This window comes from Aegilops tauschii, chromosome 7 (assembly GCF_002575655.3).
Source record: "Aegilops tauschii subsp. strangulata cultivar AL8/78 chromosome 7, Aet v6.0, whole genome shotgun sequence".
NCBI lineage: Eukaryota > Viridiplantae > Streptophyta > Magnoliopsida > Poales > Poaceae > Aegilops > Aegilops tauschii.
In genome coordinates this window covers 235415724-235487812 of record NC_053041.3, presented here as the reverse complement: position 1 = coordinate 235487812, position 72089 = coordinate 235415724, and the positions used below count along the sequence as shown (strand labels likewise).

The 72089-nt window shown below is 45.2% G+C and overlaps 1 protein-coding gene and 1 long non-coding RNA gene across 5 annotated transcripts; one reads left to right on the top strand and one right to left on the bottom strand.

Moving 5' to 3' along the window:
* Positions 1–15934: 15934 nt before the first annotated feature.
* On the bottom strand, positions 15935–18940 carry LOC109779170 (uncharacterized). Of its 4 annotated transcripts, none has more exons than XR_002236798.4 (6): positions 18662–18940; positions 18409–18596; positions 18129–18222; positions 17473–17592; positions 17315–17376; positions 15935–16750 (listed from the first exon to the last, which is right to left on the bottom strand). It is a non-coding gene; the product is annotated as an uncharacterized lncRNA (long non-coding RNA). The 4 variants fall into 4 exon arrangements; XR_012190429.1 differs by having other exon boundaries at positions 18483–18596; XR_005763284.2 differs by having other exon boundaries at positions 15938–17592.
* A 44278-nt stretch (positions 18941–63218) lies between these two features.
* LOC109776929 (uncharacterized) lies at positions 63219–63575 on the top strand. Its single transcript, XM_020335591.1, has one exon. The coding sequence runs from the start codon at positions 63219–63221 to the stop codon at positions 63573–63575; it is 357 nt and encodes a 118-aa protein (XP_020191180.1).
* Positions 63576–72089: the final 8514 nt, after the last annotated feature.

Below are 72089 nucleotides of genomic sequence, written 5' to 3'. Positions count from 1 at the left end.
CACATATGCCCTATTTAAAATATTTGCCTACATCGATTTCGGACGAGGAGAGTTTGTTTTGCCGCCCACTGTGTATGAATGGGGAAATGGAGGGAGAGACACATGTCTTTCGGACGAGCTTGAATCAAATGTGTTTTGCCGCCCATGTTTGGCGCCCACCGTGTCTGAATGGGCTCAGAGGCGGTCGTGTCACGTCTGATTGAAGTTACTAGTCTACCCCTATCGACAGCAGTGTAAATCCGGTTGATTAGGATGTCAAGTGTAAGGGCTAGACAGTAATTTCCATCTCGCAAACACTTGCTTCGGGCAGCCCACAAATGATAGTGGGTGTTTAGCCACTTCGTTCAAAACTTGGGAGAATTAGCATTCACATTTGCCCTGGGCCCTGGCGACTAAATTCTAATCCAATTTGTATTCGATTATGAATATCCACGGATAATTATACGTTTTGTTATTTATTTCTTCAAAACAACAACAAAGATTTATTCCACCTTTATATATGATTATGATTTAGAAATGTCGTGATCTTCAAATTCAGTAGGTTGGATACACTTTGAGTCAAACCGTTATTTCATCCAATACAATATGCTCACACGAAAAACAGTTCAGCTTATGTCAATCATACAAGTACTGAGGATTACCTCGCCTAAAAAATTCGGATCATTACAACACATGGACAGCATAGGGGGTCTTACAACATAATCCATTCAGAGACATGACACAACATGCAAGTACAATAATCTAATGACAATTTCAATTGGTATCTAAAGAAGAACTGGGATTACCCTGGGCTTCAGATAGCAGAAACAGCAGGACCTCCTCCATCTTCAAATGCAACATTCTTACTTCCTCCAATTCTTGGGTTGCTTGCATAATGCGTGCAACTAATTGCATAATTTCCAGCCTCAAGATCAAGATTCACTACAGGAATCAGGCACTTTGCCGTCCGCCATGGCGGATGGCAAAGGCATACCTGGCGGATGGCAAAGTCCTTTGCCGTCCGTTAGCGGACGGCAACAGGTCCGGCTGAATAGGCTACGGCGAAGGCTTCTTTGTCGTCCGCCAGTGGACGGCAAAGGTCCTGGACGGCACACGTGGCAGCTTATGGCTGTTAGGGGGTTAACGGTGCGCTTAGTCGTCCGCTGGCAGACGGCAAAGACTGTTGCACCTTTGCCGTCTGCCAGCGGACGGCAAAGTAACCAAATAGGCTAGCCAGTGCCCCAGGTTGCATAGTTAGCTGCCACGTGGCAGCTTTGCCGTCTGCTGGTGGATGGCAAAGCTCTTTGCCGTCCGCCAGCGGACGGCAAAGAGCCTGCATAGCCCCTGTTTATTTTTCTCTTTTTGTTATATCCTTGCTTTTTCAAAAGACATAAATTATATATATAGTTTCAACCTCAAACATAGCCCATGTATCCATCATCTAGCAGTCCATCAACGCAACAGAACACATAGGGTATTAGAACGTGCAATACATAGATAGTTTCACGGAGTTCATCAACATACATACATAGTTTCACAGAATTATTCAACATACATTGTTTCTCAACACAAAATCATATCAGAAACTAAAACTAGCAGTCCATCAATCCACCTTCCATGAAGTGAATCAAATCTGCAAAAATTGGAGTAAGCAAGTTAGAAGAAGAAGAAGAAGAAGAAGAAGAAGAAGACTTGAAGAAGAAGAAGAAGAGTAGAAGAAGAAGAAGAAGAAGAAGAAGGTTTTTACCCTTTTCCTTCTCATTCTTCTTCTTCTTCTTTGTTTTTCTTCTCTTTCTTCTTCTATTCTTTCTTTTTCTCCTCTTCCTTATTTTTCTTCTTCGTATTCCTTATTTGTGTCATTTTAGAGATTACATAGGTAATTATGCCATTTTTTAGCTAACTAAGCTTATTATGTCAATTTGGAGGAAAATAAGGTAAGTATAGGTCATTTTTGTGCTAACATAAGTAATTTTGGAGCTAACCTAGCTAAAATGGATCATATTGGAGCTAACCTAGGTAAAATTGGTCATTTTGGAGATAACCTAGGTAAAATGGATCATATGGGAGCTAACTTAGCATATTAGAGCTAACTTAGCATATTAGAATAACTTAGCATATTAGAGATAACTTAGCATATTAGAGATAACTTAGCATATTAGAGCTAACTTATGTCATTTCGGAGGAAACAAAGCTAAGTATAGATCATTTTGGAGATCTGACATACCTGACATAGTTCACTCCTCCTTCTTCTCCTTCTCCTTCCTCATCCTGATGTGCCAAGAGCGGCGAGGCAGTGGAGGCAGTGGGATGTTGTCTTCTACCACAATTGGCATGGTCATGTCGCCTGGCTGGGGGATCGCCGGCGCCACCACCATCGCGAGGTCATTCTCAGGCACCGCCACCATCGCGAGGCCATCTTCAGGCAGCACCATCGCTAGGTCATCCTCAACCACCACCATCTCTTGCCCATCGGTAAGCCACCAACATCTCTTGCCCATCGTCAGCCACCACCATCGCTAGGTCATCCTCAGCCACCACCATCTCTTGCCCATCGTCAGCCAGCACCTCCTCATCCCCACTTTGCTCCTCTTCTTCCCCACTCCATTCCGGATCATCCTCGCTGTTGCTTTTGCTGTAGCCAGAGTCGCTGCTGCTGCTCCCATTTCCTGACCAAATGCAACAATGACCATTAACAATCGATGTGAGACAAAGCCAAATGTAGAGGAAGAAGAGGCGGAACGTACTAGCATCATCGTCATCCTGGTAGTGCATGCGACACATAGTCGTGTTGAACACCTTCATGGTGAGCATGGCGTCGCCGTTGTACCTGAAGAGAAGGAAGTACATGTGCTGCAGGTCATAGGCATAGTATAACTGCTCCCAGCCACGACACAGGTACATGTGGCCGTACCTGATCACCACCTCCACGTCCCAATGCCTACGAAGCACACTGCCGGCCTATCACAGCTTCACGTTCTTTGGCCGATGGCCGTCCAGCATCTTCATAAAAGTGTCAGGCAGCCTCTGCAGTTTGGGACAAGGAGTGATGTAGCAAACAGTAGAGTTATCATAATGAGATGGATGAAGGGGAGATCTCTCCTTTTATATACCTGCCTCCTGGAGGAAGTCCCAAGTATGATACTGAAGAACTCGAAAGCATCCAACTCGTACTCCGGTGTGGCAGAGCGGAGCCTGCGGTGGCGGCCTCCCCCCATCTCTGATAAGCAGCAGAAGAGACCAATTACTACCCTTAAAACATTATCATACAACATTATAGTAGCAGAAGTTTTGAGCAGAAGATAATCAACTACACAAAGTTATCATTTCACATTCAAAAAGCAATGCACTTGTGGACATATGATGGCAACATCTTGAACCCTTCAAAACTAGGGATTTCTTTATACATGAAACAAAACTGAAAATGTAAACCAAATTAACAAGTTGCAGTTACTTGGAGTAACATTTGGTTTTAATTTAATTATACTATGCAAGGGATGATATTGCTCAGATATGTGTGACAAAACTGAGAAACAAGTTTGAAGAGAGAATAACAAGCACTAGTGTTGGCACTCTACTTTGGGCAGTTAGTTAGTGGAAATTTTGCTAATAGAGATGCTTTGACTGATTTCCAGTTGCAGAATGCAGGTGTTTCAGCTATTGTATCTTAAGTTCTTAACAGACTCACAGTTGCAGAATGCAGGTGTTTCAGTCATGTAAGTTTGACCTTAATTAAGAGCCTCTGTTCATTTCAACAAAAGAAACTGACACTGTGTATTGCCAGATATCCAGTCGGACTGCACTGGATCTTCTAAGATTCGACTGCAATGCGTATAAGATATTCCCTATATGGAGAATTGCCAGTGATGAAGATTTTTCTGGAAGCAATCACTAGTGTAAACCGAACTTTCAAAGAGAGGCAAGTAAGTAAGACGAGCAACAACTCGAACTGAAATAGATGAAACTACAACTTGTGGCAAGGAAGCTTAGCTCAAGCAAACAAGAGCCTCTAGCTAGCTGAAGTGAACTAGCTAACAACATCCTCTTCTAAACATCAGGTAAAACTCACCAGAAAACAAATTAGGAGAATAAACTGCCACGCATTTATTAGTCAGCTAGAACAAGCTTAGAAAGAGGAAACAACATGCTTGGATTGCTAATTAAGTAGCAAGTACTAAAATGGCCAATAGATAAAAGAACAATATAATTCTTCAGTCCAGGAAAAAAGAAACATCACGTGGATCAAACAGTTAGCACATATTTCGAACGCGTATCAAAATGACTTTTGATAATCTTAAAATCACATGCACATTAGTCACTTTCTTCAGAATGGAAGGATATCAACACAAGCATAGATTTCATGCAACTATATACCAGTGCGGGGAGCACACTTACTTGAGGGCGACGAGCGATCGAGGTCAAGGTTGGGGTGGCGCGGGGCCGAGGAGGGGGTCGCCGGCGCGGCGGCGGCAGCGCGGCGACGGGGTTGGCGCGGGGGCGGAGAGGGGGTCGCCGGGGCGGCGCGGTGATGTGGGTGGCGCGGGGTGGCGGCGACACGGGGGCGGGGCGGCCGGCGACGTGTTGGGGAACATAGTATTTCAAAATTTTCCTACGATCACGCAAGATCTATCTAGGAGAAGCATAGCAACGAGCGGGGAGAGTGTGTCCACGTACCCTCGTAGACCGAAAGCGGAAGCGTTAAGTAACGCGGTTGATGTAGTCGAACGTCTTCGCGATCCAACCGATCAACTACCGAACGCACAACACCTCCGCGATCTGCACACGTTCAGCTCGATGACGTCCCTCGAACTCTAGATCCAGCTGAGGCCGAGGGAGAGTTTCGTCATCACGACAGCGTGGTGACAGTGATGATGAAGTTACTAACGCAGGGCTTCGCCTAAGCACTACGACAATATGACCGAGGTGGAAATCTGTGGAGGGGGGCACCGCACATGGCTAAGAAATCAACATGTGTGTCTATTGGGTGCCCCCTGGCCACGTATATAAAGGAGGGGAGGGAAGAGGTGGCCGACCCTAGGAGGGCGCGCCAAGTGTGGGGAATCCTACTAGGACTCCCCAGTCCAAGTAGGATTCCCCTCCTCTTTCCTATTCCTAGTAGGAGAAGGAGGGAAGGAGGAGGAGGGGAGAAGGAAGGAGGGCGGCGCCGCCCCCTCCTAGTCCAATTCGGACCAGCCCATGGGGGGGCGCACGGCCACCCCTTGAGGCCCTTCTCTCCTTTCCCGTATGGCCCATTAAGGCCCACTACTTCCCCCGGCGAATTCCCGTAACTCTCCGGTACTCCGAAAAATACCCGAATCACTCGGAACCTTTCCGATGTCCAAATATAGCCTTCCAATATATAGATCTTTACGTCTCGACCATTTCGAGACTCCTCGTCATGTCCGTGATCTCATTCGGGACTCCGAACAACCTTCGGTCATCAAATTACAAATTGTCATCGAACGTTAAGCGTGCGGACCCTACTGGTTCGAGAACTATGTAGACATGACCGAGACACATCTCCGGTCAATACCCAATAGCGGAACCTGGATGCTCATATTGGCTCCTACATATTCTACGAAGATCTTTATCGGTCAAACCACATAACAACATACGTTGTTCCCTTTGTCATCGGTATGTTACTTTCGCGAGATTTGATCGTCGGTATCATCATACCTAGTTCAATCTCGTTACCGACAAGTCTCTTTACTCGTTCCGTAATGCATCATCCCGCAACTAACTCATTAGTCACATTGCTTGCAAGGCTTATAGTGATGAGCATAACCGAGAGTGCCCAAAGATACCTCTCCGACAACCGGAGTGACAAATCCTAATCTCTATCTATGCCAACTTAACAAACACCATCGGAGACGTCTGTAGAACATCTTTATAATCACCCAGTTATGTTGTGATGTTTGATAGCACACTAAGTGTTCCTCCGGTATTCGGGAGTTGCATAATCTCATAGTCATAGGAACATGTATAAGTCATGATGAAAGCAATAGCAATAAACTTAACGATCATAGTGCTAAGCTAACGGATGGGTCTTGTCCATCACATCATTCTCTAATGATGTGATCCCGTTCATCAAATGAAAATACATGTCTATGGCTAGGAAACTTAACCATCTTTGATTAAGGAGCTAGTCAAGTAGAGGCATACTAGGGACACTCTGTTTGTCTATGTATTCACACATGTACTAAGTTTTCGGTTAATACAATTCTAGCATGAATAATAAACATTTATCATGATATAAGGAAATATAAATAACAACTTTATTATTGCCTCTAGGGCATATTTCCTTCAGTCTCCCACTTGCACTAGAGTCAATAATCTAGTTCACATCGTCATGTGATTTCACACCAATAGTTCACATCTTTATGTGATGAGTTCACATCTCCATGTGACTAATACCCAAAGGGTTTACCAGAGTCAATAATCTAGTTCACATCGCTATGTGATTAACACCCAAAGAGTGATCATGTTTTGCTTGTAAGAGAAGTTTAGTCAACGGGTCTGCCACATTCAGAGCCGTATGTATTTTGCAAATTTTCTATGTCTACAAGGCTCTGCACGGAGCTACTCTAGCTAATCGCTCCCACTTTCAATATGTATCTAGATCGAGACTTAGAGTCATCCAGATCGATGTCAAAGCTTTGCATCGACGTAACTCTTTACGACGAACTCTTTGTCACCTCCATAACCGAGAAACATTTCCTTATTGCACTAAGGATAATTTTGACCGTTGTTCCGTGATCCACTCCTGGATTACTATTGTACCCTCTTGCCAAACTCATGGTGAGCTACACAATAGGTCTGGTACACAGCATAGCATACTTTATAGAACCTATGACTAAGGAATAGGGAATGACTTTTCATTCTCTTTCTATTTTATGCCATGGTCGGGTTTTGAGTCTTTACTCAACTTCACACCTTGCAACACAGGCAAGAACTCCTTCTTTGACTGTTCCATTTTGAACTACTTCAAAAACTTGTCAAGGTATGTACTCCTTGAAAAAGTTTATCAAGCGTCTTGATCTACCTCTATAGATCTTGATGCTTAATATGTAAGCAGCTTTACCGAGGTCTTTCTTTGAAAAACTCCTTTCAAACACTCCTTTATGCTTTCCAGAAAATTCTACATTATTTCCGATCAATTATACGTCATTCACATATACTTATCAGAAATTTTGTAGTGCTCCCACTCACTTTCTTGTAAATACAGGCTTCACCGCAAGTCTGTATAAAACTATATATGCTTTGATCAACTCATCAAAGCGTATATTCCAACTCCGAGATGCTTGCACCAGTCCATAGATGGATTGCCGGAGTTTGCACACTTTGTTAGCACCTTTAGGATTGACAAAACCTTCTTGTTGTATCATATACAACTCTTCTTTAAGAAATCTGTTAAGGAATGTAGTTTTGACATCCATTTGCCAGATTTCATAAAATGTGGTAAGTGCTAACATGATTCGGACAAACTTAAGCATCGCTATGAGTGAGAAAATCTCATCGTAGTCAACACCTTGAACTTGTCGAAAACTTTTTTCGACAATTCGAGCTTTGTAGATAGTAACACTACTATCAACGTCTGTCTTCCTCTTGAAGATCCATTTATTCTCAATGGCTTGCCGATCATCGGGCAAGTCCGCCAAAGTCCACACTTTGTTCTCATACATGGATCCTATCTCAGATTTCATGACCTCAAGCCATTTTGTGGAATCTGGGCTCATCATCGCTTCCTCTTAGTTCGTAGGTTCGTCATTGGTCTAGTAACATGACTTCCAGAAAGGATTACCGTACCACTCTGGTGCGGACCATAATCTGGTTGACCTACGAGGTTCGGTAGTAACTTGATCTGAAGTTTCATGATCATCATCATTAGCTTCCTCACCAATTGGTGTAGACTGGAACTGATTTCTGTGATGAACTACTTTCCAATTCGGGAGAAGGTACAATTACCTCATCAAGTTCTACATTCCTCCCACTCACTTCTTTCGAGAGGAACTTTTTCTCTAGAAAGGATCCATTCTTAGCAACGAATATCTTGCCTTAGGATCTGTGATAGAAGGTGTACACAATAGTTTCCTTTGGGTATTCTATGAAGACGCATTTCTCTGATTTGGGTTCGAGCTTATCAGGTTGAAACTTTTTCATATAAGCATCACAGCCCCAAACTCCAAGAAATGACAGCTTAGGTTTCTTGCTAAACCACAGTTCATATGGTGTCGTCTCAACGGATTTAGATGGTGCCCTATTTAGCGTGAATGCGGCTGTCTCTAATGCATAACCCCAAAACGATAGTGGTAAATCGGTAAGAGACATCATAGATCGCACCATATCTAATAAAGTACGGTTACGACGTTCGGACACACCATTATGCTGTGGTGTTCCAGGTGGCGTGAGTTGTGAAACTATTTCACATTGTTTCAAATGAAGACCAAACTCGTAACTCAAATATTTGCCTCCACGATCAGATCGTGGAAACTTTATTTTCTTGTTACGATGATTTTCCACTTCACTCTGAATTCTTTGAACTTTTCAAATGTTTCAGACTTATGTTTCATCAAGTAGATATACCCATATCTGCTCAAATGATCTGTGAAGGTTAGAAAATAATGATACCCGCCGCGAGCCTCAACACTCATCGGACCACATACATCAGTATGTATTATTTCCAACAAGTCTGTTGCTCGCTCCATTGTTCCGGAGAATGGAGTCTTAGTCATCTTGCCCATGAGTCATGGTTCGCAAGCATCACGTGATTCATAATCAAGTGATTCCAAAAGCCCATCAGCATGGAGTTTCTTCATGCGCTTTACACCAATATGACCTAAACGGCAGTGCCACAAATATGCTGCACTATCATTATCAACTTTGCATCTTTTGGCATCAATATTAAGAATATGTGTATCATTACGATCGAGATTCAATAAACCATTTATATTAAGTGTATGACCATAGAATGTTTTATTCATGTAAACAGAACAACAATTATTCTTTGACTTAAATGAATAACCGTATTGCAATAAACTTGATCCAATCATATTCATGCTCAACGCAAACAGCAAATAACATTTATTTTGGTCCAACACTAATCTCGAAGGTAGAGGGAGTGTGCGATGGTGATCTTATCAACCTTGGAATCATTTCCAACACACATCGTCACTTTGCCCATAACTAGTCTGTGTTCATTCTGCAACTCCTGTTTTTAGTTACTACTCTTAGCAACTAAACCAATATCAAATACTGAGGGGTTGCTATAAACACTAGTAAAGTACACATCAATAACATGTATATCAAATATACTTTTGTTCACTTTGCCATCCTTCTTATCCGCCAAGTATCTAGGGCAGTTCCACTTCCAGTGACCATTTCCTTTGCGGTAGAAACACTCAGTTCTAGGCTTGGGTCTAGCTTAGAGCTTCTTCATGGGAGCAACAACTTGCTTGCTATTCTTCTTTGAAGTTCCTCTTTCTTTCCATTTGCCCTTTTCTTGAAACTAGTGGTCTTGTTAACCATCAACACTTGATGCTATTTCTTGATTTCCACCTTCGCCGATTTCAGCATTGCGAAGAGCTTGGGAATTACTTTCGTCATCCCTTGCATATTATAGTCCATCACTAAGTTCTAGTAACTTGGTGATAGTTACTAGAGAACTTTGTCAATTACTATCTTATCTGGAAGATTAACTCCCACTTGATTCAAGCAATTGTAGTACCCAGACAATCTGAGCACATGCTCACTTGTTGATCTATTCTCCTCCATCTTCTAGGCAAAGTACTGTCAGAGGTCTCATACCTCTCGACACGGGCATGAGTATGAAATACCATATTTAACTCTTAGAACATCTTATATGCTCTATGGCGTTCAAAACATTTTTGAAGTCGGTTCTAAGCCGTAAAGCATGGTGCACTAAACTATTTAAGTAGTCATCATACCTAGCTTTGTCAAACGTTCATAACGTGTGCATCTGCTCCTACAATAGGTCTGTCACCTAGCGGTGCATCAAGGACATAATTCTTCTATGCAGAAATAAGGATAATCCTCAGATCACGGACCAAGTCCGCATCATTGCTACTATCATCTTTCAACTTATTTTTCTCTAGGAACATATAAAAAATAAACTAGAAGCTACATCGAAAGCTATTGATCTACAACATAGATATGCAAATACTATCAGGACTAAGTTCATGATAAATTAAAGTTCAATTAATCGTATTACATAAGAACACCCACTTAGATAGACATCCCTCTAATCATATAAGTGATCACGTGATCCATATCAACTAAACCATGTCCGATCATCACGTGAGATGGAGTAGTTTTCAATGGTGAACATCACTATGTTGATCATATCTACTATATGATTCACGCTCGACCTTTCCGTCTCAGTGTTCCGAGGCCATATCTGCATATGCTAGGCTCGTCAAGTTTAACCCGAGTATTCTGCGTGTGCAAAACTGGCTTGCACCCGTTGTATGTGAACGTAGAGCTTATCACACCCGATCATCACGTGGTGTCTCGGCACGACGAACTGTAGCAACGGTGCATACTCAGGGAGAACACTTATACCTTGAAATTTAGTAAGAGATCATCTTATAATGCTACCGCCGTACTAAGCAAAATAAGATGCATAAAAGATAAACATCACATGCAATCAAAATAAGTGATATGATATGGCCATCATCATCTTGTGCCTTTGATCTCCATCTCCAAAGCACCGTCCTGATCACCATCTTCACCGGCTTGACACCTTGATCTCCATCGAAGCATCGTTGTCGTATCGCCAACTATTGCTTCTACGACTATCGCTACCGCTTAGTGATAAAGTAAAGCAATTACATGGTGATTGCATTTCATACAATAAAGCGACAACCATATGGCTCCTGCCAGTTGCCGATAACTGTTACAAAACATGATCATCTCATACAAAAATTTACATATCATCATGTCTTGACCATATCACATCACAGCAAGCCCTGCAAAAACAAGTTAGACGTCCTCTACTTTGTTGTTGCAAGTTTTACGTGGCTGCTACGGGCTTAGCAAGAACTGTTCTTACCTACGCATCAAAAACCACAATGATTTTTCATCAAGTGTGATGTTTTAACCTTCAATAAGGACCGGGCGTAATCACACTCGATTCAACTAAAGTTGGAGCAACAGACACCCACTAGCCACCTGTGTGCGAAGCACGGCGGTAGAACCAGTCTCATGAACGCGGTCATGTAATGTCGGTCTGGGCCGCTTCATCCAACAATACCGCCGAATCAAAGTATGACATGCTGGTAAGCAGTATGACTATTATCGCCCACAACTCTTTGTGTTCTACTCGTGCATATAACATCTACGCATAGACCTGTGATACGTCTCCAACGTATCTATAATTTTTGATTGTTCCATGCTATTATATATTCTGTTTTGGATGTTTAATGGGCTTTATTATACACTTTTATATTATTTTTGGGACTAACCTATTAACCGGAGGCCCAGCCCAAACTGATGTTTTTTTGCCTAGTTCAGTTTTTCATAGAAAAGGAATATCAAACGGAGTCCAAACGGAATGAAACCTTCGGGAGAGTTATTTTTGGAACAAACGTGATCCAGAGGACTTGGAGTGGACGTCAAGAAATCACCGAGGAGGCCACGAGGCAGGGGGCGCGCCTACCCCCCTGGGCGCGCCCTCCACCCTCATGGGCCCCTCGTGGCTCCACCGACCTACTTCTTCCTCCTATATATACCTACGTACCCCCAAACCATCGAAGGGCACCATGAAAACCTAATTCCACCACCGCAACCTTCTGTACCCGTGAGATCCCATCTTGGGGCCTTTTCCGGCGCTCCGCCGGAGGGGGCATTGATCACGAAGGGCTTCTACATCAACACCATAGCCTCTCCGATGATGTGTGAGTAGTTTACCTCAGACCTTCGGGTCCATAGTTATTAGCTAGATGGCTTCTTATCTCTCTTTGGATCTCAATACAAAGTTCTCCTCGATTCTCTTGGAGATCTATTTGATGCAACTCTTCTTTTTGCGGTGTGTTTGTCGAGATCCGATGAATTGTGGGTTTATGATCAAGATTATCTATGAACAATATTTGAATCTCCTCTAAATTCTTTTATGTATGATTGGTTATCTTTGCAAGTCTCTTCGAATTATCAGTTTGGTTTGGCCTACTAGATTGATCTTTCTTGCAATGGGAGAAGTGCTTAGCTTTGGGTTCAATCTTGCGGTGCTCGATCCCAGTGACGGTAGGGGAAACGACACGTATTGTATTGTTGCCATCGAGGATAAAAAGATGGGTTTATATCATATTGCATGAGTTTATCCCTCTACATCATGTCATCTTGCTTAAAGTGTTACTCTGTTCTTATGAACTTAATACTCTAGATGCATGCTGGATAGCGGTCGATGTGTGGAGTAATAGTAGTAGATGCAGGCAGGAGTCGGTCTACTTTGTCACGGACGTGATGCCTATATACATGATCATACCTAGATATTCTCATAACTATGCTCAATTCTATCAATTGCTCGACAGTAATTCGTTTACCCACCGTAATACTTATGCTATTTTGAGAGAAGCCATTAGTGAAACCTATGGCCCGCGGGTCTATTTTCCATCATATTAATCTCCCGTCAACAAGCTATTTCTGTCACCGTTTATTTTGCTTTCTTTACTTTTAGTCTTTATCATAAAAATACCAAAAATATTATCCTATTATCTCTATCAGATCTCACTCTCGTAAGTGACCGTGAAGGGATTGACAACCCCTTTATCGCGTTGGTTGCGAGGTTCTTATTTGTTTGTGTAGGTGCGTGGGACTTGAGTGTGGCCTCCTACTGGATTGATACCTTGGTTCTCAAAAACTGAGGGAAATACTTACGCTACTTTACTGCATCACCCTTTCCTCTTCAAGGGAAAACCAACGCAGTGCTCAAGAGGTAGCAACCTGGCTCGGATGCCACTGTTGGGGAACGTAGTATTTCAAAATTTTCTATGATCACGCAAGATCTATCTAGGAGAAGCATAGCAACGAGCGGGGAGAGTGTGTCCACGTACCCTCGTAGACCGAAAGCGGAAGCGTTAAGTAACGCGGTTGATGTAGTCGAACGTCTTCGTGATCCAACCGATCAAGTACCGAACGCATGGCACCTCCGCGATCTGCACACATTCAGCTCGGTGACGTCCCTCGAACTCTAGATCTAGCTGAGGCTGAGGGAGAGTTTCGTCAGCACGACGGTGTGGTGACGGTGATGATGAAGTTACCGACCCAGGGCTTCGCCTAAGCACTACGACAATATGACCGAGGTGGAAATCTGTGGAGGGGGGCACCGCACACGGCTAAGAAATCAACTTGTGTGTCTATGGGGTGCCCCATGGCCACGTATATAAAGGAGGGGAGGGAAGAGGTGGCCGGCCCTAGGAGGGCGCGCCAGGTGTGGGGAATCCTACTAGGACTCCCCAGTCCAAGTAGGATTCCCCTCCTCTTTCCTATTCCTAGTAGGAGAAGGAGGGCAGGAGGAGGAGGGGAGAAGGAAGGAGGGGGGCGCCGCCCCCTCCTAGTCCAATTCGGACCAGCCCATGGGGGGGCACCCCTTGAGGCCCTTCTCTCCTTTCCCGTATGGCCCATTAAGGCCCACTACTTCCCCCGGCGAATTACCGTAACTCCCGGGTACTCCGAAAAATACCCGAATCACTCGGAACCTTTCTGATGTCCGAATATAGCCTTCGAATATATCGATCTTTACGTCTCGACCATTTCGAGACTCCTCGTCATGTCCGTGATCTCATTTGGGACTCCGAACAACCTTCGGTCATCAAATTACAAATTGTCATCGAAGGTTAAGCGTGCGAACCCTACTGATTCGAGAACTATGTAGACATGACCGAGACACATCTCCGGTTAATAACCAATAGTGGAACCTGGATGCTCATATTGGCTCCTACATATTCTACGAAGATCTTTATCGGTCAAACCGCATAACAACATACGTTGTTCCCTTTGTCATCGGTATGTTACTTGCTCGAGATTCGATCGTCAGTATCATCATACCTAGTTCAATCTCCTTACCGGCAAGTCTCTTTACTCGTTCTGTAATGCATCATCCCGCAACTAACTCATTAGTCACATTGCTTGCAAGGCTTATAGTGATGAGCATTACCGAGAGGGCCCAGAGATACCTCTCCGACAATCGGAGTGACAAATCCTAATCTCGATCTATGCCAACTCAACAAACACCATCAGAGACACCTGTAGAGCATCTTTATAATCACCCAGTTACGTTGTGATGTTTGATAGCACACTAAGTGTTCCTCCGGTATTCGGGAGTTGCATAATCTCATAGTCATAGGAACATGTATAAGTCATGATGAAAGCAATAACAATCAACTAAACGATCATAGTGCTAAGCTAACGGATGGGTCTTGTCCATCACATCATTCTCTAATGATGTGATCCCGTTCATCAAATGACAACACATGTCTATGGCCAGGAAACTTAACCATCTTTGATTAACGAGCTAGTCAAGTAGAGGCATACTAGGGACACTCTGTTTGTCTATGTATTCACACATGTACTAAGTTTCCGGTTAATACAATCTAGCATGAATAATAAACATTTATCATGATATAAGGAAATATAAATAACAACTTTATTATTGCCTCTAGGGCATATTTCCTTCACGAAGGGGGTGGGGCGGGGCGGCGGCGGCTCGTTCACGGGGCGGAGAGAGGGGTCGGGCGCGGGCGCGTGTTTGATTTTTAGTTAGGGCACGGTTCTTTGTCGTCTGCTAGCAGATGGCGAAGAGACTAGCTACCGGACGCTAGTTTGTGCACTTTCTTTGCCGTCTGCTAGCGGACGGCAAAGAAAGTGGCCGTTAGGTGGCTCTCGCTAGTGGCCCACCCTCCCTCTTTGCCGTCAGCGAGCAGACGACAATGCATCTATGCCGTCAGCTAGCTGACGACAAAGAGCCGGCTGACGGCAAACAATATCTTTGCCCTCAGCTTATTCATTGCCGTCAGTTTCAATTAACCTTATGGCAAAGACCTTCTTTGCCATCAGCTAGCTGACGGCAAAGAGCCAGCTAACGACAAAGATCCTGATTCTAGTAGTGATTACCTCATTCATGGCAGCCACACCATCTCTTTCTGCCTCTAGTAGAGCCTCAAGAACTATAATATCTGTGCTCAGACTGCTCTCTGGCGGTGTTGCCTCTGAACTGCTACCATCTGGTAACATGGATGGCGCACTGCTTTCACAAATAGATTCTGGGGTTGTACATTGTGTCCTAGTGTGAACGGCATCCTGAAAGGCTTCCGCTGGACATAAGTAAGAGATAGTTATCGCATGATCTAGGCAGTAAGCTTACATGGTAAATGACATACGAATTATTGCCGAGCATGGCAAGCTATATTTAAATGGTTCGAAGCAGCATCAGCCGAAAAGAAATTAAAAATGGTAAGATGAAACTAGGGATGTAAGTGGCAAATAAACGACATCCGCCAGTCCCATCTAGTTAGTTTTTCCTAGATTCCTAGTTCATTTTCCTCAAAAAACAAAAACTCTTTTGAACTATCATACCACTAGTGGACTTTAATCGGGATTAAACGGGACCCAGTTGACATCCCTAGTTGAAAGGGAGTGTACCACCGCTATATTTAAGTTGCCAATGCATCTAACAGTTGAAATAATCTGAGAAAGCACTTAACAGTGTGGCCTCATATAAACTACGGAGACAGTCTTGTGATGAAGTTCATAGGAAAAGTTAAGGACTCAAATGAACTAGGCATGCATTTTTTATGATAGTACAGCAGACACTGCTGACATATTGGCCAACTCAGGTATAGCCTAACAAGTAACAAACAAGCATTCGAATCAAGCAATACAGCAAAGCACACAACTGAACTATTTGTAATTCTTTAGAATTACAGGTTGAGGGCACAAGCCAAAAAAGCAGCCCACACACATTACATTTTACATGTACTAAAACACACTAGCTTAGCATATGTTGCTGTGAAGCCTCGCTGCTGTTGCAATGTTCTTTGAAGATATCGTCAGCATCCCGTGGTTGCAAATCTGGTTGTTGTAGTTTATTTTGCACCCTCTATTTAGGTAAAATTAATTTTAATTGCATGCACTGGTTCGAATTGATCATCAATGGTTCATCTAAAGTAATCACTACAACAAGAACGGAAAATTGGATCTTTTGCCCCACTTTACTTCCCACTTAGATAATTTGCCCCCCCTCCCCGAGAGGCTGCCGGGTGGGGCCGGGGCCACTGGTCATTGAGACAACCCTGGGGCAAATCATCTAACCCCTTGTAAAGTGGGGCAAATCATCTAATCTCCCCCAGACTTATAGCTAACCTCCTTGTTCCCTGAGAAAAAATCTATCCCCGTGCGGCCGTGCCCACCTCCCACACCACCGTCCCCGTCCAAATATCACGCAGCCCATGTCAAAAAATTATACTGTACTAGATCATTGACGGCGCGCGTTGCCACGCCCATCTATTTATACGATAAAATTATCAAAAATTTATAAAATCAATGTCACATTAAGCACATTAAATTTGCATGAACACAAAGATATATTATTCAAGGGAAATCTCAAGGTTCACTGATGCAAATGGCTTGGTATAAAAAATAAACATATATTATTCACTGATACACAACAATGTTTGTAGTAATTACAACTAATCAGTACCAAGACATAAACAGCAGAAAAATAAGCATGTAAGGCTCCTTCAGAGGTAATATTCCAGTCATCCTAGAAGCTCGGAAATATGTATGGGATTAACATGGATCCTGGAATAAGATTCCAAATGGTAACCAAGAGCTTAGTGCAATACAAGCAGAAGATCTACACGAGGAAGTTTTGCCCTATATCCTTGGCAAAGCTAATTTAATTATGCGAGTGTGCTTTGTTTCCTTGTTTATCGTACTCTGGGTATATTTCTATCGAATTAATTGAGCATAATACAATCCCAACAAAATGGAAGTTTGAGAAGGTAAATATTCTTATATCACAAATAAAAAATGGTATGATCAGTGAGCTATAAACCAATATAAAATATATCAAGAACAAAATTGATGTGGATGTTTCCTTGTTATATCTGACAAAACAGGAAGTCACGTGAAAATATTTCCTTGTTTCATGTGACGGTTGGAAATTATTATTGTAATGCACTCAATCAATGGACTGCAAATTTATTTTTCTCCAGCAGCAAACAGCATATATATTCGCAATCATGATGGGATTGGCAAGCCATATACTCCAGTGTCAAAAAACATCTTATATTTTGATACAAAGGGAGTATGTTTCAAGGCTCACCTGAAAACAAATATGATACACACAATGATTGTAATAATTGAATGGTAAAAGTAGGAAAGGACCTGGTAAAATTCAAGAATCAATACGAAATCTTTGCCAGGTAGAAATATTACGACAAGACACCCATATAAGATGTTCTGGCTGATGTAAATACATACCGATAATTGTCACAAAAAACAACAATTTAGGGCTCAGCAGCTGCGTCCACTTGGGTTTCTACATCCAGTGAGTTGCCAGCAAAGGGCTCTTGACACGAATTGGCATTATGTAAGAGTGAGCTGAAGCAGAACAAAAGAATTAAGCCTACAAACTAATTCAAAATGAAATCTCACATTTAGGATAGACCATGGTCTTAGTTTTTCAACCAATCGTAAGCTATCATACATATACCTCACAACTTCGCAACAATAGGATGATTTGAGTAGTAGTTTAGTGAAAAAATGAAAAACTTTGTTTTTTTAGTACAATACCATGTGAGATCGTTACTCTAGATTTTAGAGCTCTATGATTTGAGTGTAGTTGGCTAGTAGTCATGCTGGTTTCTGAGGGCTAAGTAGTAGATATATTGGAGTGCTCCCGTTTATTGATTTCATCTAGGGAGGCTGATATTTTTTTCTTTTGCAAGTGGGGAGGCTGATCTGTTCAAGAAGGCACCATCAAATATGTTTATTTATTGTGTGCATTGGTGGCATCCATGAGATCCCAATTACCAGAGCTGACCAAGAAACTCTTGAACATGATAATGGAAAATTAACCATTGATGAGATTGCGCATGTGATGGGACAAAAAAATGCGCTTCTAATAATTGGCTTACCAGGGTTGCTTTGCTTCCCAGACTTGAGGTTGTGTGCATCATAGCACGATGTGACTGACTGGAGAAGAGACATGGGCACTACCACGGCGGTGGCCTGGCACACAAATTAGTAATTAGTGCAGAGCGTTGAATAAGATGAACTACATATATGACAAAAACAAATAATAATTCATCTATAGCATGGTGATTAAGTATGCAGCAAATCAATCTGACTGGAATCAACACTAAATCTTGAGGTGACTAACTATGTAAAAAGATCTCTTCAGGCAAGGGGACGTACAGACAATACCAAGGTGGCAGAACACAAATATTCACCCCGCGAGAGGAGAGGAATTGAGAGGGAGAGGGACTTGCTTTATGTCGTCACTTCACACCACCACAAGAGAAGGGCTTCATCACTGATTCACTGTCGTCTCATGCCGTTTAGGGTTCGCCGCCTTGGAATCAAGTGAACCAAGGGAAGAAGATCTGCAGCAGTGCAAGGATGATAAGGCGATGGCGACATGCCCGAAGGTTGGGAGGGAAGAAAGAACCTACAGGGATGTCGGTGGCGATGCCGGCGCAACCCATTGGAATCCGGGGCGAGAGGGAGGAGGCTTGTTTCCGAGGTAGAGGAGGGGATCAATGGATGCGGAGAAGTGGATCCCCTCGAACGAAGCTCGCGTCAGCTGGATCCCTCGCGCGTGTCACGTCGGCTTCAGCCCCTCCCGCGCCGGATCCCCTTGCGCGCATCGCCTCGGTTCGGATCTCGCAGCTCGCGTCGCCTCGACTGATATGGCTTTTTCTTTGAAAGGTCATCGGCTAGACAGATAAATAAAGCCCAATCAACGCCAGGGCTCGGAAAAAGTCCCCAGAATAGCAGCCCATTAGGACAGGCAGCCCACGTCGCGGTAAGCCGACGCCGAAGCAGAGATCTGACGGTCAGAACCGATTCAGACGCGAAATCTGACGGCCGAAATTATCGGATGCGTGAGAGAGCTCGGTTTAGGCTCGGTTATACTGTCCTAAAATGTGCCATTTCCCCTGATTCCTCTCTCTCTCAACCCTGATGCTGCCGCCGCCACCTGACCGGCAGATCCGGCGCCGTACCACGGCCATCGCTCATAAGGTCCGGATTCCCCTGGTTCATCTCCTATCTTCCGCCACAGCGACGTTCACCACGCCCCTATTCACCACAGGTCGCCGGCGCGGCTCCCTCGCCCCTGGTTTGTATTCCCACTACGTCGCGCTGCAGTCGGCTCAGGCATGACGACGCTGCTCCGCCTCGGCTGTATTGACGGTTAACGTGTACTACAGGTTGGATCTGAAACACAGAGCCTTATAGGCCCGTAATGCATTTTAGCTGCTGATGCTTTTCCCCTTTTATTTTCAAGCTAAAACATCTCTGGTTTGGAGGATCTGGAAGAGCTTCAGGCTGCATCGACTTTGGCTTCAGAATGAAATTTCCGAGCTCTGCAAACAACTTCCAACATTGGAGTTGTACTCCATGACGGGGAGATTTGTGTCGGTCTAATTATTTGTTCCACTTGTCTCATCATGTGATTTTTCCCTTGCAATTTTTGTGCCTCTGAGATGTCTGCTAATAGTTTGTGAGTCTCTAAATACTTGCAGTAATCATTATTTTTGTATGAACTATCCTACACGTGAGGTTTCAATCTGTTGACAATAGATGCAGAAATAGATAAGATTGTGTAAACACCTTTAGCTTGCTTTGGCTGATTGTGTAAGCATTCACTTGCTTTAATTCCGGTCAGCTTCATGGGCAGAAGGATATGTACAGCTTACTGCATCACTGGTAAAAGTGGAGCAATCCATTCGCTTCCTTGATACACCCTCCCATGGTTAAGAAGGCCACTAATAACATGTCAGTTTACTTATCGCAGAATTCTTATTTAGTTGACATCCTTTATGTTTACACTAACTGGTCCAGTGATTCCATGTTAGAAGTGTGCCATCATATGTCTGTTTTATACAGTGTTAACTTTTGTCCAGACCCACATTTTGTACATTCATATAAGTATTGATGATCAGTTATTCAATGGAAGGACAAACGGTACATGATTAGCGAGCTGAGTGGTGACAAGGATGAAATTCTCTTGAGTATATGATACTCCACATTGGCATCAAAGGCGCATGAGCAGTGTCCTTAAAACTTGGTAAGTATTGACAAAAAATGTTCAACCATTACTGCGGTTCCCAGATGCACAGCAGCGGTGCGGCGATTCCCATATGCACAAGGGTGGCGTGACGACTGCGAGATGTACAGAAGTGGCATGGCTGCTCTACAGTGATGGTTCGTATTGCAGCACCGTAAGTTAGTCATCTGCCTCATCCCGTACAATCCACTGAATCTAGTACCATAGCTCGGTTACCTAGGTTGATTTGTTCGTTCATAATTCTATAATGCCACATTGATGCATCTATGATTAGTGGTTTGCATTTATTGTGTTTTTCTGCGGCACTCTATGGGTTTGGGTTTCCCGTATGTCTATTGATTTAAACTTCTTGATAGGAACTTGGCCATATTCCTACTGTACAATGCAAGATGCAGCCGCTAGAAGCTATACAGGTATTACTAGGTGTAGTTGCAGTTCATTTTCTACTAGTATAGATGTTCAGCCAAGTAGGAAAAGTTAGATGCATGTACATGTACGAAACTGACTACACATTATTCAAGTTTGCAGCAATTTTTTCGTTGATTTTTTTTTTAATTATTATTGAAAAGGTAGCTTTTCACAGTAGTCTTTTACTTCACATACTGAACCATCTTGCCTGACAAAGTTTATCAATTAACTGATTTATTGAACACCAAAATACACCATTTCCTCAGTATTTTAGATTATCTTAAGAGAGTTTGTATTTAGAGAACCATTTGGTCTAGAGACCTTTTTGTGAGCAATGATGTTCTGATGGCATCTCCATTCTAATCATGGTATTGGCCTATGGAGATCAAAGTTTGTCTATGGAGCAACTTTAATGTCAGTATACTTACGTTTGAAACCTTGGTTTGTGTTCTTCTAAATTACCAATACATATTAATATATGATGTATCTACAGGTTATAGAAACTGGATTGTTCCAGGCAGTGACGACGTTACATGATGACTGTGATGTCAAAGGACAACACATGGTTCAGGTTTGCCGCTTGTGTCTTACTACATTTAAGTGTAGTTTGTGTACATGTAATTTAAATTTATGGCTTTAAAATCATAGCTTATGAATCCTAGCACCAGCACTGGTTCCATGTCAATATTCTTGGCACTAAAATATAGAAGATCACTAGTGCCAAGTAGGAATTTGTATGAGGTAATTTTTAATTATAGTTCTGTCACCAGTACAAAGGAAATTGGACTATTAATTACAATTCTGGAATTATTTCTTATATACCATATGCCTATATTTTCCCCCTCCTAATTTGTACAAAATAACATTTTTCTTGCATGTGAAAAATTCTCATAGTGCTTCTGTGAGACAAGACTCTTTGCGGCTAGATTAGGTAAAACAATTCAACAAATACTGCATGTGTACATTACATTACCTCGCTTCCTATAAAACACTATTTCTATCAACATGATGAAACCTAATTATGGATTGAGATGATTTTGTTTAGTATAAGCTAATATCTATTTTTAGCTAAAGATCTGATACTGTCCAAGTCTAACTAGTCTGGGTTTTGTGTTAACGTATCACACCATATTCGCTCATGCTATTGTCGACCAGTCACATAAGTTTATTAGATATCAATTAGTTATGTAATTTAGTGCTTAAATAGTAACTGAAATACGTGACGCAATATGAAATGCTATCTAATTGTGCGTGGAGGTTCTATGTTATCAAACAATACGCGCTTAATAAGCTAGTGATTTGTACTTTTTCTTCCTTAAAGATGTACATGTAGTGCAAGTCGATGCTACATTAGCAAAATCTGACCAGTTGATACAGCCGCTAAAAAAGCTCAAATTATTGGTCATGCAGCCGTATTAATTATCGCATACCCTTCAACCTTTTTTTGTTTCTCTATTGACCTTTTTTTCTACCACAAGTTACTGATCTCATTTCTTTATTTTTTTAGATTCCTAAGATATTTTGACAATGCATGGCTCCGATGTTGATTGGAAGGTCGAGAATGGTGTTGCTGCTGGATAGTCTTATGTTATATTTTAGGATATCATTTCGAGTGCAAAAGTTTCAAACATCATTTTAGAATAGCTGCGACGTTGATTGAAACGTCTAGAATGGGGCTAGTACTAGTTATTATCACAATGTGTAATCTTTGATCATGTTCTTTGTAATGCAACAGAGCAAATATAATATATTAGACCTTTCTCTTCATTATACCGTGTCTCATATGCACTATCACCGTTGATCTTATCGTTTTGGATGGCAATATATAAAATACATGTTATGTCCATTTGGACATCCTTTCGTGCAGGGTGGCTAGCAACGCATATGAAGTGTTGTTTGGTTCTAACTCTACGGTGTCTCATAAATATATTAGACCTTTCTCTTCATTATACCGCGTCTCATATGCACTATCACCGTTGATCTTATCGTTTTGGATGGCAATATATAAAATACATGTTATGTCCATTTGAACATCCTTTCGTGCAGGGTAGCTAGCAACGCATATGAAGTGTTGTTTGCTTCTAACTCTATACGTTGCTATCTTGCAACGCTTCTTCACATCGTCTACCAACGAATGTGTATGTGTTGTTGTAGACCTTTGCAACGGCACCAACGGCAACGCATATAAATCCGTTGGTGTATACCGTAGCAACGGTTATGTGGACATACACCAACGCATGAATGCGTTGCTGTAGGGGGGTCCCCGTTGTAGTGAATGAAAGAAGGGTGTGTGCTTACACGATAATATATGTGCTTCACTCTATTTTTATACTTGTTCGAGGTGCCAGCCCCAAAAGAACAAATATTTTGCTTGATGGGGTTGGCAGCTCCATAATTAATAGAAGCATCAAATTAGTCATGCAACTTGGGAAGATCAAGAACACACAAAAAAGTAATGAACAGAGGCTCGGAGCAGTGATGTAATAGCTAGCATTAGAAAATATAGGGTAAAACAAACAAAAATCAGCGGAACCACATGCTAGTTTGCTGATGTGTAATTAAGCATAGAGAACATGAAGCAGTCTGATGGAACCAACAGGTGGCATCAGAACAACACCATTATCATAAATATATCATGCAAGAAGTAAAATAGTAGGCAGTGATATCTACGAAGTACAGTAATACTTAGGACAAAACTAAAGCATTGTAACTATATGTGCACTGGTTTGTAATTTAGTACATGTAACATGTTCACTGCCAGAAGTATGGCCCTACAGGTGCAAGCAGAATAACGCGTCTCATGAAAAATTGAATGATGCCCTGAAGAAATTCAAAGGTGCGGTGCTTATGCTAAGAAAGTGAACGTAGGCGCCGGCCGTTGGATAATAGTACCTGATTCTCGGCGGCGTATGGGTATCGTTGTCATACTTGGTAGCTAAGGATCGTCGATGGTGCTCGTGTTGCGGTTGAGTTTGGGCCGGCTGTCGCCGTTGCTGAAGCGGCTCCGGTGCTTCGGTTGCGGCGCCTGTCGACATACAAGAAAGCTCATCTATGGTAAGTGAACAGTTGCACCATAAAGAAGAGAAAAACCGAAGGAGTACAAATCGAAATAACCTGATGAGGTTGCGGCGTCAGTAAAGCATGGCCCGTGGAGTTGAATATGGCGTCCGTGGAGTGGGTCCGGTGCAGTGGACGATCTTCGGCGGGCGCGGTGTACAGTGCTTTCGGTGAGGCGGATCTGTTGCGGCGGACGAGGGCTTGTATGAAGGGCCAGCGATGGGGCGGACGAGGGAGTCAGTGAAGGGCCTACACTGTGGTGGACGAGGGCGCCGGTTAAGCGGATCCGGTGCGGTGGACCATGATGGCGATCAAGGAGATCTGGAGCGGTGGACAAGCCAGTCGCTGAAGCGGCTCCGGTGAAGTGGTGAGTTGGCAGTTGGGGGTTCCAAGGTGTGGAAGGTAGATCCGGCGGGGTGTGAGGTCCACCGCTGCGGCGGAGGACTAGATTCGGCGGCTTGCCGTGGTTGGGGGGGGTCGGGGAGGGGAAGGGGAGGGGCTCTGGGGAAGAATGTTGGGGGCAAAGAGGGGAAAATAATGGAGTTACCAAAGCAGCCAACCCTTTTCTGTTCATGTGGCAGGGGTAAAATAGGAATATCACAGGGCTAAACTTTCAGGCGCGAGATATTTCGATGTGAGCGGGAAGTTTGAAAGCTTTTGGCGCCTGAAATTATAAGTGTTCTGCTCTTGTACGGTCGACTATGATATCATGGCCGAGAATTTATTTATTTTGCACGCAAAAAAAGTGCAAGTTTTGAAAATCAATGTCTCCAACTCGAAACTTAGATTTTCCATTCAATTTAAATATGGATCATTGAGCTAGTACAACCAAATACCATCATACGGTCCAATAAAAATGAAATTCCAAATGTGTTTATCCTAAACATGATGACAAAAGCAAAAATTGTATGAATAAAATGGATGATTATAAAGTTTGAACATGCCCGTATGTGTATATCTCTAGGTTTGATATATGAATTTGAAATCACGAAATCCCGGCTTAAAAAATGTACCTCCGTTTAAATGAATTACAAAAGTTAATGATGGAATCGAATTCCAAAATTCCAATCTTAGGTTTGTAATTCTGGCACATCAAGGTATATCACGCATGTTCAAAAGTATCGTTATCTCATAGTCCAAACTGTGAAACAGATTGATCAACCATGAATGCACACAATATTGACCATATATATCTCAGTTACGCTAAAGTCCCTCAAATATAGACACCTCACTCTTTATCTGAAGCCAACCCCCCCCCCCCACACACACAAGTCGTTCTCTCCCCCAGACACGAACACACGAGCACATTAACACCCCCTCTCTTCTAAAGTCCGGACCCAAATATAGGTCTCTATCACTTTGTCTCTCGGGCATGCACACATCTCTTCCCCCACTCTCTAGGTCTCCCGGCATCTCTCTTTCCCAAGCACACGCACTATGTAGAGTGTATCTTTCCCATACACACAAAACGTCACCCCCAAACGTCTATCTTCCTAGTTATGTGGTTCTCACACACACACCTCACACACCACCCCCACTGCAAACAAGCACACTTTGTCTCCTTGTGCACCACTCTCCTCTTTCTATCTCTCCCACATGCGGACCCGCCCCAGTTCCTTCCCTGTATACATATATGTCGTGACTCTTTCCATAGCTCCCTAATATATCATCGTTCTCAATCTCGCACGTTGTTCTCTACACCATCTATTATAGATCTCTCATGAAGTCCCTATCACACACACGATGACTCGCTTCCCTTGCGTCTCCGTACATAGGCCACTTTCGAACAACATCAACATTGTCTCCCTATCTATACGCCACTTCTGCACACAAACTGTTGGGGAACGTAGTAATTTCAAAAAAATTCTACGCACACGCAAGATCATGGTGATGCATAGCAACGAGAGGGGAGAGTGTTGTCCATGTACCCTCGTAGACCGATAGCGGAAGCGTTTAACACAACGCGGTTGATGTAGTCGTACTCTTCACGATCCGACCGATCAAGTACCGAACGCACGACACCTCCGAGTTCAGCACACGTTCAGCTCGATGACGTCCCTCGAACTCCGATCCAACCGAGTGTTGAGGGAGAGTTTCGTCAGCACGACGGCGTGGTGACAATGTTGATGTTCTACCGACGCAGGGCTTCGCCTAAGCACCGCTACGATATTATCGAGGTGTAATATGGTGGAGGGGGGCACCGCACACGGCTAAGAGATCAATGATCAACTGTGTGTCTATGGGGTGCCCCCTGCCCCCGTATATAAAGGAGCAAGGGGGAAGGCGGCCGGCCTAGGAGGAGGGCGCGCCAAGGGGGAGTCCTACTCCCACCGGGAGTAGGACTCCTTTCCTTGTTGGAATAGGAGAAGGGAAGGGAGAAGGAGAAAGAAGGAAGGGGGCGCCCCCCCTCCCTAGTCCAATTCGGACTAGTCCATGGGGAGGGGTGCGGCCACCCTTTGGGCCTTTCTCTCCTTTCCCGTATGGCCCATTAAGGCCCAATACGAATTCCCGTAACTCTCCGGTACTTCGAAAAATACCCGAATCACTCGAAACCTTTCCGAAGTCCGAATATAGTCGTCCAATATATCGATCTTTACGTCTCGGCCATTTCGAGACTCCTCGTCATGTCCCCGATCTCATCCGGGACTCCGAACTCCTTCGGTACATCAAAACACATAAACTCATAATATAACCGTCATCGTAACGTTAAGCGTGCGGACCCTACGGGTTCGAGAACTATGTAGACATGACCGAGACACCTCTCCGGTCAATAACCAATAGCGGTACCTGGATGCTCATATTGGCTCCCACATATTCTACGAAGATCTTTATCGGTCAGACCGCATAACAACATACGTTGTTCCCTTTGTCATCGGTATGTTACTTGCCCGAGATTCGATCGTCGGTATCTCGATACCTAGTTCAATCTCGTTACCGGCAAGTCTCTTTACTCGTTCCGTAATACATCATCCCGCAACTAACTCATTAGTTACAATGCTTGCAAGGCTTATAGTGATGTGTATTACTGAGTGGGCCCAGAGATACCTCTCCGACAATCGGAGTGACAAATCCTAATCTCGAAATACGCCAACCCAACAAGTACCTTTGGAGACACCTGTAGAGCACCTTTATAATCACCCAGTTACGTTGTGACGTTTGGTAGCACACAAAGTGTTCCTCCGGTAAACGGGAGTTGCATAATCTCATAGTCATAGGAACATGTATAAGCCATGAAGAAAGCAATAGCAACATACTAAACGATCGAGTGCTAAGCTAACGGAATGGGTCAAGTCAATCACATCATTCTCCTAATGATGTGATCCCGTTAATCAAATGACAACTCATGTCTATGGCTAGGAAACATAACCATCTTTGATCAACGAGCTAGTCAAGTAGAGGCATACTAGTGACACTCTGTTTGTCTATGTATTCACACATGTATTATGTTTCCGGTTAATACAATTCTAGCATGAATAATAAACATTTGTCATGATATAAGGAAATAAATAATAACTTTATTATTGCCTCTAGGGCATATTTCCTTCAGTCTCCCACTTGCACTAGAGTCAGTAATCTAGTTCACATCGCCATGTGATTTAACATCAATAATTCACATCACCATGTGATTAACACCCATAGTTCACATTGTCATGTGACCAACACCCAAAGGGTTTACTAGAGTCAATAATCTAGTTCACATCTCTATGTGATTAACACCCAAAGAGTACTAAGGTGTGATCATGTTTTGATTGTGAGATAATTTTAGTCAACGGGTCTATCACATTCAGATCCGTAAGTATTTTGCAAATTTCTATGTCTACAATGCTCTGCACGGAGCTACTCTAGCTAATTGCTCCCACTTCCAATATGTATCTAGACCGAGACTTAGAGTCATCTAGATTAGTGTCAAAACTTGCATCGACGTAACCCTTTACGACGAACCTTTTGTCACTTCCATAATCAAGAAACATATCCTTATTCCACTAAGGATAATTTTGACCGCTGTCCAGTGATCTACTCCTAGATCACTATTGTACTCCCTTGCCAAAATCAGTGTAGGGTATACAATAGATCTGGTACACAGTATGGCATACTTTATAGAACCTATGGCCAAGGCATAGGGAATGACTTTCATTCTCTTTCTATCTTCTGCCGTGGTCGGGCTTTGAGTCTTACTCAATTTCACACCTTGTAACACAGGCAAGAACTCTTTCTTTGACTATTCTATTTTGAACTACTTCAAAATCTTGTTAAGGTATGTACTCATTGAAAAAACTTATCAAGCGTCTTGATCTATCTCTATAGATCTTGATGCTCAATATGTAAGCAGCTTCACCGAGGTCTTTCTTTGAAAAACTCCTTTCAAACACTCCTTTATGCTTTGCAGAATAATTCTACATTATTTCTGATCAACAATATGTCATTCACATATACTTATCACAAATGCTGTAGTGCTCCCACTCACTTTCTTGTAAATACAGGCTTCACCGCAAGTCTGTATAAAACTATATCCTTTGATCAACTTATCAAAGCATATATTCCAACTCCGAGATGCTTGCACCAGTCCATAGATGGATCGCTGGAGCTTGCATATTTTGTTAGCACTTTTAGGATTGACAAAACCTCCTGGTTGCATCATATACAACTCTTCTTTAATATATACATTAAGGAATGCAGTTTTGTTTATCCATTTGCCATATTTCATAAAATGCGGCAATTGCTAACATGATTCAGACAGACTTAAGCATAGATACGAGTGAGAAACTCTCATCGTAGTCAACACCTTGAACTTGTCGAAAACCTTTTCGCGACAATTCTAGCTTTGTAGACAGTAACACTACTATCACTGTCTGTCTTCCTCTTGAAGATCCATTTAATCTCAATGGCTCGCCGATCATTGGGCAAGTCAATCAAAGTCCATACTTTGTTCTCATATATGGATCTTATCTCAGATTTCATGGCCTCAAGCCATTTCGCGGAATCTGGGCTCATCATCGCTTCCTCATAGTTCGTAGGTTCGTCATGGTCAAATAACATGACCTCCAGAACAGGATTACAATACCACTCTGGTGTGGATCTCACTCTGGTTTACCTACGAGGTTTGGTAGTAACTTGATCTGAAGTTACATGATCATCATCATTAACTTCCTCACTAATTGGTGTAGGAGTCACAGGAACAGATTTCTGTGATGAACTACTTTCCAATAAGGGAGCAGGTACAGTTACCTCATCAAGTTCTACTTTCCTCCCACTCACTTCTTTCGAGAGAAACTCCTTCTCTAGAAATGATCCATTCTTAGCAACGAATGTCTTGCCTTCGGATCTGTGATAGAAGGTGTACCCAACTGTCTCCTTTGGTTATCCTATGAAGATACATTTCTCCGATTTGGGTTTGAGCTTATCAGGATGAAACCTTTTCACATAAGCATCGCAACCCCAATCTTTAAGAAACGACAACTTTGGTTTCTTGCCAAACCACAGTTCATAAGATGTCGTCTCAACGGATTTAGATGGTACCCTATTTAACGTGAATGCAGCTGTCTCTAATGCATAACCCCAAAACGATAGTGGTAGATCGGTAAGAGACATCATATATCGCACCATATCTAATAAAGTACGGTTACGATGTTCGGACACACCATTACACCGTGGTGTTCCAGGTGGCGTGATTAGTGAAACTATTTCACATTTGTTTTAACTGAAGGCCAAACTCGTAACTCAAATACTCTTCTCCACGATCAGATCGTAGAAACTTTATTTTCTTGTTACGATGATTTTTCGCTTCACTCTGAAATTATATGAACTTTTCAAATGTTTCAGACTTCTGTTTCATTAAGTAGATATACCCATATGTGCTCAAATCATCTGTGAAGGTCAGAAAATAATGATACCTGCTACAAGCCTCAATATTCATCGGACCACATACATCTGTATGTATGATTTCCAACAAATCTGTTGCTCTCTCCATAGCTTCGGAGAACGGCGTTTTAGTCATCTTGCCCATGAGGCACGGTTCGCAAGCATCAAGTGATTCATTATCAAGTGATTCCAAAATCCCATCAGTATGGAGTTTCTTCATGCGCTTTACACCAATATGACCTAAACGGCAGTGCCACAAATAAGTTGCACTATCATTATTAACTTTGCATCTTTTGGCTTCATTATTATGAATATGTGTATCACTACGATCGAGATCCAACAAACCATTTTATTGGGTGTATGACCATAGAAGGTTTTATTCATGTAAACAGAACAACAATTATTCTCTATTTTAAATGAATAACCGTATTGCAACAAACATGATCAAATCATATTCATGCTCAACGCAAACACCAAATAACACTTATTTAGTTTCAACACTAATCCCGAAAGTATAGGGAGTGTGCGATGATGATCATATCAATCTTGGAACTACTTCCAACACACATCGTCACCTCGCCTTTTACTAGTCTCTGTTTATTCTGCAATTCCCGTTTCGAGTTACTACTCTTAGCAACTGAACCAGTATCAAATACCGAGGGGTTGCTATAAACACTAGTAAAGTACACATCAATAATATGTATATCCAATATAACTTTGTTCACTTTGCCATCCTTCTTATCCACCAAATAGTTGGGGTAGTTCCGCTTCCAGTGACCAGTCCCTTTGCAGTAGAAGCACTTAGTCTCAGGCTTAGGACCAGACTTAGGCTTCTTCACTTGAGCAGCAACTTGCTTGCCGTTCTTCTTGAAGTTCCCCTTCTTCCCTTTGCCCTTTTCTTGAAACTAGTGGTCTCGTCAACCATCAACACTTGATGTTTTTCTTGATTTCTACCTTCGTCGATTTCAGCATCACGAAGAGCTCGGGAATTACTTTCGTCATCCCTTGCGTACTATAGTTCATCACGAAGTTCTACTAACTTGGTGATGGTGACTAGAGAATTCTGTCAATCACTATTTTATCTGCAAGATTAACTCCCACTTGATTCAAGCGATTGTAGTACCCAGACAATCTGAGCACATGCTCACTGCTTGAGCTATTCTCCTCCATCTTTTAGCTATAGAACTTGTTGGAGACTTCATATCTCTCAACTCGGGTATTTGCTTGAAATATTAACTTCAACTCCTGGAACATCTCATATGGTCCATGACGTTCAAAACGTCTTTGAAGTCCCGATTCTAAGCCGTTAAGCATGGTGCACTAAACTATCAAGTAGTCATCATATTGAGCTAGCCAAACGTTCATAACGTCTGCATCTGCTCCTGCAATAGGTCTGTCACCTAGCGGTGCATCAAGGACATAATTTTTCTGTGCAGCTATGAGGATAATCCTCAGATCACGGATCCAATCTGCATCTTTGCTACTAACATCTTTCAACATAATTTTTCTCTAGGAACATATCAAAAATAAACATAGGGAAGCAACAACGCGAGCTATTGATCTACAACATAATTTGCAAAATACTATCAGGACTAAGTTCATGATAAATTTAAGTTCAATTAATCATATTACTTAAGAACTCCCACTTAGATAGACATCCCTCTAATCCTCTAAGTGATCACGTGATCCATATCAACTAAACCATGTCCGATCATCACGTGAGATGGAGTAGTTTCAATGGTGAACATCACTATGTTGATCATATCTACTATATGATTCACGCTCGACCTTTCGGTCTCCGTGTTCCGAGGCCATATCTGCATATGCTAGGCTCGTCAAGTTTAACCTGAGTATTCCGCGTGTGCAACTGTTTTGCACCCGTTGTATTTGAACGTAGAGCCCCGATCATCACGTGGTGTCTCAGCATGAAGAACTTTCGCAACGGTGCATACTCAGGGAGAACACTTTTATCTTGAAATTTTAGTGAGAGATCATCTTGTAATGCTACCGTCAATCAAAGCAAGATAAGATGCATAAAAGATAAACATCACATGCAATCAATATAAGTGATATGATATGGCCATCATCATCTTGTGCTTGTGATCTCCATCTCCGAAGCACCGTTATGATCACCATCGTCACCGGCACGACACCTTGATCTCCATCGTAGTATCGTTGTCGTCTCGCCAACTATTGCTTTTACGACTATCGCTACCGCTTAGTGATAAAGTAAAACTATTACATGGCGATTGCATTGCATACAATAAAGCGACAACCATATGGCTCCTGCCAGTTGCCGATAACTCGGTTACAAAACATGATCATCTCATACAATAAAATATAGCATCATGTCTTGACCATATCACATCACAACATGCCCTGCAAAAACAAGTTAGACGTCCTCTACTTTGTTGTTGCAAGTTTTACGTGGCTGCTACGGGCTTAGCAAGAACCGTTCTTACCTACGCATCAAAACCACAACGATAGTTTGTCAAGTTGGTGCTGTTTTAACCTTCGCAAGGACCGGGCGTAGCCACACTCGGTTCAACTAAAGTGAGAGAGACAGACACCCGCCAGTCACCTTTAAGCAACAAGTGCTCGCAACGGTGAAACCAGTCTCGCGTAAGCGTACGCGTAATGTCGGTCCGGGCCGCTTCATCTCACAATACCGCCGAACCAAAGTATGACATGCTGGTAAGCAGTATGACTTATATCGCCCACAACTCACTTGTGTTCTACTCGTGCATAATATCAACGCATAAAACCAGGCTCTGATACCACTGTTGGGGAACGTAGTAATTTCAAAAAAAATTCTACGCACACGCAAGATCATGGTGATGCATAGCAACGAGAGGGGAGAGTGTTGTCCATGTACCCTCGTAGACCGATAGCGGAAGCGTTTAACACAACGCGGTTGATGTAGTCGTACGTCTTCACGATCCGACCGATCAAGTACCGAACGCACGACACCTCCGAGTTCAGCACACGTTCAGCTCGATGACGTCCCTCGAACTCCGATCCAGCCGAGTGTTGAGGGAGAGTTTCGTCAGCACGACGGCGTGGTGACAATGTTGATGTTCTACCGACGCAGGGCTTCGCCTAAGCACCGCTACGATATTATCGAGGTGTAATATGGTGGAGGGGGGCACCGCACACGGCTAAGAGATCAATGATCAACTGTGTGTCTATGGGGTGCCCCCTGCCCCCGTATATAAAGGAGCAAGGGGGAAGGCGGCCGACCTAGGAGGAGGGCGCGCCAAGGGGGAGTCCTACTCCCACCGGGAGTAGGACTCCTCCTTTCCTTGTTGGAATAGGAGAAGGGAAGGGAGAAGGAGAAAGAAGGAAGGGGGCGCCCCCCTCCCTAGTCCAATTCGGACTAGTCCATGGGGAGGGGTGCGGCCACCCTTTGGGCCTTTCTCTCCTTTCCCGTATGGCCCATTAAGGCCCAATACGAATTCCCGTAACTCTCCGGTACTCCGAAAAATACCCGAATCACTCGGAACCTTTCCGAAGTCCGAATATAGTCGTCCAATATATCGATCTTTACGTCTCGGCCATTTCGAGACTCCTCGTCATGTCCCCGATCTCATCCGGGACTCCGAACTCCTTCGGTACATCAAAACACATAAACTCATAATATAACCGTCATCGTAACGTTAAGCGTGCGGACCCTATGGGTTCGAGAACTATGTAGACATGACCGAGACACCTCTCCGGTCAATAACCAATAGTGGAACCTGGATGCTCATATTGGCTTCCACATATTCTACGAAGATCTTTATCGGTCAGACCGCATAACAACATACGTTGTTCCCTTTGTCATCGGTATGTTACTTGCCCGAGATTCGATCGTCGGTATCTCGATACCTAGTTCAATCTCGTTACCGGCAAGTCTCTTTACTCGTTCCGTAATACATCATCCCGCAACTAACTCATTAGTTACAATGCTTGCAAGGCTTATAGTGATGTGTATTACTGAGTGGGCCCAGAGATACCTCTCCGACAATCGGAGTGACAAATCCTAATCTCGAAATACGCCAACCCAACAAGTACCTTTGGAGACACCTGTAGAGCACCTTTATAATCACCCAGTTACGTTGTGACGTTTGGTAGCACACAAAGTGTTCCTCCGGTAAACGGGAGTTGCATAATCTCATAGTCATAGGAACATGTATAAGCCATGAAGAAAGCAATAGCAACATACTAAACGATCGAGTGCTAAGCTAACGGAATGGGTCAAGTCAATCACATCATTCTCCTAATGATGTGATCCCGTTAATCAAATGACAACTCATGTCTATGGCTAGGAAACATAACCATCTTTGATCAACGAGCTAGTCAAGTAGAGGCATACTAGTGACACTCTGTTTGTCTATGTATTCACACATGTATTATGTTTCCGGTTAATACAATTCTAGCATGAATAATAAACATTTATCATGATATAAGGAAATAAATAATAACTTTATTATTGCCTCTAGGGCATATTTCCTTCACAAACGACCCCTCTCTTCCTCTCTCTCTCTCTCTCTCGCTCTCACACCCCTCTCCCACACACACTCGATGTCTCTTCCAAATAGTCTGCTCCCTGCCCGCACCCATGCTATCCCGCTACTACACATGCCTTTGTCTCTCTTTGACACACATGTCACACCATCCCCCTTCCCTATGCTAGGTTTACATCATTAGTGGTCTCTCTACTCCACATACACACACTCCCTCTCACACACAAACGCGTGCACAAACACACACAGACACGCACAAACACCCATCTATCTGGATCCTTCTTTTAAGACACACACCCTTGCATATTCTCTCCAGCTCTAAGTATGTATATATCCCCCTCCTCTCTCTAGCTCAGATGCACACCAAAATTTTCCATCTCTCAAACTCACACATCTCTCCCCATGTCCGCATGTGTATCTCACACACTCACTCTCTGATTATGTCTATGTGTCTCCACGTTACACAACACAAAGCCCCATGTACATGTCTCTCTCTATCCTCCACACACATAGACACAAAGAATCTCTTATCATTGCCTCAGTCTCTACACACATCACACACGCACACTGTCTCTCTCTTTCTCTCGCAAACACGCTCAACAAGGGTTTCCCAATGAATAACTTACCGTCTATTCATCAACAGTCGTGGCAGTACGGCGAACACGAGACGTGAAAAATAATAAATCTACATGTGCGTAGACCACCTAGTATGACTACTAGGACTAGAGCAAGCCGAAAGCGCGCTGACGTCACCCCCTCCTTATCGGCGACGGGAAAACCTTTATTTTACACAGTCGAGAAGTCATTGTGCTAAGACCCCACATGCTGAGCCGTTGAATAGAATGTAGATCCTAGTTTACGGAAACAAGTATCAATAATATGTTTGTATCTCCATACTTATATTTCTTCTCTTATAAAAAACCGAGTTGGTGATGATGGTACGCGTGCCATCTTACAAGATAGACCGTCCTATCTATATCTGACGGATAGAAATTAAACTAAAATATACCCGCACCTCTCTCCACATTTGCAGACAAGGCCTTCCCTCGTTCATCCTTATCTCCAACAACCTCATTATTGAGCAATTAAAAAAGGAAGCCTCTGGAACAAACTGGCATGGTGGTCGCTGCCGGCGTCGTCCATCCCCACGCCTCCGCTCAGTCCGACCACCAATCACCACCACGCCCCACTCCTCTTCACCTTATCTCCTCTTTCTCGAGATATCATTAGTTTTTACACATGGGATTACTCTCGCATGGGTCAATCACAACAAGTGTTTTATAAAAAAATGCATCTTGATGTTCCGTGCAATGCACGGACATCTTGCTAGTACTCCTACAGAAGACTTAGTTGCTGATGATGGTGTGTCTGCCATCCGGCATTTCTGACCATTAGCTCTACATCTAACGACTATGAGGTAAGTTGTTGCCTTTTCTCACCAACATCCCACTTCTCTACCAATTTGCAGAAAAACCCATAATAAGTATCTTAAAACCAACCACGTCCCTCCCTCACCTCACCAAAACAGCCCAGGGAATATATTCTGATTGAAACATAATATATCTCTAGTGATATATGTATATCAAAATTAGAGTGTTTTATATCAAGTTTGTGAATAAGTATTATTCTAATTATGATCCGTTGCAACGCACGTGAACATTGCTAGTATTTCCAACCATGCAAAAAATGCTAGTATTTCCATAGTTTCGAGTTTTCCATCAAGATATTAGTCACTCATGGTTGATATTTAGTTTCAATCACGTACACATAGGCACTATGTAAGTTAGCCTTGCTTATTGGCTTCCAAAGTTTAACTTTCACTCCTACTTATAGTATGTAGAGTATTTAACAAAAAACTACCACTTTCAACCAGCCCTAGGAAGAAACTATTGTAAGAAAAATAGCAAAAACATATCCAAAATTTCTTAATCCGCGCCAAAAACTACTACCTAGTGCCGATTAGGCTCGTTTAAACCCGTTTATGACAGGGTTGGCCCACACGTCCGTGCTGATGAGGCAGCTTAAACCAACACATTTTGTTTGACCGTTAACACGAGGGAACCACATCTGACCTTCTATCATGTTATTCCCCCTCAAATCATTATTTTTCTTGAATATTACTTCAAACAGTACTGATGCGTGTTCGTCGGTGGCGCCGGTGATGAGCGAGTTGGCCGCCGCTCCGCCACGCCGCGCTGGCCTCCGCACAGGTTGGCAGGCTGGCCCGAGCGTGACTCACGCGCGAGCAAGCCGCCGCACTGGGCTTCGCTCGAGCCAGATGACTGGCCTTAGTGCGGCGCACGCGAGCAAGCTGCCGCACCGCCGTGCCAATCTAGTTAGCAAACCTTGTAGACAAGCAGCTGGATGCATCCAGCAGGGTGTGTGCTATCTTGGCTAGCTAGCGGCCGCGAGCGCCGGACGGAGCTGGCATCCGGGCTGCCGCAAGATGGGCTCCGCACCGCCGGCGGTTTTGACCTCGCCTTCTGCCGGCGGCGGTAGCTGCGTCCCATGGCCGAGGATGACTAGGTGGACGGGCCGGAGGTAGGAGGTCACTCGGGGATTTTTGTGCAGACTGACATGTAGGTCCCACAAGTCATAACGCCTAACTTGTCGGCCGAATAGAAGGTGTTGACTTAAGGGGCGACATGGGTTGAAACGTGCCTATGACGGCACTTTGTAGAGTAGTCGTTTCTTAGTAGGGCTGGTTGGTAAGGGCATGTACAATGGTTGATAAGGTTGTCTTATCTTAAGTCTGCCACGTATGCAAATGGTAGTAGTTTCTTGGCATTATTAGTGGTTTCTTGTAAGGAACAATGTACTAGGGACAAAAGGCGATTCTAGGTTGCATTGTACTCCAACGAGTACTACTAGTGGTCGCGGGAGTGTATAGCTCGTTTTGTGGGTTCGATCCCGGCCGAACGCACGGCGGCCTTTTTTTAAATAGTAACTTCGCTCCGAGCCAATATTGTACACTGGTAGTTTGAGTTTTGAAGTCGAACGGACGTGTTGCACCACAATCTGGGTGCACTGGATAGCCCAACCACGTGAACAGGTTTTCCTTCCCATCATCTCGTGGCTCGCGTGCTCTCCCCAGCCGCACCTCGCTTGCAGTTTCCTCATCAGCTAGTAGCATATTTAAACTAGCGCCTCCCAATTAAGCTTGAGGAGTCGGAAAAGCCTGGCGCGGCATTGGGAACTGTGCAATATGGCTTTGTACGTGAAGTGCTAGTACTCTACTACTCTGTAGCTTGTGGCGTTGCACGCATGGACTTCACTCCATTATCGACTCTATAAAAGAAATTCCTCTTGATGTGATTTTTTTGTTTTGAAACGGAGGCAAAAGCTTTGCCTCATCTCATTCATAAAGAAGGAACTACTAACAAAGTTCGACGAGATCCATTACACCTCCACAAATGGAAGCGAAAAGTCTAGTCTCGTTGTATCAAATAACTCAAATGTTCTGCCCGCGCAGTAACCGTCGCTGATAAACAGGCTGCTAGTGTGTGCGTGAGAGGAGCGGCTGAGTAGGCCAGCTACGCACTTGAATAGAGCACCGAGAGTACCCACTACGTAGGTGTACTTTCCCTGCATTGATAGTACAGCGATGGTTTTAGAGAACAGTAGTACCCTCCACTTCCAACTGTAGCTCCTTGGCCCTGAGATTCAAGAGTTCAAAACTGGTGCACTATACTAGAAGTACAGTACATCGCACTACTAGTTGAGAAAGTAGTACTAGTACTGCTACAGTACGAGTACATAGTAAATAATAGCCTCACCCCTTCGCTAAGGAACGATCAAGGAGCTACAGTTGGAAGGGACGAGGCCCTGCGGTTACTACGCTCTTATCTCCTCCTCGCCAGTTCCCCTCCCCCCGAAGAGAAGGCAGTTCATCGCTGCTCCCATGGATTCGCTAGGCGGTTCTCCTCCTCGTCGGGGATGGGAGACCTTGGACGATGATTGTCGTGGTTTTGTCACGGCAGATGTCCTAGAGAAAGGACTTAGTCGTGGAGCCATCGCTACGGGTTAACTTAAAGGGGTTAAAGCGGACAAGGGACGCAAGAGAGTTTTATACTAGTTCAGCCCCTTACAATGAAGGTAAAAGCCTACGTCTAGTTGTGATGGAATTGATGGGGTTTCGATGACCAGGGAGCGAATACGCTTTGCCCGAGTCTCGAGTTGTTGTCTGTTGTCCCTGAACCGCTGCCGGGTCATCCCCTTATATACATGGGTTGACGCCCGCCGGTTTACAGAATCCCGAGGCCGGCTCATAGTCGTGTCCGGCTCGGTCTCTGCTACTTCTATCTTACAACACGAGTTTACATATCAATGCCGATTTATGTCTACAGGCCTTAAACCGGCTTTGGGCCCTGGGCCTTCATGAAGCGTCACCGTCTGTCTTCATGGACTTCAGATACAGATGAACTACTTATGGGGTTAACCCGGCCTCTCCTGGCCGGTTTACGCCCAGTGGTAATATCCCCAACATTAGGCCCCAGATTGATTTGAACTGGTTCATGTCAATCCTCAATACTTAAGAAAATTTCTTATTCAACATCTTCACACAATCTTGTAAACCGCCGTGACATCATCTTCTAGGATCATGGTAAACCGCCGTGATGTCACCTTTCATTAACGAGCCTCCGACAATCGAGGCGACAGCTCCGCCTTATATCCAAAATTTAGGCTCCTTGATTTTCGTGCCTGACGCTTATCTTTCTGCCCTTATAAATAGGGCTAGGGGGTCTTTCCATCCCTCCCCGTATCTCTTCACCTCGTCCTCTTCCTTGCGCTGCCCGACCTTTGGAGCTCCGCCACCATCGTCGACCTTCGCTTCTGCCTCAACTCCGGCTGCTGCATCACCCTGAACGCGCCAGAGAATCGCGGCGCCTCTCCACTCTTCCATCAGCATCGGTAAGCCTTCCTTCCTTCCGCCATAGATCTGTCATTAGGGTTTCAGTGTTCATCGGTGTTCGTCGGTGTTTGTCGTTGTGCAATAGCTCTTTGATGGAAACCTTGATATTTATCCTATACGGCGATAGCCGTAGCCCTTCTTTTCCATCCATGCATCTCGTTTAAGTAGAAAATCCCATCTGAACCTTCATCAACAGCTTCGGTACCAATATTTAGGTCTGAATATATTTTCATTTTCTGACATGCGGTAGATCCAAAATTATAATGCCAACTTGTGAAACCTGTTTTTTCCTTCACTTATACATCTTTAATACCAGATTGGGTGGTTTAACTTCATATACAAAATGATGACCCAGTAGATACCATTAGTCCCCTGTTGAACCGCCAATGCTTTCATCATTGTACTGTTTCCATTGTCAGACTCCGGTTTACAAATAACCAATCCCGGTTTATCAATATGCTTGTATCCTTATACTGCTGTGTAGTTGTCCACTGTAACTCTTAAACTGGCAATAATCATGTTTCAGATTTCCATTGCCATGGCCAAGCAAGTCTATGAATGCAATTGGGCTCCCTCTCGAGTAACCGAAGAGCAGTTAAACAATCTTGTTAAAACGGGCGCTTTAGCTAAAAAAGATGTCATCCACTGGAGGGTCCCTGGCCCGGAAAATCCTCCTACACCCAAGGATGGAGAGGTAGTCGTGTTCGCTGATCATCTCGGACAAGGTTTTAGCCCTCCCGGTTCAAAAAAATTCCGGGATGTACTGGCTAGTTTCCAACTGCGCCCTCAAGACATCGGTCCCAATTCTGTAACCAACATCTGCCACTTCCAAGTCTTTTGTGAGGTTTATCTGCAAGAGGAACCTTCAGTCGAACTGTTTAGGGATTTCTTTCACTTAAACCGTCGCATAGAGTTCTCGGATGGACCCAATACGGAACTGGGCGGAATGGCGGTTCAGAAAAGGAAGGAAGTCACCTTCCCCCATCCCAAACTCCACAGTCACCCCAAAGAGTGGAACCAGACTTGGTTTTACTGCATGGATACATCTCCATCTAATGAAAACCCCCTGCCGGGTTACCGCCCTGAACGCCTTAGCAACACACATCCTTTTCCTCAGAGGTTGACGGCAAGAGAAAGGGCCAACTATGCTCCCCAATTATCAAAGCTTAGAGCCTTCATGGCGAACGGTTTGACAGGAGTTGATCTTGCTCGTTGCTGGATAAGCTGGAGTATTCTGCCCTTAAGCCGGCGCTCCGGTTTGATGTGTGAGTATACGGGGAGTTTGAAGGATGCTCAACGGCACATTGACATTCAGCTTACAGATGCAGAAGTCACTGAGGCTGTAAAAAAGATACTGAACGAGCCGAAGGCTGTCTATGCCCAAACCGGACTACTCCCTTTCTGCACCTTCAACAAACCACCAGCTATAAGAATCATATAATATTTTTATCTGAAGTTGCTTCTGTCCAAATATTCTCTGAAAGTGTGATTATTTTCTGACAGGGTGATGATCCGTTCTGGAACAAGAAACCATCCCAAGACAAACCGGCGAAGCCGCAAGATAAACCGGTCAAGCCAGTTCGTCCAAAGACCAAGGTTGTTAAAAAACTTGCCAAGAGAAGGACCACTGCATCCTCCGATCCACCAGCTGATGACGATGTGGGTAACCCGGAACCAGAGGTAGAACTTGACTCTCTTGGTTCATTTTCCGTACATCTCATTGACAATGATTATTATCAGGACGACGCTGAAGGCAGTCATGCTGAGGACGTAGAGGTAACCATTCTTTCCTCCGATTCAGATCCTCTGCCAACATCAAAAATCCGTCAAGCAAACCGGAAAGTAAAATTTTCTCACCCTCTTGCTTACTTGGACCCAAACTTTCTTTGGAAGACGCAGCAGCACGAAGCTCGCCGTACAACCTGGCACAGTGGCCAGGTAGTTACCTCCGCCGGTTTACCGAACAGTCCGGTTCGGAAACGCCGATCAGAGGTCTCTTATCCCATTGATACTTCATGCCCAAAAGCAGGTTGTTTCCGCCAGCCTCTTAACCCGCCTGATTCAAATTATCAGGGTACTTCTCACTCATCCTCTGGCGAGTCATCGGCCACGCAGCTTCCACCCCTCAAAACAGTTCCTGGGTGAGCTACGCACGTGTCTTTATTCTTGATGTGTTATCTTTACATACTGTACTGATCCTTATGTCTATCTTTTCTCAGCGCCAAGCCAAGAACCAGCAAGAAGGCTCGGTTAAGAAAACCGGGTGATGATAATGTAGCTGCTGAACCGGAAACAAATCCAGACCCGGAAGAAACCGGCGCTGACGACATGCTTAACGATCCGCCGCCTCAAGACCATGACTTCCTTGCCGAACAAGTGCAAGTTGACACTACAAGCCATGCAGACCGGCCAACCAGCCCTGTCCGAACTGATAACAAACCGGTCGGTCCGGTTAAGGATACTGACAAACCGCCAACTCCAGCGAAGGCTGCTGATGATCAAGATGATGACATTATGATTACTGGCACTGGCCACACCACTCCTGGCAACCCTGTTGCTTTGTCAAAGCATACTGCCAAGGACGAGCTCTCTGCTATCGGCAAAGGCAAATGGAATGCCGATTTATCAAGCTACGCCCATGTCAATGCTCAAGACATTCACTCTGGCTTCTTGAACCGTCTGTATACCAGCCGTGACTATGAAGCTAGTTTGGTAAACTTGATGAAGGAGCGATATGAGGTAACTACTATTTTTCTCTTTTGTCCAATTGCAATTTATCAACTCCTAGTAGCCCCCAAGTGACGGTTTATGATACCAATCTAAACCGGGACTTTGTCATAACTTAACTTTGCATATTTAGCCTCCAGGGACCAGATTACTTCTTTATGATGAACCGGTTCCTTAAAATTTGCCATACTCCTGTTTCACCGGTATAGCCCCCAAGGGCCGGTTTAACTTTATAAAGATGAACCGGGACTGTATAAGAATTCCCATACCAACAGTTTTTGACCAAACACACATTAGCCCCCAAGTGCCAAGATTAATACTTGTATTGTGCTTGGGACTTGTAGAAATTTCTGATAAGGAGCAAATATGCATTAGCCCCCAAGTATCAAGGGCATAACTTTTTATGTGCTTGGTACTTCAAATATGTACTGTCAACTCATTATGTATCTGTCTCTTTATAGGCTGAACTGAGCAAAAACGAAAGTCAAACCGCTGATCTGCAAGAGAACATCAAGTCCCAACAGGCCGAAACTTCCAAAGCAAAAGATGAGCTGACGAGCGCCTTAGCCGCTATGGAAAAGCTAAAGGAGAGCTTCGCCAAGGAGCGGGCGGATTGGAACACAGAGAAATCCGCTTTGCGGAAAAGAGCTGAAGACGCAGAAGCAGCTCCCAAACCGGTGGTAGACGAGCTGACTGGTGTAAAGCGGCAAGTACATGCTATGACTGTTGCTGTGTTATGTAAGCATCCTTGCTTTATACTTTCAATATATCTTCCCATGTGTGTGGTTTACTGACGTTTATAATGATGCAAGAACTCGCATTAGCCATCTGGGCTCTGATGTAAAGAAGAAGTTGAAAGCGGCCTATACTCTGATAGAGCAGCTGTATACCGGCGCGCAGCGGATCATCTGTATCGCTTCACAAAATAAACCTCCTCCAACATTGATCAAGGACACCTTAGAAAGGCTATCCATGCTGCCTGCCCGGGTTGAAGAACTAAAGAAAGCTGCGGCAATGGCCGGAGCTCTGACCGCTCTAACCCGGGCAAAGGCGTGGGTGCCTGATCTTGATCCGGTGGACGTGGCTAAAGGCTTCCCAAGCTTAAAAGAAGATGGATCAGAATTTGGCCAGGAGGATCTCCACGCCATAAACCGGGAAGTACATCCACTGGCTTGTCAATTGGCTGAAGAAGTTGATCTCTCATATTATCAGGCCAGCTATGATGATAAGAACAGACGGGTTGCGGCGCCAATTCCAGAAGCGCAAAATCTGATCCCTCTAATCCGTAAGCACACTTATGCCCCTGATATTGAACCGTCAACCCTTATAAGCGACGAAGTTGTGTTCCGAGCTTTAACTGGGATCGACTAGACAACTGTTGACTTCCAGCCGCTGGATAGAGACGAAGAAGATGAACCGGTGCAAGATGATCCGCAGCCGTCAGGTCAAGATGACAAGCAATCATAATCCGGAGGCCGGTTTAGTCTTCCACTTGCTGCAATGCTTATTGAGAAACAATTATCCCTTTTGGCACTAAAACGCCTTGTAATAGGCTAGTTAAAACACTTGGTCTGTTATGCCTTCGTGCATATTTATCTGCGACTGATGCGTGTTAATCCGCCATGCTTAAGATACAATGTTTATAATCCATAGCTATTTATTCAAGTTGTTCCTGCAGATAAGAAGCTTAAAGCGCCCTGGCGGTTTACCACCGGGCGGATCATGATACCAAAATATATACATGACCAAGGTTTATAACCAAGGTTATAAAAGATAACCAAATATGGAAATATATGATACCTGTGACCTTTAGGCATAGTGTTGGCTGACCAACTTTGTAATGAGGGTAATAACCCTAATCCCGAGTAAAAGTAACTCATGTTATATGATGCCGGTTTACAATAAAACCGCTCCGGCTTGTGATAAACACCGGTTTATTCCATACTGGTGACTTTAAGTCAAAACCAGACCGGGCTGATAGTCTCCGGATTATAATTTGATTGTATACTGTCAACTTGTAGTTGATAGCCTAACCAGGCTGATAAACACCGGTGCGTCACAAATCTTATTAAAACAAAGAAAACTCAGCAAAAGGCAAATAAAAACCGTTGTAGTCGAGGCTTTTCACGGGATGCCAGGCCCCAAATTTGATCAAGAGGTGTAGCTATGGTTCAGGTTCGACCAAGCCCCCAAGTGATGTTGTGGCATTACGCCGATCAAGAGGTGTAGCTATGGTTCGGGTTCGACCAAGCCCCAAAGTGATGCTGTGGCATTGCGCCGATCAAGAGGTGTAGCTATGGTTCGGATACGACCAAGCCCCCAAGTGATGCTGTGGCATTGCGCCGATCAAGAGGTGTAGCTATGGTTCGGATACGACCAAGCCCCCAAGTGATGCTGTGGCATTGCGCCGATCAAGAAGTGTAGCTATGGTTCGGATATGACCAGGCCCCCAAGTGATCTAATATGAAGCTTTGAGAAGCTAAATCAAGGGGTAAACCGGACGCCGCTTTGCAAGCTCCATGTAACCACACATGATGTAAGAAAAACAATAGATACCCCGCTTTAGCCGAGGTTCCGGTTTATTATATTGATCATAATATATACAATGTCATAATATGTACATAAGCAGAGCCTATAGCTCAAGTATAGTAAGGCCGAAGATGAGCAATATTCCACGGCCGGTTGGTCTCCTCCTCCGATTTACGTGAGTCTTTGCGCTCTCGAACATCGATTAGGTAGTACGACCCGTTGTGTAGATTCTTGCTGACCACAAAGGGTCCTTCCCAAGGGGGGGATAGCTTGTGCATATCCGTCTGATCCTGGATGAGTCGAAGCACCAAATCTCCTTCCTAAAAGGTTCTGGTTCTAACCCGGCGGCTATGATAACGACGCAGATCTTGCTGATAAATCACCGAACGGGCTGCCGCCATGTCACGCTCCTCATCTAACAGGTCAAGAGCTTCCTGCCGTGCTTTCTCGTTGTCAGCTTCAACGTATGCCACTACACGAGGTGAGTCATGACGGATGTCACTAGGAAGAACCGCTTCCGCTCCATAAACCATGAAGAACGGTGTGTATCCTGTCGATCTGTTGGGTGTGGTATTGATGCTCCATAACACTGAAGGTAGCTCCTCAACCCAACAACCCGGCGTCCGTTGCAAAGGAACCATAAGCCGGGGTTTGATGCCTCTCAAGATCTCTTGATTGGCCCTCTCCGCTTGACCATTGGACTGGGGGTGAGCCACTGATGACACGTCAAGCCGGATGTGCTCACGTTGACAGAACTCCTTCATGGCACCCTTTGACAGATTGGTACCATTGTCTGTTATAATGCTGTGTGGAAAGCCAAACCGGAAGCTCACATTTTTGATGAATTGAACCGCCATGGCTGCATCACACTTACTAACTGGCTCTGCCTCCACCCACTTCATGAACTTATCAATCGCCACCAAAAGGTGGGTCTTCTTATCCTTGGACCTCTTGAAAGGCCCAACCATATCCAGCCCCCAAGTTGCAAACGGCCAAGTGATTGGAATCATCCTCAATTCTTGAGCCGGTACATGAGCGCGCCCTGAGAATTTCTGACAGCCACCACATCTTTTAACCAAGTCCTCGGCATCAGCATGAGCTGTCAACCAATAGAAACCGTGACGAAACGCCTTGGCCACCAAAGATTTTGAACCGGCGTGGTGACCACAACCTCCTTCGTGGATCTCACGCAAAATTTCACGGCCTTCCTCAGGAGACACACAGCGTTGAAACGCCCTGTCACACTACAATGATGTAACTCTCCATTGATAATAGTCATGGACTTGGACCGCCGGGTTATCTGCCCGGCCAAGGTTTCATCCTCTGGTAACTCGCCTCGGTTCATATACGCCAGATATGGAACCGTCCAATCCGGGATAACATGAAGAGCCACCACCAACTGAGCCTCCGGATTAGGAACAGCCAAATCCTCTTCACCAGGGAGCTTGACGGACGGATTATGCAAAACATCCAGGAAGACGTTACGTGGAACCGGTTTACGTTGGGAACCCAGGCGGCTTAAAGCGTCCGCTTCTTCATTCTTCCGCCGGTCCACATGATCCACCTGATAACCTTTAAAGTGACCCGCAACAATATCCACCTCACGACGATATGCTGCCATTTGTGGGTCCTTGGAATCCCAAGTGCCGGACACTTGTTGAGCCACTAGATCCGAGTCACCGAAGCACTTAACTCGGCTTAGGTTCATCTCCTTAGCCATCCGAAGACCATAGAGTAAAGCCTCATATTCAGCTGCATTGTTAGTGCAAGGGAACATAACGGAGAACGTAACAAAACTTATCACCTCGTGGGGAAGTTAATACGACTCCGGCCCCCGAGCCCTCCAATTGCCTAGACCCATCAGAATGAATAGTCCAATAAGTGTGATCCGGCTTCTCCTCTGGCGCTTGTAATTCTGTCCAATCATTGATGAAATCCACAAGTGCCTGAGATTTGATCGCCGTTCGGGGTATGTATTTCAACCCGTGAGGCCCAAGCTCGATAGCCCACTTAGCAATCCGACCAGTTGCTTCCCTGTTCTGGATTATATCCCCCAAAGGAGCGGAGCTGACCACCGTGATGGGATGACCTTGGAAATACTGCTTAAGCTTCCGGCTTGCCATGAAAACCCCATACACCAATTTTTGCCAATGCGGGTACCTCTGCTTGGACTCAATAAGTACCTCACTGATATAGTAAACCGGCCGCTGAACTGGATATTCCTTTCCTGTCTCCTGGACACAGGCAGCTAAGTCCACAATTGACATGGGCTGCTTGCATGTATCCTTGAAATTCTGAATAAACCGGGCTCTCAACTCGGCCCATGACCTGATAGAATTAGCCGGTAAGCTTTTTAACCAAGTGTGGGCTGTCCCTTCTAGCATCATGGTGAAGTATTTCGCACATGCCGCATCATCCACATCCAGCATCTCCATGGCCATCTCATAGCTTCCGACCCATGTTTCAGGGGATAAATCGGCGGTGTAATTCGGCACCTTGCGCGGGCCCTTGAAATTCTTGGGCAGGCGCACATTGCGCAATGCTGGGACAAGACATGGCACTCCCAAAGAACTAGAGTTGACTCCTGGTTCCACCGATGTGGTTGGACGAACCGGAGTAAGCTGACGGGCTTCATGCTGCGCCGCTAACTCGGCCTCTCTGCGTGCCCGAGCCCGGTCCACCACCTCCTGAGCATCACCAGCACCACCCGCCGGGTTATTGCCACGGGGCGGATCACGGTTCCGCGCATTGCTTGACACTGCCGGTTCATCCATACGCCAGCTGTAACTCCGGCTTGGACGGGGAGTGGAATGAATCCGATCGCGACTATATGAATAAGCCTCCTGTTGAACCAAGGCTGTCTGAAGAAGCTCCTTAACCCGACGCGTCTCGACCGCCGCTGGAGAATCGCCTTCGATCGGGATGGCCGCCAGCCGTGAAGCGGAAGCGATAATGTTGTCCATCGGGTTAGAATAATGACCCGGTGGCGTGGGGACATGCGGTGCCCCAATGTTGTTCTGACGAGGCGGATCCACCAAACGTGGCTGAACCGGCGCCCCTGCCCCCCGGTGCCTCCGCCCGGTTTGCCACCGCCGGATTGCTGGTCCCCGCTCCTGGGGTGTTAAAGAGATTTCTAGCGTCATAAACCGGCGGCAAGTGAGATCGGTGCCTCCTCTTCAGGACTTCGTTCGACGCACTCTGATCCAGCATAATCCGGTAAGCTTGTGCATCCAAAGTGGCCCGCTCCGCGGCTATCCTGGTATCCTCAGCTGCTAAGTCGGCTTTGGCCTGGGTGATCTGATCTTTCACTTTCGCGATTTCCGCATTGTGTGCATCCTGATCCGCCGGGTTAACCTCCGCCATCAGCGTTGCTAACACGTCAAATAAATCAGATAGAACCTGAGCTGGCGGTGCACAGGGCCTCCTGCCCCGGCCGCTGCCACCGCTGCCGATCCGGAAATCATCGCTGCTGCGGTCGAAGAGTGGAGTGCCGGTTGCGTGCTGGCCATTAAGATCGCAACCTGGTTTAGCAGATCAAAGGGGTCCGGAATACTGTCGCCATCGGAACAGCCCCCAATCCGGCCATCTTGTAACTGATATAATGACTCGGTTTCTCCAGTCGATGACTCGTCGCCGGAATAAACGACGGTCTCACCACCAGATTCCGATCTATCCTCAGATTCCCCTCCATGGACAACTCCCACGAAGGCACGCTTCATGATAGGCTTGACCCGGGCAGATCTCGCATGCTGATCCGTTTCGACGAGGTCGGTGCAGATGTCCGGTCAGGGCCCGGTTCACTGATCTTGCCAATGAAAACGTGTATGCCACCAAAGGGGACCCAGTACCCATACTCGATTGAGCCGGCCTCGGGGCCCCAACCTGCATCATCGATGTAGAGCTTGCCGCGACGACTCTTGGTCATCCGGCCCACAACGTAATCCTTGAGTCCTTCGAAGTTGCCCTCCAAGAACTTGAAACCATCGTGCGATAGCCCCACGGTGGGCACCAACTGTCATGGTTTTGTCATGGCAGATGTCCTAGAGAAAGGACTTAGTCGTGGAGCCATTGCTACGGGTTAACTTAAAGGGGTTAAAGCGGACAAGGGACGCAAGAGAGTTTTATACTAGTTCGGACCCTTACGATGAAGGTAAAAGCCTACGTCTAGTTGTGATGGAATTGATGGGGTTTCGATGACCAAGGAGCGAATACGCTTTGCCTGAGTCTCGAGTTGTTGTCTGTTGTCCCTGAACCGCCGCCGGGTCGTCCCCTTATATACATGGGTTGACGCCCGCCGGTTTACAGAATCCTGAGGCCGGCTCATAGACATGTCCAGCTCGGTCTCTGCTACTTCTATCTTACAACACAAGTTTACATATCAATGCCGGTTTATGTCTACAGGCCTTAAACCGGCTTTGGGCCCTGGGCCTTCATGAAGCGTCACCGTCTGTCTTCATGGGCTTCAGATACAGATGAACTACTTATGGGGTTAACCCGGCCTCTCCTGGCCGGTTTACGCCCAGTGGTAATATCCCCAACAACGATCCTCTGGGAGAAATCGCACGCTGCTCCGACGTCCTCACCGCCACAAGACTCGGTGCTTCCTGCACCAACCTTTTCAAGACGGTGCTTAAACAGGCTTGGGAAAAGGCCATGCTTGTTGGTCTTCCATGCGTCCTCGAGGAGAAGGTTCTTCTAGGGACAATCCTTCGAACAGTCCACCGCTCCTTGGGCATGGTTGCATGTTGACTCCGCTAGAGTTGCCGACGTTGAGAGGTAGTCAGATTTTGTCCGATGAGCAGGTCAGTCATGGAGTTTGATCATGTAGTACTTAGTTATTCCATTTCCATCCCGTAATTTCTCCACTGCCCACCGTCTTATATATAGGTCTGGGTCGGTGCCAACGAAGATTGGCTTGCATACCTCCGGCCGGATACCACCATCATTTTGCACAACATCCACAGCAGTGCGGCCGTTCCCGTAGACCCCTTCTCCACCATTGGGATCGGCCTTCCGGACTGGCTGGGATTGAATACGTATGATGATGCCTACATGAGATTGAAGAAGATAGCAATCATGGACCCGCCGACGAAGCGACGCAGCTATGATGATTACTATCTCATCACGGTGTTCGGCATAAGGATTGCCATCAATGCAAGAGGCAGTAACGGCAGAGGCTGGCGCATGTTGGCCGCAACAGATTTGTACCCCTACACGTTCGAAGACGCCGTGCGCCATCTAGGCCGCATCTTCGCGGTGACAAGCCAGGGGACTTGTTTCATCTGGTTGCCATCCTACAGTAGGGGAGATTACAAACAGAATGCACAAACCATCATTTGCATCCCTAACGGTACTCCATTATTTTCTAGGGACCAGTCATCCCCCGATCAGAATAAGATCGCCGATCCTGGATGTGCATTTGCATCCGCGATTCGGTCTAACCTGGAACCTTGTAGCTGACTTTGGCATATTGGGATCAACTATCTTAGCAGTTGTTACCCATGGTACCACTGATGTGCAACATGGTCACACAATCTACCACGATCGGACCATCACCATCTACCCAGGTATTCCATTTAGTATTATATTTTTTAACCCTCTCGCCTTCTCTTTCATTGTTGTACTACTTACTAGTACTAGTAGGAGTACTTTTTACCTTGGAGGACGCGTATAGGTAGCTAGGCCCTTGAAGACTTGAACCCACTAGCTCCCACCATTTTTGTTTTTCCATGTCTTACTATCTCATCCATGTAGCCAAGAGTGGCTATATATATGATAAGTCGGTTATTTTACTTCCTCTATACCGGAGTAGTACTATTTGCTGCACAGTACTACTGACCGCCATATTTGGGTACAACATTATTATGCATGGACCTTGACTATGTACGTCACCATGTGTCCAGATCTGAGATGCTGCGTGTACCAGATGAACGGCACCGAGTTCGACCCCCGTGATGCTACGTGGGTGCCGAGGAACACTCTTGGAGAGTACTCGCTTTTCATTGGGGACAGCTACCCCATTGTGAAGCGGATGCCACCTTCCGTGCACGATACCGAAGGCCTGCCATTCATGAAGGATTGTTGTGTCTTCAGTGCGCACTGCTGGATGAACGACATGCTGGGACACGCTATCCCTGATTTATGCCGCTTCAGCTTGGATGAGTCTCCATCGTGTGGAACCGGACTAGAAAGCTGCGACAATGATTCGCGTTGCCCACCGCTATAGATCGTGCCATCCATGAAGAACACCTGGGACTGGAACCTGGAGGAGGACATGTAGCCTATCTATAACGTGTAAGTGAAGTATGGTAAATTGTGAACGGTAGTGCTGTGAATATGTAGACTAGTCGTGCACAAATTTATGACATGAAGTGGAGATGAACTTGTGTGGCATACTGGCATTTGTCCTTTAGAATTTATTACTAGTAAATGTGTTAGAGCATGGTTAATAATATAGCCAGCAGCTGGCTATATAAACATGACATCTCATCAAGAGTTAGCATTATTAATTACTCATACAATAGAGTTGGCTATAAGGGAGAACGTTTTTTTAACTTTGTGTCTTTCTCTTTCCTCTAATTAAATGCTTTTACCTAGGAGCTCGCGTAGATGCTGACTCTTGCATGTTAGCCCACTCCATCACTTTTTTCTTGTCTCTCTCCTCCACATAGGAAAAAGTGTCGTGTAAGCAGGCTTATAGTCCACTATTGTACTTGCTCTTATGTGTACGTGCAACTTGTGTGGTTGTTGCACGGGCTCCAACACGCTCTTTGAGAAAAAAAGGTGGCATAACTTTGGATATAGGTGACGTGGCGGCATCATACAGTAGCATCGTTCGCTATAGTTGTAGTATACTCCTACTAGGACGACAACTCCTATAGAACCTTGCGCTTAGCTCTTTGCCTCTCCGGGAGGTTCAACAGTTCGTACTCATGTGAACCTTGCACTTGGCTCTTCGCCTCTTCGGAAGGTCCAACAATGATGATACTACAGTACAATATGCTTCTGGCAATCTGACACTGATTGAACTGCTGCACGTCCACCGCGACGGCGAGGGCGAGGGAGAGGGGCGTTGTAGTCAAAACCCTCTCCTTGTCCTGTGAGCCACCGTGTGCGTGGGCGAGGTAGAGGCATAGTAAGCAAACTTCTCCTCGTCCGGCGAGTTGATGGGACACATCAAAGCAGTACTAGTACTAGTCCATACTGCGTCCTTTCCAGTTAATATGGCTTAATTTGAAACGAGAAAAATACACTGGCGGTCAACGTATGTAACAATATGCTCTTTACGGTCACTATATAGTTTTGCGGTGATTATACGATCACGAGCTCATTGTAGAGCATCGTATTGCACCCTACTGACTGGCCACAGTCGACGTGGCACATTGTTGACTGGTTAAATTGTCACCTGGTTTCTGGGTCCCACCTATCAGTTGGCAGAGCAAAGAAACCAGTTAAACAAAACTTTACGCAGGCGCGACAGGAGTCCAACCCTTGCGCGCTAACCACCCTGGCTGTGTATGTGAGTGCATGCACGTGTACTTCCTCGGTCTTCCAACAAAGTGTGTACATCGGCTAAAAAACAAAGAGTGTACATCTACACTTCCAATGCATTTAGCCTTTAATCTAAATCGATATTGATTGACTAATGCACCAACTTGTGCTCAAGCTATAGGCTACATGTCTATACTTAATTACGGCATGCAACAACCTTCATTTAATCTTCTTCTCTCAATAGTCGCATGCGCACATAAGTCTGCTACTTTTGGACGTTAATTATGCCCTGGTCAATGTGCAAATCTCTAAATGTACAGTCTTTCACGGACGTAGGGAGTAGGTTGAGCACTTGAGCGTGTGTGTTGCGTCGTGTGCTGTGTGCCGCATTGGTGCGTGAGTGTTTCGTGCGTCCATGTGTATGTGTGAGTGTTGCATGTTGCATGCATGCATGCATGAGGCTTTTACTTCCTCCCATTGGCATGTTCATATTTCAAGCTTCATTAAAACGTTGCATGCAAGAATTAAGAGATAACTCACCAATGCGTGTAAAAGTTATGGCCGTTTGTTCCTCACACATGCATTCCAATTAATACGTTCGTAAACACAATTTTCTTGAGGGAAACGAGCCCATTATTGAGTACTTTTGGAAAAAAATCTTTGGACACTCATCATTTACTACTACATTGGTTGATGATTTTTTTATTTACCTGTATATAAACCTCCGTCCTGGTTTAATGGTCCCCTTCGTACTTAGTGTAAAATTTTGACCGTAAATTTAACTAACAAAGTGTCAATGCAGTGATATGATTTTTGGTGAAATGCATTATCATTTTATTAGTTAAATACTCCCTCCATCTAGGTGTATAAGTCACTTTATGAAAACCAAATAATCCCAAAACACTTCGGCGTGGTGCATTAAATCCCACCTCGTTTCTTGACATATCAACCAATAAGAGATGTGGGCGTGCATGTTTTCAATGACTCGAGACTACCAAACATGACATGCAGTGGTTAGTTCATTGCATGCAATGCTATTAATTAGCAAATAAACATTAAGTTCTCTTGTTTTTCCCTCCTTGGTCACGGTGCACAACCAAAGATGACTTATTCACCTGGATGAAGGGAGTAGATGGTCAAAGTTTGACACAAAATTATTGCATTGGTAAACATAATTTTTTGAGGAAAACGAGTGCATTAATTGAGTGTTTTTGCAAACTACAAAAATTATTCCACCACTCATCATCTACCTTGGTTGATGAGATTTTTGAATTGAGCCCTATAAACCGGAAAGGAGGTAGTACTAGTACTCCTACATTATTGGCGTCGGGTGCCTTGGCCAATGTTTCATCTTGTTGGACAGGATGAGCGTACAGGCATAGGGATACTGTAGATAGGAAGTCTTCGCGATCCATTATTCCCCATCTCAGTCAGAGAGAACTATTCAACTAGTCTTCACAGTGAAGTGACAATACACGCAGCAGCAGATGGGACACTTAATCAATAAGCTGAACCAGCGTGTTGGTGTTACTAAATCAACCTTACCCAGTACTGCGATCATGTTTGCCAATGGAGCACGCTTCCGCAAATACGCCTACGCACCTCTCTCCTCGATTAACTGCCATATGGGCCCTCTTGAGGTAGACCCACATGTCATCGGCGTAACTATTTACACTCTGAAGTACATTATATCCTGGTAGTAGTACTAGTAGAATTGAGATTTAATGCACTTTCTTCCCCGTCTTTCACTCTTCTTCCTCCACTCTTCTTCTTCCTCCTCTCTTCCCCATCGTCGGCTGCACACCATTTCCCCCGCTCACTACTCGCCCGCCCGCGCCATCTTCCTTGGTAGATCGCGCATACCATATCCCCCCGCTCATTGCTCGGCCACACACGCCATCTTCTTCGCTCGCCCGCCCGAATCCACTTCCCCGCTGGCTCGCTGGCACCGAAAACCCCAATCACTCAGCGCCCTAAAAAACCCTATGGCAGAACCGACTGACATGCAGAGCCGCGATTGGAATTCCCTCCCCGATGTTCTCTTGGAGCAGATCTGTGATCGTATGGACCTGCTCAACACCGTCCGTCTGGCCGCATGCTTGGTGTCTTTGTACCGTCTACTCGTCTGCAATCGGCCAGCTCTTTTCAAGACACCCTGCTTGCTGATGCCCGATCCTCCCAAGTGGCCCAGCCACTGACTTGACAATCCTACGGAGGTTGTCGTGGTGCCCCTCGACATGCTACCACTAGCCGTCCATCTGTCCTTCATGCGCGGACACTACTGGGCGGGCATGAAGGCCAACTGGATCGTCCTCATCCACCAATCCAGTAATCTGTGGCGTCTCATGGATATCTACACCCAGCAAGAGATCACCCTTCCATTGTTGGATACCGCCGCCATCGAGCCTCGGGGCCCGCCGGACACTCCTGCCTACTACGCATGAGACGCGTCGAGCTTTTGGCTCGACCTTTGTTTGCTGAAGGTTGTAATCTGCGAAGTGCCCACACCATCAGAAGACTACATGGATTAGAAGCTCATTGCCTTGTTCAACATGGGATTAGTCTATCTGGAATCCGGTCGCCATACATGGTTATGGCTCATCGTCAATCATGTTGAGGTAACATTTCTGTCTTATGCTATAGTGCATGATGGCATCGTTTACGCGGTCGACGCACAGATTGGCTGCCTATACTGGTGGAATCTATCATCGTGTAATTGTTCTATATCATCTCATCTTTACCTTATGAATACGACTGCCTGTTGATTGTTACAAATTTAGAATAGATAGTATGTCTATAACCACATCATTGCTATATGTTCCTCCCATTTCCTAGACTTTTATGACCACACATGTTATTGTTAGAGTTGATATGAGAACAATTGGCATCTAATGATTGTTAGAATAGATATTATGAGTATAACCTCATGATTGCTATATGTTACTCTCATTTCCAAGATTTTTATAACAACACATGTTATTGCTTAGAGTTGATATGAGAACAGTAGTAAGTGCTATGGTAGAATATGAGTAGGCCCTGTCATAGCTATTTTCCTCTCATTGTTACATGATGTTTGAACCATGACATATTGCAAGAATATGAAAGCCATTGGCTTATTTTTTTAACTGGGGTATGATTATGACCACGGCATTGCAATTCTCTATCTATGATATGTGTCACTGTTATAATAATCTTAGTTAAACACATATTCTGAACATGATTGTATATTTTTGTCCTTTTGATCTCCAATTTGATTTATTGCAGCAGATGCAAATGCGCTGGCCTTCATGATTCCGGGACCTAGAATCATACCAATTGATGGGTGGTGGTTTATCGCTCGCTCAGCTGACGACGGTCATTTGATGCTCATTCGCACGTACCAAATTGACCAACCCATTACATCAAACCACATGCAGTACAATGCCTGGGCGTTCGTGACATTGATGGCTATGGCTGCTTCATGTTCGAGAAAGATCCCAGCTCCGTTGGGCCAGGCGTATTCAACTAGAGGCGGGTTTACAGCCTCGGTAACCACTCCATGTTCCTGGGGCTCAATTATCCGATCATCCAACCAATCATCGATCATATCGCCAGTGATGATTACCGTGCTATGCAACTTCCATTCACCAGAGGGAACTGTATTTACACATCATACAATGGGTTTCATGAATCACCACATCCAGAGATTCATCGACACAACTTGTTGCCAGATAATCTTCAGTGTGTGAAAGGCATCAAGCTTCCATGCGGTGGATGGCTTTTGCAAACCCGACATACAGCAATGTGGTTCTTGCCAACAAAAAATATGCACAAATTGATTCATACTGATATCTAGACTGAGCCATGTATCCTGCTGCTGTAGCATGACCCTCTTTTGTTGGATATTATGTACTATTGTTAGTTTGAAGGATAGATACCTTTCTAGGATCAAGTGCATCCTAACTCACCTGCGTACGATGTACAGATAATGATGATGGAGATGTTGTGCAGAAGCCATATATATATATATATATTTATATATATATATATATATATCAATTAGGCTTCAAGTGCGTACTTGTTAGTGAAAGTGTTGTCCAATGGGAATTATATTTTGTATTACTCATGTAGCCTACAAAGTCTGTCGCACAGCCTTATAACTTCTTACTCCATTTCTAAATTTGTACTAGTCCTCTATACCGTATATTGCGCTACTTGTACTACTACCTCCCTCCTGGTTTATTGGTCCCCTTCATAATTTGTGACAAATTTTGACCATAAATTCCACTAACTAAATGTTAATGCATTTCACAAAAAATTATATCGTTTTATTCGTATTTGAACATAGTCTCCAATGGAATAATTTTCGGTGAAATGCATTGACATTTTGTTAGTTAAACCTATGGTTAAAATGTGACACTAAATACGACTAGTAAGTAGTACAGTAGCAGTACTAGTATACCTCGGTCAAATTATTCATCATGTCCTCACATTGAATTGACGTGACAACACGCTACACATGAGGTGACACAAGAGTCCAGGTGGCATTTTCGGGTATTGTGGACTTCAGATTTGGAGTACCACTTATCTGTCGAAATCTTTCATCATTCACATAAAACAGTCGATTGATCATACATTGAGTACCATATAACTGGAATTAACCGATTCAAGTCCAAGAAGGATTGGCCGGTGCTGCCGGCTGGCGTCAAGTTTGATCCCACGGATCAGGAGCTGATCGAGCACCTTGAGGCCAAAGTGAGTGCTGACAGCGCGAGATCTCACCCTCTCATCGATTTGTTCATACCAACCATTGACAGCAAGCACGGCATATGCTACACCCATCCTGAGAAACTTCCAGGTAAGACACCGATCGGCCGTCTACTTGCACAAACATATTCCTTTGTTTATAGCCCGATTTTTCTTTTTAGACGCAGACCTAGTGAAGCAATTACAATTTGATAGTTAATAAAAAGTGAAACAAGTGACTGTAACATGCCAAAGATGTTATGAAAATGCCAACTACGTACACTAAAACCTGTATTCGACAATACTGCAGGTATCACACTGAGTGGCCTAACCAAGCATTTCTTCCATCGCAACTCCAAGGCGTTCAAAAGGGGCACGTGGACGCGTCACAAGATGCAGTCAGAGTGCGGCATGCACGCGATGTGGCACAAGACCGGCAATACCTTGTTGGTGATGGTCAACAACCGGTAGACAGGCAGCAAAAAAGTTCTGGTGCTGCACACCAACAAGAACTTCGACCAGCAGAGGACCAACTGGGTGATGCACCAGTACCACCTCGGGGACATGGAGCAAGAGAAGGAGAGGGGCTGGTCCTCTGCAAGATTTTCTACCAGACGAACACTAGGGCCAGGACTAAAAAGATTCTAAGTTAGTTTGATATTGGTCTTGTACTACCTTGTCGTCCGCAAGTTGGTATTGTTGTTAACTAAAGGAAATATGCCGTAGAGGCAATAATAAAGTTGTTATTTATATTTCCTTATATCATGATAAATTTTTATTATTCATGCTAGAATTGTATTAACCGGAAACTTAGTACATGTGTGAATACATAGACAACCAGAGTGTCACTAGTATGCCTCTACTTGACTAGCTCGTTAATCAAAGATGGTTAAGTTTCCTAGCCATAGACATGAGTTGTCATTTGATGAATGGGGTCACATCATTAGAGAATGATGTGATTGACTTGACCCATCCGTTAGCTTAGCACTATGATCGTTTAGTTTATTGCTATTGCTTTCTTCATAACTTATACATGTTCCTATGACTATGAGATTATGCAACTCCCGAATACCGGAGGAACACTCAGTGTGCTATAAAACCTCACAACGTAACTGGGTGATTATAAAGATGCTCTACAGGTGTCTCCGATGGTGTTTGTTGAGTTGGCATAGATCCAGATTAGGATTTGTCACTCCGATTGTCGGAGAGGTATCTCTGGGCCCTCTCGGTAATGCACATCACTATAAGCCTTGCAAGCAATGTGACTAATGAGTTAGTTACGAGATGATGCATTGCGGAATGAGTAAAGAGACTTGCCGGTAACGAGATTGAACTAGGTATGATGATACCGACGATCGAATCTCGGGCAAGTAACATACCGATGACAAAGGGAACAACGTATGTTGTTATGCAGTTTGACCGATAAAGATCTTCATAGAATATGTAGGATCCAATATGAGCATCTAGGTTCCGCTATTGGTTATTGACCAGAGATGAGTCTCGGTCATGTCTACATAGTTCTCGAACCCGTAGGGTCCGCACGCCTAACGTTCGATGACGATCGGTATTATGAGTTTATGTGTTTTGGTGTACCGAAGGTAGTTCGGAGTCCCGGATGTGATCACGGACATGCCGAGGAGTCTTGAAATGGTCGAGACATGAAGATTGATATATTGGAAGGTAATGTTTGGACACCGGAATGGTTTCAGATGAGTTCGGGCATTTTCCGGAGTACCGGGGGTTTACCGGAACCCCTCGGGGAGTTAATGGGCCTTCATGGGCCATGGTGTTAGAGAGGAGGAGGCGGCCAAGTGGTGGGGCGCGCCCCCCCAAGCCCAATCAGAATTGGGGAGGGGGGCCGCCCCCCTGTCCTTCTCTCCTTCTTCCCCTTCCTTTCCCCTCCTAGTTGGACTTGGAAAGGGGGGAAACCTACTCCTAGTAGGAGTAGGAAGAGGCCGGCCCTCCCCCTCCTACACTCCTTTATATACGGGGGAGGGGGCACCCTATAGACACACAAGTTGATTTTAGCCATGTGTGGTGCCCCCCTCCACAGATTTCCACATCGGTCATATTGTCATAGTGCTTAGGTGAAGCCCTGCGTCGGTAACTTCATCATCACCGTCAACATGCCGTCATGCTGATGAAACTCTCCCTCGGCCTCAGCTAGATCTAGAAGTTCGAGGGACGTCACCGAGCTGAACGTGTGTAGATTGCGGAGGTGTCGTGCGTTCGGTACTTGGATCGGTTGGATCACGAAGACATTCGACTACATCAACCGCGTTACTAAGCGCTTCCGCTTTCGGTCTACGAGGTTACGTGGACACACTCTCCCCGCTCGTTGCTATGCTTCTCCTAGATAGATCTTGCGTGATCGTAGGATTTTTTTTAAATACTACGTTCCCCAAGAGTGGCATCCGAGCCAGGTCTATGCGCAGATGTTATATGCACGAGTAGAACACAAAGAGTTGTGGGTGATAATAGTCATACTGCTTACCAGCATGTCATACTTTGATTCGGCGGTATTGTTGGATGAAGCGGCCTAGACCGACATTACATTACCGCGTTCATGAGACTGGTTCTACCGCCGTGCTTCGCACATAGGTGACTAGTCGGTGTCTGTTTCTCCAACTTTAGTTGAATCGAGTGTGACTACGCCTGGTCCTTGTTGAAGGTTAAAACAGCAAACTTGACGAAAAATCATTATGGTTTTGATGCGTAGGTAAGAACGGTTCTTGCTAAGCCCGTAGCAGCCACGTAAAACTTGCAACAAGAAAGTAGAGGACATCTAACTTGTTTTTGCAGGGCATGTTGTGATGTGATATGGTCATGAAGGAACCAGTACAAGAAGTATCGAGCATGGATTGATCATCACGAGAAAGCCGAGCATAAAAATTCTGAATAATAATTTCTCTTGAGATCTCATGATTGGGGCATGAATATAACATTAATGTAAGACTCCCCCAAGCTAGAGTGATACTTTCTCCTTCACGAGGCCAAAAATTATATATGTAACTCCGATCACGATGAACTAGATGCATAGGATAATTTTTTTGGTGAAACTCCAATTTCAATCGATTCCAATTTCATGATCCAATATCATCGCATAGCCTATACCATGCCAATGCTTTTCCCTTCGAAGATGAAGGGAAAACCTTTTTCATAACTTCATCTCCGGGTAAACCTGCAAGCTTAAACAATCCACAAATTTGTTCCACATATATCAAGTGCATATCAGGATGTTCGGTTCCGTCTCCTGCATAAGGATTAGCTAGCAGTTGTTCTGTCATACCCGAAGGAATTTCATATTCAATATTTTCAGTAGGTGCAGTAGGTTGAGGGGTAGCTAATTGTGGTTCCGGTCGAGGTGAAGATACCCCGAACAAACCCCTCAAAGGATTGTTCTCCATAGTAACAATTGACAATAAATTTCAGCACACTATATGAATATTTCCTTACCAAATTCCACTTACCAAAGGCGTTTCACTCCCCGGCAACGGCGCCAGAAAATGGCCTTGATGACCCACAAGTATAGGGGATCAATTTTAGCTCTTTTCGATAAGTAAGAGTGTCGAACCCAACGACGAGCAGAAGGAAATGACAAGTGGTTTTCAGAGGGGAAATGTCTGCAGGTGCTGAAATTGTAAGTAGCAGAGTAGTTTGATAGCAATATAATTTGTAACGAGCAAGTAACGATAGTAGTAACAAAAGTGCAGCAAGGTAGCCCAATCCTTTTGAGGCAAAGGACAGGCCAAAACGGTCTCTTATAGTAAGAAAAGCGTTCTTGAGGGTACACGGGAATTTCATCTAGTCACTTTCACCATGTTGGTTCGATTTTTGTTCGCTACTTTGATAATTTGATATGTGGGTGGATCGGTGCTTATGTGCTGTTCTTAATTGAACAAACCTCCTACTTATGATTAACCCTCCCGCAAGCATCGGCAACTACGAGAAAAGTATTAAGAATAAATTCTAACCATAGCATTAAAATTTTGGATCCAATCGGTCCCTTACGGAATAGCGCATAAACTGGGGTTTAAGCTTCTGTCACTCTCGCAACCCATCATCTAATTACTACTCCACAATGCATTCCTTAGGCCCAAATATGGTGAAGTGTCATGTAGTCGACGTTCACATGACACCACTAAGGGAATCACAACATACATACTATCAAAATATCGAACACACATCAAGTTCACATGATTACTTGCAACATGATTTCTCCCATGACCTCAAGAACAAAAGTAACTACTCACAAATGATAATCATGCTCAAGATCAGAGAGGTATTAAATAGCGTAATGGATCTGAACATATAATCTTCCACCAAATAAACCATATAGTAATCAACTACAATATGTGATCAACACTACTAGTCACCTACGAGCACCAATCTATAGTTCCGGTAACAAGATTGAACACAAGAGATGAACTAGGGTTAGAGATGAGATGGTGTTGTTGAAGATGTTGATGGAGATAGCCCTCCCCAAGATGGGAGAGTTGTTGGTGATGATGATGACTATGATTTCCCCCTCCGGGAGGGAAGTTCCCCAAGCGGAATCGCTCCACCGGAGGGCAAAAGTGCTCCTGCCCAAGTTCCGCCTCGAGACGGCGGCGCTCCGTCCTGAAAGTCCTCTCCTTATTTTTTCTAGGTCAAAATAACCTATATACCAGAAGATGGGTACCGGAGGTGTGGGTGAGCACAACCCACCAGGGCGCGCCTGGGCTCCTTGGCGCACCCAGGTGGGTTGTGCCCACCTGGTGGGCCCCCTCTGGTACTTATTTGCTCCAATATTCATCATATATTCCATCAAAATTCTCCGTGAAGTTTCAGCTTGTTTGGAGTTGTGTAGAATAGGTAGCCTGACGTAGCCTGACCTTGCATATTATGAGAGAAAGGCATTAGAATTACCCCAAAAAGCATTATTATGCATAAAAACATCATAAATAATAGTAAGAAAACATGATGCAAAATGGACGTATCATGATTCTTCATCGTACGTTGAGGGATGGTTATTTGATCCAATTATATTAGCATTGTTGAGAGATTGCACTAGCGAAAGTATGGACCCTAGGCCTCATTTTCAAGCATGCAATACCGTTTGTGCTCACTTTTGTTATTTGCTACCTTGCTATTTTTTATTGTTCCTACTACAAAAATCAATATCTACTATCATTACTACACTTGTATCACCATCTCTTCGTCGAACTAGTGCACCTATAAAATTTACCATTGTATTTGGTGTGTTGGGGACACAAGAGACTTTTTATTATTTGGTTGCAGGTTTGTTTGAGAGAGACCATCTTCATCCTACGCCTCCCACAGATTGATAAACCTTAGGTCATCCACTTGAGGGAAATTTGCTACTGTCCTACAAAACTCTGCGCTTGGAGGCCCAACATGAGTCTACAAGAACAAGTTGTGTAGTAAACGTCAGCGACGACCGGAGGGCCAGCCCTCCTCGTCATGGTTGCGGTGGCTTCCAGAGGGAACCAGACGATCTCCGTGATCCGCGGTTCAATGCAAGGTCGGTCCTCGCCCAGAATCTGGTTGATAGAGGCAGAGCTCATAGAGAGAACATGGACAGGGAGCGCCTGATTGGAAGCGGAGCATTCATCTCTGGACCCGAGTGCCTTAGCAGAGCCATAAGGGCTGCAAAGATTCCTCCCAACTTCAGATTGGCGGCAGGAATAAGAAAGTTTACCGATGGATCCAAGCCAAAGACATGGTTAGAGGATTACCGAGTGGCCATTCAGATTGGCAGGGGCAATGATTACGTAGCTACGAAGCATTTGCCTCTGATGTTGGAAGGGTCAGCTTGGGCTTGGCTCAACCAGTTGACTCCCGCTAGCATATACTGGCTGGGAAGATCTGGCCCGGGTGTTCATCAAAACATTCAAAGGCACATGCAAGCATCCTGCTGGACTGACTGAATTGCAACATTGTGTTCAGAAGTCGAATGAAACCTTGAGGGGGTACATTCAGCGTTGGAGAAAACTACATCATGTGGTTGAGAATGTCACCAAGCATCAGGCAGTCTGCACTTTCAAGGAAGGTGTCAGATACAGAGAGCTCATCCTGAAATTCGGTCGATCGGAGCCCTTGACCATGAGCAGAATGATGGAGATCACCACTCGGTACGCGAATGGCGAGGAAGAAGACCGTCTCCGTAACGGCAAGGGAAAGTCTAGTGAGCCCAACCCAGGTAACAATAATTCCAGTCGAAACCAAAAACGCAAGGCCGAAGGCTCAGGTCAGGCAGAAGCAGCAGCTTTGAACGGACAAGCCAAGGAGAAGTGGATAGCCAAAAAGAAAAAGGATCAGTCAGGTCAAGATGTCCTTGATTTATCGTGTCATATTCACACCAAGAAAGATGAAGAGAGTAACATAATATTGCCCAAGCATACTACTCGACAGTGCAGGCTGCTGATCCAGCAGTTCCGTGACGGCTAGTCGAGTGACAAGAGTCCGGACGATGACGATGATGAAGGCAAGAATGAGGCATACCCCACAGTCAATGTTTGGTGATCTTTGTAGATGTGGAGAGCAAAGGCCAATTGAAAGTCATTAATCGGGAAGTAAATATGGCCACAACAGCAACGGCAAAGTTCCACAACTGGTCGAAGACCCCCACCACTTTTGATCAGTCGGATCACCCTGCTTATATAGCCATCCCTGGGCTGCAGGCATTGGTGGTTGATCCTTTTGTGGGAGGCACTCGACTATGTGCAAGGTCCTCAAGGACGGTGGGAGTGGTCTGAAAATACTCTACGCTGAGACCCTAAAGGGGATGGGCATCCCGATGTCCCGACCCAACAAGAGTAGCATGCAATTCCACGGTGTCAACCCTAGAAAGAAAGCAAAGTCACTTGGGCAGATCGCCCTGGACGTGGTCTTTGGGGATGAAGAGAACTTCCGAAAGGAAATGTTGACTTTTGAAATGGTAGATTTCCACATCGCCTATCACGCCATTCTCCGTTGGTCAGCTTATGCATGCTTCATGGCCCGCCCATGTTATGTGTACCTCAAGTTGAAGATGCTCGGACCTAAAGGTGTGATCACTGTCACTGGGAATAGGTAGCGCGCCGAAGAGTGTTTGCAGCGGGGGTCAAAGATTACTCATGAGCAGATGGCTATGGTAGAATTTAAAGAGTACAAGAAAAATGCCGATCCGAGTGATTTTCTACGCTCCAAGAAACCAGCCATAGAGTCTACTTTTCAGTCGGCTGGGGAGACAAAGTCGGTGCACATTCACCCGAAGGATCCCGAGGTTGCACCCACTAACATTTCAACAACACTCGACTGCAAATAGGAAGTCACGCTCACCTAGTTCCTCCATGAGAACTGGGACATCTTTGCATGGAAGCTATCCGACATGCCAGGTGTACCCAGGGGACTGGCTGAGCGCCATTTGAGAGTTGACCCGATGGCCAAGTCAGTGAAAGAGCACCTTCGTCGTTCGGCTGCAAAAAAGGAAAAGGCAATTGGCGAGGAAGTAGCTCAGCTTCTCGTAGCCAAGTTCATCCGTGAAGTATACCATTCCGAGTGGCTCGCCAATGTCGTCATGGTTCCGAAGAAAGACAAGTCCCTCCGTATGTGCATTGACTTCAAGCACATCAACCGGGTCTGCTGTAACGCCCCGGATCCGATGCGCCAGGTGTCTTCCAGTTATTCGCCGTCGTTGCCATGTCATTTGCTTGCGTGTTGCATTTTGCCATGTCATCATCTGCATTTCATCTGCATGTTTTTTCAAAACTTGCATCCGGTCCTTTTCCACGTTGTCCGTTTCGCGATCCGACACTCCCACATGCGCCCGTCGCCCCTCTCATACCTTGTTTCGTGAGCGGGAGAAAAACGTTCTCGGAATGGACCGAGATTTGCCGAGTGGCCTTGGTATATCACCGACAGACCGCCCGTCAAATTTCGTTCCATTTGGAGGTCGTTTGATACCCCAATGGTTAACCGCGTACCCCGGAAGCCCATTTCGTCTTGCAGCCCAACACCCCTCCAAATCAGCCCACTTGCTCTTGCCATGCTTAGCTTCATAATTATACCATCTTACTGTTGGTCACCTTGTCATGCCATGAAATGCTCTGTGGTGAGTGGTTCAAGCTCACCAACATGCCTACTTATCGTTGTTTCTGCCATGAACTGTTATTTTCACTGTCTGAATCTGTCATATCATTTGCCATGTTTGCATGGGTGCCATCATATCTTCTGTACCTTTTTGGCTCGTGATCACTAAGGGACTTTTGTTCTATGCAATTAGTAGATTCATGCGATGCCTTTGTTTGCTATGATATGTTCCTGTAGCTTGTTGTTTGATAGCTCTAAACTTTGCAACCTGATGTTATTTCTGCCATGTCCAGTGATTTCCTGCTAAGTCTGTGAACTGTTATTATTTACAATCTTGCCATGTCCTTTTCAGCATGTTCTAGTGGTTTTTGGAGATAGCTCAGTGTTCATGTTTTGTCATACTTTACCTGTACATCACGTCCATGCCTTTTGTTTTCATGTTAGGGTGCTGTAGCATATTGTTTTGATGCTTGCAAGATGCCTAGTTGCTATTTTGGACAGATTGTTGTTATATCTTGTTTGGAGTGTATGTGTTGCACCTTTGCTCCGTTTTGAGTGTGCTCTGCATGAAACTTGCTTAGTTTTGCATGTAGTTTCATATTACATTGTTGCATCCTTGTTTTGAGGTGTTTGCTTGATGTTTGAATGCATTTTGCATCAATTCCAGGTTTAACTTGTTTTGCTCATATCTTCCAGGCCGTAGCTCCGAATTAAACGAACTCTGTCGTGGAATTGTCACGGCAGATGTCCTCGAGCTAGGACTTAGTCGTGGAGCCATCGCAACTAGGAAGCTTGAAGGGGTTAACAGGACGAGGAACACGAGGGTTATACTGGTTCGGCCCCTTATGGTGAAGGTAAAAGCCTACGTCCAGTTGAGGTGGTATTGATTAGGGTTTCGATGACCAGGGAGCTTAACTGCTGTGCCTGGCTCTCGAGGAGATCTTTCTTGCCCCTAAACCGCCGCCGGGTCGTCCCTTTATATAGAAAGGCTGACGCCCAGCGGCTATCAGAGTCCCGGCCGGCTCATAAGAGTGTCCGGCTCGGACTCTCAACTATCCTTGCCTTACACTACAAGTTCTATCATAATGGCGGTTGTAACTACGGGCCTTAAGCCATCTCCGGGTCTTAAGCCCATCTTTGGCCCACCGTCTCCAAGCTTGGCACCGGGCTTCAGGCGATGACCATTATGAATAACTCGGCCCCTCCTGGCGGGTGATTCTAAGGTTTATATCCTCAACATTAGGCCCCAGATTGATTTGAGCCGGCTCATGTCAATCTTCAACTCTTCCGACAGAAAATCTCCGGCTTACAATTGTGTGAAGGCCATAACCCGGTGTGACATCATCCTTTGGATTCCGGGTAATCCGCCGTGACGTCATCTTCCATTAAGTCCATTTTTTACTCCACCATATCCGCAACGGATCTTATCTTTACTGCCATCCCGAAAATCGAGGCGTTTTTATGGTGAGATAACCGCGCCGTGGCCTCCTCGTTTCTCGCGCCCACTTATGAGCTTGCCCTTATAAGTAGTCCGGCCCGATGAGCCTTCAGCCACCCATCTTCCTCCTAGCGCCACTGTTCTTCTGCTCGAGCTCCGTTGCCGTCACCACCGCGGGTCTTCTCGTCCTCACCGACTCCGGCCGCTGCATCAACCTGTTGTGTCCAGAGAAAACGGCGGCGACTTCCGCGACTCACCAGCACCCGTAAGCCATCGCCACTCCATAGAGTAGATCCACATTAAGCTCCTGCTGTTCTTCCCGTGTTCTTCACCGCTCTTCGCGAGTTCTTAGTAGATTTGATTTTTACCACCTTTCTTGATCTTAGATTGTATAGAACTGCTGCGGTAGTTGTTTCACGCCCGTTTCCAATGTACATAGATCTCCTTTTTACTGCATAGAGGCTCTGTTCGAACCCGCAAACTTCTTCTGCGTCTGTTTTAGGTCTAGACACCTTCCTCTTTAGTCGACCATTTTGATCCAAATTAGTTACTGTGATGTGTGAAACCTGTTTTCACCACACTTAGTAAAAAATTGTACCTGCTGAATCATGGCGGCTTATATTTCCGGCTTAAAGAAGCCACGCGCCGTAAAACCTTCCGACTCAAAAGAAGCCACGCGCCGTAAAATTTTCCGGCTCATTTACAACAAAGCTGTAGACAATGGAATTACTCTCAGTACCCCCCAGTAGCTTAGATAACCCGATGCACTTAGCTATATGTCATTAGGCCCCTTCATAAGCCGCCACTTTAAACATTGAACTGTAAATTCCTCCGGCTTATAATTAAACCGGACATTTCTTTTATCATAGGCTTCCGACTTTCACTATGCCTCCCAAAGCTCCCAAAGCACCCATCACATGCAATTGGATGAGGTCCAACGTCACCGACGAAACCTTAGCGGATTTTGTGAAGTCGGGTTACCTGCCCAAGAAGGACGTCATGTCCTACCGTGCCCCCGACCCATCAGAGGAAAGACCACAACCAAGGGACGGGGAGGTGGTAATTTTTGCTGATCACATGAGCCGGGGCTTCGCACCGCCCGGCTCAAAGTTTTTTAGAGATGTGCTGAATTTCTTTGACCTACGGCCACAAGACATAGGACCCAATTCGGTGTCGAATATATGCAACTTCCAAGTATTCTGCGAGGTCTACCTTGGAGAAGAGCCCAGCCTGCTGCTCTTCAGAGAGCTCTTTTATCTGAACCGCCAGAACGAGTGCGCCAACGTGCCGAGCTTGGAACTTGGTGGAATCTCCATTCAGCGACGGAGAGACTGCCTTTTTCCTTACGCCGAGCCGCCAAGCCACCCAAAGGACTGGAACCAGACGTGGTTCTACTGCCAAGACACGTCGCCGGCTGACGAGAGCCCACTGCCCGGCTTTCGTCCCTCGCGTCTAGAACCAACTCATCCTCTGTCAGACAAGCTATCTCAGGCGGAGCGCCAACCTCTGATCCCCACCATCAACAAAATCAAAGCTCTCCTGGGAAATGGCCTCAATGGCATTGATCTGGTCTGAGTCTGGATCTCATGGCGGGTGATCCCCTTAAGCCGCCGCCCCGGCTTAATGTGTGAGTACACGGGCCGGAAAGATGACCCCCTAAGACACAGCCGCAACGATCTTCCTGAAGATGTTGCTGAGGACATGACCAAGGCTCTCTTGAACGAGAGCTTGGCAGACTGTGGGAGGACCGGCTTAAGCCCCTTCTGCAAGACCAACCCGGCCCCAGCGGTAAGCCGCTAATCTGAACATCTTATTTTCTTCTGTAGATAGCTTCCATCTGAACCTTAAGAAATCGTCATTGTATTTTTCAGGCTGATGACAAATTCTGGAAGGTCAAATATGACCATGAGGCGGCCAAGAAGGCCAGGAAGGCTAAGAAAGCCGCCAAGAGAGCCGCTCCCCGCAAGAAGGGAAGCAAGCCCACTACCTCAGAGCTGCTTCAACTGAGTGACAGCTCCGAGTCAGAGGTAACCCCTGAACCTGTAAGCTCTTGTTGTATTTCTTGTTTATTTCTGTCCACCTTATCAATACTGTTCATCAACAGGATGACACCGGAGCAAGTAACCCGGTGGTTGAAGAGGTAATGACACTTTCCTCCGACTCGGAGCCCTTGCCAAGGCTGAAAGTTCAAAGGGTAACCCGGAAAGTAAGATTTTCACATGCTTTAGCTTATCAAGATCCTCAATTTATTTTGAAGCGACAGATTCATGACAGCCGGCGGCACACCCGGACCAACAAGGACGCTGACCTCTCCTCCGGTTTACCTGACGCGTCGAGGAAACGCCGGACCGAGGTTATCTCCCACTTGTACCCTTTTCATCCTTTGGCGGGTGTTATACGTCAACCGCTCAATTCTTCTGATTCAAACTATCAGGAAACCTCACCTTCCTCTGGTGACTCGATGCAATCAAACCTGCCGGCCTTCAAGACCGTACCCGGGTAATGATGATCATCTCTTATTGTGCTTATCTTTACTCATAATTTTGTACTAACCTTTTTGTCCTTTCAGTGCCCAGGCAAAGCTCAGCAAGAGGGCGAAGAAGAACAAGCCGGTCAAAGAGCCGGACTTGCCTGAACCGGAGGGTGCAGCTCAAGAATCGCCAGTTGCCTCTGCTCCTGAAGCCACCGCTCGAACCGACAAGCCAATCGCAGAAACTTCTGCTAACCCGGAGACCTCCAGCCCGGCTCAGCCGGCCGATGACCCGGACGTGATAATCACCCGGACGGAGTTTGTTGAGCCGGGGAGACCCACTGCGCTGGCCAAGTGCTCCGCCAAGGAAGAGTTGCTAGAGCGCCGCCGGGCCAATCTGGACCTCACCAACTATGCCAACCTGAGCATCGGAGAGATCGTCTCCGGCTATGTCAGTCAGGTGCACAAGAGCCGGGATTTAGAGATCGACATGGTGAATCAGATACAGCAGAAGTCTGAGGTACCACTCTTCTTGCTTACTGCATAGTTATTTGTTATCTTTACCATACTCTAGCCCCCAAGTCTACTACTTATGATAGAATATGTTGTAGACTTATCTTCCGGCTTACTCGCATGAACCGGTAATTTGTAAATAGAAACGTTCGACATGCATTTGCCCCCAAGTGCCAAGTGTCTTTGCTTGGAAAGTGCTTGGGACTTTAAAATTGCATAATAGCCGTTCATACTATAACCCGGAAATTATGTAGGCTGCTTGCAAGAAGTTTGAGGCTGACATCTCCGATCTGAAGACCCGCCTGAGGACGCAAGAAACTGAGACCCGGAAAGCCAACGCCAAATTTGTGTCCAGTATTGCTGCTAAAGAGAAGCTAAAAAAAGGACTTTCAAGCTGAACGGAAAACTTGGGCCGAAGAGAAAGCTACTCTGGTGAGCCGGGCCGAACAGGCGGAGAAGGCTCTGACGGAGAGAACCGCCGAACTCTCCGGCTTAAAGCGCCACGTGTCACAGATGGTCGCTGCCATCTTCGGTAAGTTATTCCACCGACTTTCATCAAGTTTATAATCTTTATGTCTCGTAACTCCCATCATTGCCAACGGCTTATCTTACTGTGTTAAACAGGTCCAAGAAGCGCCAACCTCAACCAAAGTGTGCTGACCAAGTTGAAGGCCGTGTATACTCTGGTGGAGCAACTCTACACCGGGTCACAGCGCGCCTTGGCCGTAGTGGCCCTATCCAATGAGGTGCCGACTCACCTGGCGGAAGTTCTTCGCCGGCTTGCCGTTCTTCCTCAGCGTGTCCAAGAGCTGCGACGGGCCTCTGCAAGAGCCGGAGCCATAGCTGCTCTGAGCCGGGCCAAGGCTTTCCTTCCAGAGCTAGACCCGGCGGACATTGCACTTGGTTATCCCAGCTTGAAGGAAGACGGCACCCCCTTCGACCAAAAGGACTTTGTTGCCTGTGTGAAGATCGTTCGCCCGGTGGCCACCCTGATTGGGAACGACACCGATCTGACCAAGTACCAACCGGGCTATGACGCAGAGAATTAGAGGATCCCCACTCCGCGTTATGAAGCCATCAGCTTGATCCCGCCGACTCGTAAGCACACCTTTGCCCCGGACATTGACCCGGCCGGGTTAATTGACGAGGAAGCTCAGTTTGAAGCTTTGAGCGGCATTGACTGGAAATCGTCAACCTTCCAGGTCTTGGGAACAGCCGGAGGAGCGGAGAGGGATGAGCCGGAAGCTTCAACTCGACAAGCATCTTAACCTGTAGGCGGCTTATGACTACATCTTTAAAACAATGCCTCATCTTTTGGACTCGGGGAGTCTTGTAATAGAGTAGGATCAATATTTTAACTTTGTCGTGCCATCGTGCACCTGTTGAATGCTTAACTCCATTTGAAGTGGCTTCCTTATATTCTTCCGGGTCATAATTGATCATTCATTTTCCTTAAGCTCAAATAGTTGTCTTTAACTATCCTGCATAGAAAAACAAATCACAAGTCTCCTGGCGGTTTACCATACTGAGAAATCATCGTCTCATATATATAACCCGGAATATGAATCTAAGTCACCCAAGACCGGTCCTCAATTAAATCCTTGATATAACCGTAATAACATACTTACAGGCCTTCAAATCCGCTTCCGGTTTGTATAACCCGGATAATAAGGTTGGTACCTCAACTCCAGTTTACCTGTCTTGATAATACTGATTGCGTGTAACTAACCTTGTGAATCAAAGTTAAGTCGGCGGAATAAGAACCGCCGTGTACACCGTTGATACAACCAGAAGAACTTGTTGTAAGCCGAAAAATCAAAACTTAGGGGCTTCCGGTTCGAATACGACTAGAGACCCGTCACAAAGAGGTTAAGCTAAGATTCGAATGCGATCACATAGCCCCCAGTGGGTTTGGCGATGCCAATCAAGAGGGTACCGACAGCTATGCTCTCTTGGGTTCGAATACGACCCATGTTTGAACAGGAAGCCCCCAAATGACCTTGAGAATTGTTTAACGACGCTGATTCGAATACGATCCACGTCGGTTCCCCAAGGGGGTTGAGCCATGATTCAAATATGATCAAGGAAAACTCCCCAATGAGCTCGGCACCTTGCCAATCAAATGGGTATCGACAGCTATGTTCTCTTTGGTTCGAATACGACCTATGTTTGAACAGGAAGCCCCCAAGTGACTATATTATGTACGGCTAAATTCGAATATGATCATAAGACGGATCCACCTCCAAGTTACCATGTGATCTTGTAATGGAAGCAACACATTTACCTTTGGAGGAGGAAAAGGACAGAGGCCCTGCTTTATTGCTTATCATAATATATACATGGCTTATAGAAATATGTACATTAGGAGAGCCGATGGCTCAAGTGTAATAAGGCCGAAGCTGAGCTATGTTCCACGGCCGACGGGTCTCCTCCTCCGACTTGCGTGAATCTTTGTGCTCCCGAATGTCAATGAGGTAATATGACCCGTTGTGCAAGTTCTTGCTGACCACAAAGGGTCCTTCCCAAGGCAGGGATAGCTTGTGCGCATCTGTTTGATCTTGGATGAGCCGGAGCACCAGGTCACCTTCCCGGAAGACCCGGGACTTAACCCGGCGACTGTGATAACGGCGCAGGTCTTGTTGGTAAATCGCTGAACGAGCTGCGGCCACGTCACGCTTTTCGTACAACAAGTCAAGAGCATCTTGGCGTGCCTGTTCATTATCCGCCTCAACATAAGCCGCCACTCGAGGCGAGTCATGACGGATGTCACTGGGGAGGACTGCTTCTGCTCCATAAACCATGAAGAAAGGCGTGTAACCCGTAGACCTGTTAGGAGTAGTGTTGATGCTCCATAACACGGAGGGTAACTCCTCCACCCAACAACCCGGCGTCCGTTGCAAAGGGACCAAAAGCCGGGGCTTAATGCCCTTCAAGATCTCCTGATTAGCTCTCTCAGCTTGACCATTGGATTGAGGATGAGCCACTGATGAAACATCAAGTCGAATATGCTCTCGTTGACAAAACTCCTCCATGGCGCCCTTGGACAGATTGGTACCATTGTCAGTTATAATGCTGTGTGGAAAGCCAAAGCGAAATAT

Bases quoted from the DNA above. Each gene is read 5' to 3' on its own strand.
- LOC109776929 (XM_020335591.1), top strand. From the start codon at position 63,219: ATGTGCAAGGTCCTCAAGGACGGTGGGAGTGGTCTGAAAATACTCTAC.